The sequence below is a fragment of the Tachysurus fulvidraco genome, chromosome 2, assembly GCF_022655615.1.
Source record: "Tachysurus fulvidraco isolate hzauxx_2018 chromosome 2, HZAU_PFXX_2.0, whole genome shotgun sequence".
Classification (NCBI taxonomy): domain Eukaryota; kingdom Metazoa; phylum Chordata; class Actinopteri; order Siluriformes; family Bagridae; genus Tachysurus; species Tachysurus fulvidraco.
The window spans coordinates 34,474,698-34,546,786 of NC_062519.1; the positions used below are offsets into that span (position 1 = coordinate 34,474,698).

The 72,089-nt window shown below is 36.0% G+C and overlaps 1 protein-coding gene across 1 annotated transcript; it reads right to left on the reverse strand.

Annotated features, from left to right (window-relative positions):
- Nucleotides 1-22,263: 22,263 nt before the first annotated feature.
- On the reverse strand, nucleotides 22,264-51,899 carry minar1 (membrane integral NOTCH2 associated receptor 1). The gene is made up of 4 exons (XM_027161567.2): nucleotides 51,728-51,899; nucleotides 48,966-51,244; nucleotides 35,946-36,200; nucleotides 22,264-25,118 (listed from the first exon to the last, which is right to left on the reverse strand). The coding sequence occupies exons 2-4, from the start codon at nucleotides 51,198-51,200 to the stop codon at nucleotides 24,921-24,923; spliced, it is 2,688 nt and encodes an 895-aa protein (XP_027017368.2). The 5' UTR covers nucleotides 51,201-51,244; nucleotides 51,728-51,899; the 3' UTR covers nucleotides 22,264-24,920.
- Nucleotides 51,900-72,089: the final 20,190 nt, after the last annotated feature.

The following is a 72,089-nucleotide window of genomic DNA, read 5'->3' on the forward strand; positions in this document are numbered from 1 at the left end:
AATTTTGGGCAGCATGCACACACAGTCACATACTCATTACTAGATGACAGGGAACCTTAAAATAGAACTAGACATCTGATTTCTTTGGACACACTCTATTACTTTCTGAATGGTGATCACAAGAGTTTAAAAAAAAAACAGAATAGCAATTGCGTTCATGGCTTGTCACCTCTTATTACAAATAGCTGAAATCAAAGAAGTCATATGATATATTCTTTACATCTACTGTATACTAATAAAACATCAGCATTAAACTCCATACTGTAGTGGATTGTAGATTACTGATATGATCTGCAAATATTTGGACTTATTTTGCAATACAGTATTTATACACTTAATTACTTGCTCTTTACTGCAATTATCTATCATCACTACAATTATTTATAAAAGACATATTTGCACGATTGCTACTTTCTTTATGGTAATCATTTCACGTAGCTACTTTTATATATTGTATGCATCATGCTGTTCACCTCTACCTATTCTGTGTATCTCAAATAAGTGTTAAGGTTGGAAAATACAGATGCAATCGGATGCGAATGCAGGTTAATCACTTTAATATAAACAATGCAGAGAATCCAAATTGAGAGAATGAACCACAATAATAAAACAGACAATGGTTAAGTGAGGTACAAAAAAACCAAAGACAAAGTTTAGAAAGCCAGGACAAGCAAAGAGAAGAAAACAGAAACACAGTCTAAACAAAGGTTTGGTAATGTAGTGTCATAAAATACAGTGTCCTAATTGTATGCCGTGTGTGTGTGTGTGTGTGTGTGTGTGTGTGTGTGTGTGTGTGTGTGTGTGTGTGTGTGTGTGTGTGTGTGTGTGTGTGTGTGTGTGTGTTTTAGGTAGTGTAGTCTGTGGCAGACTGAACTGAACTGCAAATTTCATTATAGGTATGCATCATAATGTTCACCATTTCATTTCCTCTGTACTCTTGCTCTAACAATGACAAAGTTAAACCGAACCTAATCTATATTATTATGGCTATTAAACTGCTTGAGTTATTTTATTTCCAGCCAACACACAAGGCACGAAGTAGCAACACCATCTCACTAAGGGGGAAAAAGGTAAGTTAAACTGAAGACTTGAGGCTAATCGTTGAGACGCAATCTATTTCTATATGGTGTCAAGTTTATATGACTAAAGTCCGAGATTGACTGTGGGGCAGTTAGGAGTAAATGAGTATTTCAGAGCTCTGCTGAACACGTTTTTAGTAAGCAGGAGTCTAATGAAGCATGATTGCCCGGACTTATGGGATGAGTTTAGTAAAACTCTATAACAGCTCATTAGGAATTTGCCCTAACCTGGTTGCTTTAAAAAGAGTCTTTTATAAGTGATTTGTTATGAGAAAGTAGTGAGCTAATTTAATTAAAATAGAGATTTTACATTGTTATACATTGAGACACAATTAGCCAGTTTACCTGCCGATTAACCTGGGCGGAGCGGCAACAGTATCAATCAGAAAAAAAATACGTGCTGTAAATAGCATGAGTTACATTCAACCTAGATGGAAAGATTTAGTGTCTTTTCTGTCATGAATAGCTAAAGGAGTTTGTAATTTTTCATTTTACTAGATACAAAACTTTTTAATTTATACATATAGGTTACTAAATATTTAATGCCAAGTATATGTCTATTCGTGGATCAGATTTTTTGTGCTAAACTATATAAGCAGACTTGGTACATCATGCCTCGACTAATGGATTACATTCGGAAAAGGGGGACATTCGATTTTTCCAAAATGAAATATTCATTTAACGTAACATGACACAGTCTGAATACATTAAAGTATTGCATATTCAGCATTTTCCCTTTTTTATGGCTGAATTGACTCTCCATCATTGAACATATAATGACTTCTGCAGGAAGGAATTAGTGTTAAATCTATAATGAATTCAGACATTGTGCTGATTTATAAGTGGCACAACAGCTCCTGGTTACACAACTACACTTGACTATATACAATTGTAAAAAGGAAATGATTTATAATCACATTTATATCCAGTGTCACCAAGATGATGATGATGGGTTCCATTTTGAATCTTGTTCCACTCAAGGTTTCTTCCTCATATCGTCTCATAGAGTTTCTCCTGTTGTCACTGCTGCCTTTTGTTCTAAGTTTTTATTTTTCTGTATGTCTGTGATTTGAGAAAATGTCCATTGTTAAAAGCTCTATACAAACAAAAATTGAATTGAACTGAATCCTATCCAATAAATTCATACACACATCAACATATTCAGAGAAGTTTGAGTGCCTTAGATGGCAGCCTTCTACAGTTACGTGATTAACACACATCTTTGCAGCACTCTTCCTCTGTTGTAAATGAGTCTCTGAGATTAATAGGTGCATTGATCATAGTAATTTTCCTTCAATTATTAAGCAATCATTCGAAGCAATTTGGGTTAAATTGGTTCGTCTCAAGGAACTTGACCTGCTCTCTCTGACGGAGAAGAAAAAAATATATTGTTATGCTGTAATCCGCTGGTGGATTTGAGTCTTCACTATTCCTACACACTTCCTGTGATGTGGCTATCACAGACTTAAAAATTCAAAAGTGCAGTTTTAATACAAACACATTGCAATTGACACTACTGTGAGCTCAGTATATGTGGTTTATTTCCTGTGTGCTGTTGTCAGCAGCTGTTGCAGCCACTCTATTTAATGCATGGCTGTGCTCTTGCTCTGAAATGGCACAGTCTATAACGCTGGAGAGAGGCACAGCAGAATGATCCATCACCTGGTCAATACCTGAACAGAAGCACAAGACTTACACAACCCAGTGTTAGCAGAATGCAGAAAAACAGCAAACTACACATACAGGGCGAGTTCTGAAACTCACTTATACCCCAATGATGTCAGTCAAGAATATTAGCTTGGATAGTCTCTGTACTGACGCTATTTGTACTGAGGCAAATCTTGTTAAAAAGAAGCTTTGAAATGGCAAGTTCAGTGGTTACTTGTGAAAATTTAAATCCTGTCTAAAATTAAAAGAAAAAAAGATCATTTGTGACATTCCATATCAAATTGTTTGCTTTTAATGTCTTAATGTGCGTTATGGAGGACATTTATGGAAGCACTACCAGTGGTCAAAAGATCGCAAAAAAATGCACATCTTATAAAGATGTGAATGTGGAGTAGACTGTAGATTCATGCAATTTATTAGGGACAAATCAAGCAATACCTGCCTACTATACAGGAAGCGGAAAGCAATACGCATACAAAGTTGCTGTTGTTCTTTGGTTGCTCTCTATTCACGGTCGTCACAGTGGATCTTCCGATCTGAATATTTTTTGATTTGGCACAGGTTTTATATGCCAGATGCTGCTCCTGACACAATCCTGCCATTTTGTCTATGCTTGGAACTGGCACTGGCAATTAACCCCTTAGTGGCAGGGTTGGTTTGCTGCCCAGGAATCAAACCCGGGTCGTGATTTCTCAGTACTCAGAAATACCAGGATGACCTACTGCTTTTGGGAGGACTCAAAATAAAATAAAAAAAGAAAGACAGCACTGCTTAATGCTAAAGGAAGGAATGTTCCTTGTCGTTCAACGATTTTTGATTAACACCTGAGTAAATTGTTAAAGGTTTTTGAAAAAAGGTCTGATGTCATGGGTCACATGATAATTCCAACATGGAAGATGTAGTATATATTCCTACTACACACATTTACTGATCAGGATGTAACGTATTAACGACTGAGAAGTCTTTGTACTCGATTTCTGATGCAGAGTGCTATAGAGTGCTGAGCTTCTGATAGATTTTAGATTTTAACCTTTACTTCTTATATCATGAATAGTCATCACTGGATATTCATAATACATGTTCACTTCAAGCCTTGTTCAGTTGTTTAGCATCTCAAACAGCTAAAACAGCACAATGGTGTCATTCCACATAGGCAACAGATTCAAGAATGATGCAAAGAGTAAAGATTTTGAATTTATTTATTTATTTTTAAATACAGTCTACTTTCTGCTATTTTATGTACAAGTGATATTATTGAGTCAATGACTTTTGGTGAGTCAATGGTTTATTGGCAACGCATGAGTTAATGGAAAAAAATAGTGTTATTTTTACTTTTAGCAGTAGTGTTTCTTTAAATACGGTCTATAATCAAGATTACAGTAATAGTTTTTAGTGGCATACAAAGTCAGTATTCCACTACCTAGTAAAGCTGCAATGGATAGCCATATGACATGCCATGTAGCTCAGCTGGGATTAAGCACTGGGCTGAACCGAATGGTATACGCAATCAAGAGGGGCTAATGCGTCATGCAGTGACACGTTTACAAGCCAAGGTCACTAGAGATAAAGACAGCGAAGGAAGCACTGTGTGAAATCAAAGGCACTGTATGATATGTAGTACCCATGGTGAGTTTCAATCTACACTTTAACAAGTGTCCAATCTCCTGCCCACACATTCTGGCCCCCTCCATGTTAATTAACTGTTCTGCTTTCCAGTGCAGAGCAGAGGCCTTAAATTGGTCCCATTTGTTTCAATTAGCCATAGGCTCCGACCTCAGCACTGTACAAGCAACAAGACCCGACAAGAAACTCAAGAGAATCCACAAATTCTTACTTTATTAGAATCTGCTGTGCATGCAAACCTGAGTTTGTATTGTAACCTTGGATATTGTGTACAAGACCATCGTGAAATGACCAGTGGACAAATGTGGCATCTTACATTATTTATCTCTCTCTTTCACACACACACACACACACACACACACACACACACACACACACACACACACACACACACACACACACACACACACACACACACACACACACACACACACACACAGAGGCTTCCCAAGGTAGGCAAATGATCTGAATATAAACCAGTTGGTGTTTTTCCATACAAAAGCCAACCTCCTACAGGAATCTAAGAGAAGGACAGCAGTGGGAGTTTTTTAGACTCTGAAACACAAACCGTCCTTGCACAGTTTGAAATTATAACTGAGGTGTTATCATGGGAGAATCCATGCCAGTTTTGTTTAAAGTTCCTCAAAGAACAGAAACAACCGAGGAATACTACACATCAGTTTATCATACTGATTCAGCCATTCATGCTGTTCTCTTCCCTTTGAGCATTTTCGCAGTGTTTGTATCATTTCATATCATACTAGTCTTTCTAGAAAAAAAAAAAAAAAAAAAAAAGCCTGTACACGTTTGACGTCAGACTTGTCTCAACGCTGTCAGCTTCCTTTTAATAAGCATAACATCTGCCTCTATTTACAAGTTGCATCACAGAAGCACGCTGAACTCAAGCTGAGTGTGGAAACTTCTGAATACAAATTAGAAAGCCTCAGCTGACAGTGCATGGAATCAGTATTCAGGAAGGAGAAGCTTTGTGTTGCTTTCTGTCAACATTAAAAGAACTCAAGATAACCTGAAAAATGCTGCCTTGATTACAATGCTATACATTACTTACTAAAAACCTTTTATCCTACTCATAAGCATTCAGGTGGCCATTCTTGAATTGGTTGACCAGGGATGCATTAACACAAAGGCTTTAGATATAATAGTGTTTGGACCTATTGTTTGCTTCAATATTTCAATAATAATAGGGCAGGAAAAAATATTTTAGATAACCCTTTGGAGGCATAAGGGATGGAGTCAATACCAATTTAAACTTCCATAGCACAATTTATCCTGTATGCATTTCAGTCTGTCATAATTTCCATAAATCCCTGTTAATGTTCAAAGTAACAATGATTCTTTTCATTTCAATCATATTCCTTACTGCTTTCAAACTGGGCTTGTGAAAATGATTTTATGACTTTATTTACACAGTGGAAAGATTAAGAAGTTGAAAAAAACATACATCATGGGGTATTTTACATAGTAATTTAAATGTCATTATATTACTGTGTATGATACATCAAAATATGCAAATCAATCTACAACAAATATACAGCGCTGGAAAGAAAAACCCACTCCAAATTGTAATTAAATTAGCATCTCTACATGTATGGCAGCCATTCCATTCCAGTGTCTGTCTGCAAAGAATGCCCCGAGGTGGTGGGTCTCAGATCTATTTGTGGAGATTAATGAGACAGGCCAAACAGAGACAAATCCAAAACTGTAATCCAAAATTCAAGAGTCAGGAAACAGGCAAAAAGGTCAAAACTGTAACGTCAAACAAACCCAAAATATGCACAACGAGACAATAAACACAAAATAAACACAATCGAGGTCGTAGACAGAATAGGCTATCAAAATGAAATGGCTTGGTAAATAATATGAGGAAACAATACGTTAAGGAGAGTGCAGCGTGCATGCTACTTTAATGTCCAAGCAACACAGAAGTGGCTCAATATTCCCTCTAACCCCCCTTTCTATGAACACCTCCGGGTGTTCTATATCGAGGTCGACCGAGGGGTCGGGATGTTGGCTTGTCAGGGTGTGACTAGTGGAACAAGGGTGGAAGAGAGCGTAGATATTACACTGTCATTCTGCTTAATGAATTACCGATTAGGTGATCACCTGAAATAAATCTTATTTAACAAGGAAAAGCATAAAAAACACTGCTGTCATCATCACTATCCTACTCCAATAGGACCAGCCGGATGGCAAATCCAATGATAAAAGTACCTCAAAAGTAATCAGAGTCAAATAATAATTACTGACCATGCCATACTGACTGTGGATTTCAATTCTGGCTTTACTGGCAGAGGGATACAGTGAGTGTCAGGTTGCTTCCAACTTTAAAGACAGTAGTTCATCAGAACAAGGTCAAGCAGGACATTGGAGACAACAAAGCTACAGACTGGCAGAGGGCAAAAACGACTCTCCACTAACCGCATGACTCCCAACTCATTCGATTTTCACTCCATTGCTTCCCAAATTCTGGTCTTAGTCTAACACAACTGCAGCATCCAAGAATATGACCACTTGCATTTAGATTGAAAATACTTTTAACAGCCATATATATGCATGCTAGAGAAGAGAATAGATGATGGATAAGGGAGGGAGTATGCAGGCAAAAAGCAGAGCAGTGAAATGCATACAGTGATGTAATGTAGCACAGAGGAAAAACAATAACAATATAAATTAGCCTTGTGCCCAAAAAGGAAAAGACAAACATTCATCATAAATTAACCACATAGTGCATCAGTGATATTGAAGGAAATAAGGGTGAACACTTACATAAGCCTGAGAAGAAAATCACAGAACTGAGACTTATTGGATTCTATTATAGCACATCTGATGGGGATAATGATACGTTTGCGTCTGTGAGTATTTGATTACGTGTGTGGCGTGTGTGCACACAGACTTGCCGGGGCAGAGTTTATTAATGATTCCTGACAGAGAGATATTAGCTTGTTACTTAATACCTCTGTCGTTGTTATCCACAGTGGGTCACATTATGATCTTGCTAATGAAAGAATAACAAGGCAGAGCCATAATACGTACAAAATCAAATCATGTAACGTTGCGCATAATAAAAACCGCTCGAATATGGAAGCAAGCATCAAAATAAAATGCTGGTGGAAAAAAAAAACACAATGCAGTGTTCTCTCAGCTGCCGGAGGTAATTGATAAAATATTCATAAGACAAGGGGGTAAAAATGATTAAATATTAAATATGATTAATAATGTGTTCACACCACTGTGAAGGTTTCTTGAAGCGTGCATAATATTCTGACAAATTCTCTGTGAAAGGATGACAGAGACCTGTATAATGACACCAAAAGAATAATAGAGTGCAACTGGTGAGATCTGATGTGGGCACTCTTACTGTTGAAACAAAAAAGTTCTTGTAATAGTTAGGGATTCCAAATTTAATAAAGTGGAACATATTCAGAGTGAAGCTTGTGACATTCAGGAGAAACCTTATGTTTTAGAGTGTTTTACTGCACAATCTTTTCTTAACTCAACAAGAAAAGAAACAGATACAAGGACTTTTTGGTGGAAAGCCTCCATCACACACTTTTCTGTTTTTTTGCTTTTACTCTTGCCATGTTCAGTAAGCTAGACCATGAACTCGAGTGAGTATACTCACTCGAAATGCATGATTTCTGTCAGCATAAATTATATTATATCTGTATACATTCTTATACTGGTGGCACAGTGACGCAGTGGATGCATTGGCACTTTACAGCTCTAGGGTCTCCAGGTCAATGTTGCCTTGTAAAAGACATCTAGGGTGTATGTTCTTGTGTTTCTGGTGTATTTGGACTGGTTCCTGATATTGTGCTAGGTGTGCTTTGGATTTGTTAGTACTTGATGCTCATTCTGGATTTCTTGTGCCTGATCAATTTAACCCTTATTTAATGGTAATATACACCTTGGATCTAAACATGGTGTAACATGACAACAAGCATTTTGGTGGAATATAAAGTTCATAATATATAGTATACAAGGTGCAGAGAAAGAAGTGAATGCTTGGATGGAATAAACCCATCTTCCAAAGTGATTTTTAGTCACTCCCATCTGTCATAAATCAGCTTTCAGTGTCCTTGCAAACTGTACAATGCTGGAGATAGTTGTGTTTTTTTTTCTTTTCTTTTGCTAGCCTGAATAAAACCAGACAAAACCGAAGAGCAAACAAAGCTGAGATTCTGCCAGTATAGCGAAATGTTTGATGCCTGTTCACCATCAATAAAGGGTGGTTGATAATTTGCTAATTAATGGAAAGGCAAGAGTAAGAGAAAATCACTTCCATGACAATAGAAACATACCCACATTGAATCAAATCCCATGAGTTGCATAAGGCATAAAACCTGATCCTTTCTACATTTGCATAATGACCTTTGTGGCCATTTCATAGGTGAATATTAAGTGTTTTCTACCTCCTGAGCAGTTTCTTGATCCTGTATTATTCTGTTTACACAGTGGTAAACCTAAGATATCAGATTGCTGGTATACATGTCCAGCATGCACTCTCCACTATTCGCAAATGATTGTCGCAAATGATTGATACTCATTGTATCTTATGGTTCCTCATATGCTCTTTGAATAATTTTATTGTTGTTGACTTACAGTCATATGTATACTTATTGAAGATGAAACAGTTTTATCTGAAGGTATAGCCACCAAAATTATACAATGCTCTATTCATATTTATTTAGCTCCTGGTAATGGAGTCAGAGTTTTTGGACTCTTTACTATCAATATCTACCATCTACTGTATGTGTGCGAGTCTTCCATTTGTCCAAGCTACTAGGTGCCTCTTAACATGCCTATGCACTGCTGTGTCTGTATTCTAAGCACACTTAGCCTTGCTTCCTTTGAATATCCCATCAGCAGGCGGTGTGGGGGGCTGCAAGTGAGCTGTCACATGCTGGGGTGATAAAACAGCATGGAGGATATGGGTGAGCCATTTACAGCTTTCCCTTTCCAATTAATAACATACAACCAAGGTTTCACCTAACCACACTTTATGACACGACCTTTCTCTATCCATCTCCATTTCTGTAATAGTGAAACTGAGAGACATTACTCTCCTTAATAACCTCCTCATGTAATTGTTGCTTTCACATTTATTTTGAGGTGAAAGGCTAGTAAGCAGTGAACATTACCTGTGATGTACATGCCCTGGGAAGGTTAACAAACATAGAGACGTATACCACAAAAAAAAAATACTGATAATTGTCACAAATATAAGCAACAATTTGTATGTAAATTGAACATAAATGCAATTAGTAATGTTCAGCATACAGAAATTGAAATGTTTTAATTGAAATGATTTTGTAAGTAGTTCTTACCGAGACAATAACAGTGCTGTGTCTATTTCTTTAATGTCTTACAAGGTTGGAAACACTCTGACCGGATCACGGTCCAGACAACAGGCAGAACATCACCTATATTATGCCCCACAACCATTTCTGCATTACTTTTAACATACAATTCATCCTGCATCTTCCTCCTGGCATAGGCAAAAAGTCTTTGTAATGCCATGAGTGCCCTCTCAGGCAAATCAGTGTCCATGTGCACATGTTTATCACAGAACTGGCACAGATTGCTACTGTATGCACCGCCCTCATCTAGGTAATCAGTCTAAATGTGCTGCACCTAGCCAAACCTTTTTATAAACCTTCTGAATGCCTCTTATTTTTGCACGGTCATAGAGCTGTGCCACAAGCTACACACATGCTAGTCTGCTTTGACATAGACATAGAGAGAAAAGTAATATAAAGAGAAAACACTGAGTAATAGGATGAAATGAGCTTAAGGGTAAATAGAAAACAGTGAGAAAAAAAAGAAAATGAGCTCAGGAGTTAATAGACAGCATTAAGGAAAAAGAAACATAGATCAGAATTAAGAAGGAACTCCCCCTTTACAATTTGGTGGATTTTAAGTAATTGTGAGTCAACTTTACTTTTTGTGAAAAAGTAAATGCTCTGAAGCTCCCACATAGCTAACCTCCTACGTGTTGCACTACTCCTGCAATCAGCCTTGTGTCTACCGCTACTGAGCAGCATACCTAAAATACTTGGTTGACATCCCAGTCAAGGTGCTCAGGTTTTACTGAGCTGGGTGGCAGTTGGTGTGCACGTCCCCATCTGTCCAACTCTCATACAGTACTTGGTTCCCTTAAACATATATCAGCCAGTAGGTTCAGTTTTCTTCTAATCTGACCATAATAACTGATTCCAACAGTAGTTCCACTGAGTGGAAGTTTATTTTTTTTACTTTTATTTTTATTACTAGTTCTAAGTTGAAAGTCCAACTGTTAATGGATGACAAAGCAATTTTATATTACTTCTTTAGTAAGCATTGTATCCATAATGAATCAGAGTCATAGTGGAGCCAGAGCCTGTCCCAAAAATACTTGCTGTCTTTTGTGGAGTTAGTTCCTGGTGGAATGCCAGTCAGTCTCTCTCTCTCTCTCTCTCTCTCTCTCTCTCTCTCTCTCTCTCTCTCTCTCTCTCTCTCTCTCTCTCTCTCACACACACACACACACACACACACACACACACACACACACGCACACACGCACACACACACTTATTTACACCTAGCACTCCTTTAGTTTAACTATATACAAGCATGCTGGTATATAGTAGGAAAGCACAGTAACAGTAACTAAATAAAATTTGTCAATTAAAATCAGGAACAAACCGAGTTGTTCCTTCCTACTACAGTCCACTTTATATTGTTCAACTATTTTGACCAAAGGTAGCAACAGTTTCTCGAGAGTGAGTGCAATTAAAAAACACATATATTATTCATATAATATTTTTAAGAATGACAGGTTGCAGATGTGTTTTTTAGACATTCTGCAAACCATAAATAGACATGACCTAACATACACTGATCCTTTCAGCATCTCATAAAATATATCAATAAGGTCGGAATGAACTGAATTTGAAATTGTGATACCAGGAACAAGTTAATAGTCTATAGATCGTCCACTAAACATCAATAGCTATAAACTGGACTATCCAAATAAATTAGAAAATATACACTATTCTGCACAACCATAAATATTACAGTTTATCTCTTAACCTGCATTTGGAATACCGAGGATTAGAGGATTGCTTTTCAAATCCAGGAAAATCCAGGTGAATAATTATATAAACAGTTGTTAAATCTCCGAAAAGCCTTATAAAGTATTACTAAAGCCCTTTAATGACAACATTGCAGCAATGAAATCCCAGCTTTCTGTGTAGCACTATCGAATATGTTCTATTTGCAGCAATACCAAATAAGTGCCTTCAATTAAGGCACTTTCAGGTAGTTAAGATAAAATAGAGGTTCTAAAAGAGGAAATTGTATGCACATCTGACGAATTCACATTCGTGACTCACTTAGCCTGACATAACCTAAATTCAGGTACTTTAGTCAATTTAGTAGGACTGAGGTTGAGAATAAAGTGACAAGCATTTATATATTTTTGTCAGTGCACTATGTTATAATACCAAAAGAGTCACACAACAAGTGTTTTCAAATTAACCAGAAATTATTTAAAGTAAAAAAAGGCTATCTATCTATCTATCTATCTATCTATCTATCTATCTATCTATCTATCTATCTATCTATCTATCTATCTATCTATCTATCTATCTATCTATCTATTTAAATATATGTATATTTAGAAGTGGAGATGTCTATAACACTATAACATACAAATCAACTGGGGACTATCATCCAAATAAGCTGAATTGTTAAGGTTTATGTTCATTTCACTTCAACACACAGTCATGTGAAAAAAGTAAAATATTCATGGTCACACATAGCAGGTTTTTAGAAATCGTTATGTAGACTAATTGTTTATTTACCACCACTTTGTTAACTGGCCTCTTATCCAACATGATGTTTAACTTGAGCAAGAGTAGAAAGTAAATAAAATCATATTAATATTAAAAGAACAAGAACTCAAAAGAAGCCAACTGATGGTTTTCCCATCAGATATAAGTAATAAGTACAAATAAGTACACCTCTCTTAGGAGCCTTAATTTCTCCATTTGCATGTTGTTGTTTTTTTCTTTTTTCTTTTCTAAAGACACCTTTTGTTGATGTAGCATGCACCAAGTTTTATGGATAATGGGTGGGAGGTTTCCATTACTTGTTAGGTACATGTCTTGGCCGATTGACTACATTTATGTGGAAAAGGAGTGAACATTATATTTTATTTTTTTAACCATGACTATTAAGGTTGAGTGACTAGGTAGGACACATTATACACAGCCCTGTCTCCATTCTGTCCAAATATCTCTTACAAAAGTTTGGGATTGTGCAAATAAAACATAACTGAAAAAAAAGGCAAAGGTGTTCTCAAACATTTGGCAGGCTGTCTAACTGAGCTGATTCACATGCTGATTTTATTGTGGCTGTATTTTGGAATCTTTATCAGCTACTCCTGCTGAACATGCCGTAGCATGTCATTCTAATTTGGTGGCCATTATAATGCCACCAATTGTGATCCAACACCTTCATGTGAGGCTTTTTGTAATTAAGTTATCCCTGAATAATAAATATTTATGGGAGAAACAATTAGTAAAACATAATTACTGCGTTTGTTTAACAAAGAACATTTAAGAATGATTGTTATTGTGATCTATAACCAGGGTCAAAATACATACAGACATTTTGAAACAAAGGAATATTCATAATATTTGTATTCTGAATTTATAGTGTTTGTAATCTGATTAAACTCTATTAATGGAGAGGCTGCAAATGAAGAAACAATAAAAAAAAAGAAAAGGTTCAATCCGCAAAAAGCACGGTGTAGCAAACGACTGCAATGTTCTCTGGGAAACATTTGTTCACAGATGACATCTATTATTAAAAATATAAACAAAGGTCAGGAACTCAGGTAGCAAATATGACAGTACAGTATGTATGAACGAAAGGCCTACCCTACCTTCATAATATGAACATTTTGTTTGCATAGCTGTTACTTTAAATTTTGGCTCCCTGTCACGCATATACATAGACAAATACTGTTAAATACCATCTACCACTTTGTTGTTTTTGAGCATAGGGTCTGGGGTGATTAGTGTGATTAGGTGTTTTGAAGGTAGATTTGGGGTGGATGGAAATCGAAAAGTAAACAGTTTTGCTGAAACAATTCTGCAGATATGACAAGATGTTGAATCATCATGTGCTGAATCATAGCATATTTAAGTAAATTCCAGTTACCTTAGATATTTCAAGTATAAGTCACACAGTTGACACTCAGACTGAAGGGCAATCTATGCTCATAAATCAGACTCACATAAAGAAGCAGCAAATAGAAGAAAAAAAAAAAACGCAGGCAGTAAACCAGGCCACTAGAGAAAAATAGGACGAAAAGCAATGGCCTAGGATAAGGGTAAAAGGCTAAATACACAAGATAGAAGAAGAAGGATTGGTGGAAAACAAATAGCTTAAAGCTGCTTGAGATTTGAAGGCATTGTGTCACAATGGGCAATATTTCTGCCTCACAGCTCTAGGTTCCCTGGTTTCATCCTAAGCTTGGGTCACTGTCTGTGCCATGTTTTGCATCTTCTCCTTATGTCTGTTTGGAGTCTCTCTGCGTTCTCTGGTTTCTTCCCACTTTTCAAAAACGACAGTAAGTGAATCTGTATACATTAAATTCCCCCTATGTGTGAATGCTACATGTATGCATATAGTATTTTTCCTCACATGCCTATAGGCTGACTGAAGACCTCTCCATATTCTGAATAGCCTGTAAGAATTTCAGTTTGCTACTCAAGTTGGAAGCTGTCTACTATACAGAGGTTACTGCTATAGTGATAATGGTGTCAGAAGTAAATGATAATAAATATTTCATTCTGATCAAGATATTGAAACGCTGGGGGTTTAAATCAATGTCGATATATTTAAACAACATGGTGCCATTTACATTAAAGCCTAGTTTGATTTAAATGGGAGTCTTGTGAAAATATCTGTGCATAGATATGACTGGTCATACAGTGGACCCACCTCTCTCTCATCTTTATTAGTGATAGACACTATGTATTTGTATCTAGAACACACACGCTGTGAAATATTACCTGAAGTGACAAGTGGCACATTGTCAATTAATATGTAAAGTGATAAATTGAAGTTCATTCATTCATTCATTCATTTTCTACCGCTTATCCGAACTTCTCGGGTCGTGGGGAGCCTGTGCCTATCTCAGGTGTCTTTGGGCATCAAGGCAGGATACAACCTGGATGGAGTATAAATTGAAGTAAATTTTTGCAATTATATTGATTATACAGCTATCTGGAAAAGATTTTACCATTTTGAGTAATGGCTGACTGAGCTACCATTTTGTATCTAGCAGATATAGCCATCATTTTAGTAAACTAAAGTACCAGTAGCTAATGTTATGATACAAACTGCAAATATGCTGGGATAACAGCAGTTCATATTTAAACTCAACGCAACCTATTATTGTAAGAAACAAATTCTATTTCTGACACCCACATTGTTACCCATTTAAAATAGCTGATCAGTTAAACATGCTTGCATAGACAACTTGGAAAATCCACTGAGGTTCTGTTTAAAAACGTTTACAGCAGAACAAGATGCGGTTTTGCTACAGAACCACGAAGACCTTCAGGCACATGTTGGAAAGTGTGTGCTCATGAGACTTACCTTTCATGTACAAACTGTCAGTCACCTCATCAACTGCACCCTTTTATTCATTGTTACATATCTTCTGTAAATCATATTTATCATAAGGAAAGTTATAGAGATATATTGAAGTCAACTGAACTATTCCTGAAAATACTATGTGCAGGTTGATCTCATTTACAAATAAAGGGATGGGCAGGGTTAAAAGTTTTACTGCAATAAGCCACTCTAGGGAAGCTAAAACACCACTGTGCATGACACTAGTATTAATGTGCATGTGAAAAGTTTGATGTGTAATGATTTGCCTCACCAAATGGCTTGTGTGGTTCAGCAGCTTCATTGACTGAGTTGAAAACACTGTAGTGTATTCAGTCAAGTTTATAGCTGGTGTTAGTTAGTGATGAAAGATGAAATGTACAGTAGTTTTCTAATGATGTATCATAATAATAATGACAAATGGTGATAAATGTGAGCATACCCACTGTACCAGAAGACATTTGATGGTAACTGGTTGTATGCAGTGTAACGTACAGTAGAAATACAGATCGTTCTCCAGGCTCGTTTCTAAGACTCGACTGGAGTTCCTTGCTATAGGATACAGTGTCATTGGGGCACATGTTTTTCTTTCCATAAGTAGTTTATTGAGATGAGTTGGCAGTCAATGAATCCACAGGGAGATTTCTATGACTTCAGGCTGATTTGGTAATGAAACATGGAGATTAAAGCTAGCTCGTTCCAGCCACCACCTGCAGTCAGTGTTCTGTACTCCAAGGTGAAGTCTCTTGTGTTATTGATCTTATATAAGAGTTAGTAAGTGCTTCCTAGCTTCTTTGCCCTCACTGGGATAGTTGACGTTGTGCATTAAGTTATTGGTCACGCAACCTGATAGACAACATAAAGACACTATGAACTTTTAAGAGATATATAATAACAGAATCTAAGTTTGTGAGATAAAAATAGCAGTGACTGTGATGATAAGCTGGCTTTAAGTCTTGTGTAGTATAGAATATGTGTATAGTTATGCATACTGGAATTGGTTACTAATATTTAAATGAGCGATAATATGGAACAGTGAGATATCAGCTTTCAAAACGTGTTATTTTTCAGATCTCAATGACTGTACATCTGTACATTCATTCATTCATTCATTTTCTACCGCTTATCCGAACTATTATCTGGTCACGGGGAGCCTGTGCCTATCCCAGGCATCATCGGGCAGCAAGCAGGATACACCCTGAACAGAGTGCCAACCCATCGCAGGGCACACACACACTCATTCACTCACACACACACACTACGGACAATTTTCCAGAGATGCCAATCAACCTACAGTACCATGCATGTCTTTGGACTGGTGAAGGAAACCGGTGTACCCGGAGGAAACCCCCAAGGCACGGGGAGAACATGCAAACTCCACACACACAAGGCGGAGGTGTGAGGCAAACGTGCTAACCACCAAGACACCGTGCCCCCCACACCTGTACATGTTTAACAAAATATGTCACAACACTAGTACATTAAATGCTGCTGTCAGACGTATGAAAGCTTTCTGAATGCTCTCACAATGGTGACTGGAGAGAAAGCACTTTTTCTAGAAACCTTCAATGCGAAGGCAAAGATATGTCTGGCAGGGAGAGATAACATATGCACAATACTCAGCATTGCTTATGTAGCACCTTCTAATCTGTCTGCCAACTGCTTGCAAAATCGGTGCCTACTGCTCCAAAGGTCATAGTGTATAAAACAAAAATTAATGTCATGTATACTAAAGGCCAGAAATACTGCTGAAATGTTAATTAAAATGTCATGAAACTGCAAGCGTGTGCGCACATCGCCATCCCAGATGCATGAGAAATCAGTCAAAATTTTAGCATGTAATATACCTGTCAGCAGCCAATAGGGATATATACAGTACAATACAATCGAGGGAAGACATATATACTGTAATGCAGGCAGTCATTATGGTCTAGCAGTTAAAAATCTGTGTTAGTAGCTAAAAGATTTTAAATCTTAGGACCACCAGAGATACTGTTGGGTGCATGAACAAAGATATGTCTGAGGTTAGACTGAAGTATAAGGTTTCCACCAAAAAAATTCATTTGACTAGATATAGTAGATAATGGAAATGAAAGGTGTAACACCTGCTATAGCAAAGGGAACACAGAGAGAAGGCATGGAGTTGAGGATCAAGTAAATTAGTGCTCTTTTATTATATTCTCAGCAAAAATGGGAAAGCGTGAAAGCAGCAGAAATGATCATTAAGGTGAGGGTGCAGGAACCGCAGTGCTGGAAGCTGGTGGTAAAAGGAGTGTGGGTGAAGCAGGAGGCAGCTCGGCAGACACCTGGAGCATGGTTTGGCTCAGCAGATTGGGGAGCATCGTCTTCTGCAAGATGCCGACTCTGGAACACAGGAGATTAGCAAGAACCTGGAACTCAAACTCTTACCACCCCTACTGCTGAGCCTGGCTCCCTCCGGGAGTCTTCTCCGGGAAGGTGAACAGTCAGAGGGTGCTCATGATTGGTCCATCAGGATTTGCCATTTTTTTGGTCCCCCTGCCTTGACAAGACTAAAATGGTGCAGAAGTGTGGCTGTCTTTTTAGCATTGTTGGTTCAGAACGGCTGAGGAGCAGTTTGGTTGTGGCTTGCATGCAGTGGAGCATGAGCTGCCGTCACAAAGGATGATGGAAATGAAATATAAAAATAAGTATGGAAGAAACACATTTTTATGTAATACCACACTCACTCATGTAAATCAGCAATAGAGATGAGACTGAATGATCATCATAATTTCTTTCAAAATATCAATCGTGTGGGTCTTTGTTTTTGGCTTTTTTTAATTTCATTGACCAGTTAATTGTATACAATGCCTTCAGAATATTTATTGCACAGAAATAATCCATTTATTGTAGTAATGTGAAATAGTTAAATACGAACAAACTTTGTGCCATAAGAACTGCAATGAAAATCTGCAGAGAACGCTCTTTATTGTAATGTTCATCATGTCATGTGGTGCATTAGTTCAGAAAGAGCAGCTCCAGAAGGATGACTTGCTTGTGACTTCGCTCCCCAGCTGCTCTTTTTGACACTGCACTTTTCTAGGAGCCAAGATGTGTTCTCATAGTAACTAATTCCCAAAAGCTCTTAAGGGTGGGGTATATATATATATATAGTAACTCTGAAATATTTGCTTGCTTTTATTTTTGTGGGTGTTTGTTATATGATGATATGAGAATCGAATTTGTTTGAACATTTGAACATATTCAGATGTTCTTGAGTGATGTCAGTTCACTTTAATGGCACTCAATAACATCAGTTTTAAAAAAAAAACAAGAAGAAAGAAAATGTGAATTATTCAACATTTTCATTATTCAACCAGCAGGATTTTTTACTGCATAAATACACAAAGAGCAAACCATAAGACATTAATGATACTTTATTTATTTGCTTTTAATTCAAATTACCGCAGTGATTTTATAGAAAAACACTACGAGTAATAGATAAAGTCTTTTTAAATAAATTTTATTTTACAAGTATTTGTATTCATCTACTTACATATTTTTAATAAAATAGTCTTTATAAAACCAAAAATATCATCTTTGGAAGTTGTTTTGAAAGATTAAAATGAAAACAACGTGAACGCTCTCTCCAACCCAAGACTTTCACAGAACAGCTTGGGGGAATGTATGGAAAATACCCCACACTGTTAGTATTTCTATACGAAATACCATAAATCAGATTACAACAATTATCAACATGCACATGTAAAATAAAATGAATACATCTAAGATTTTTGATTCTAAAGAAAAAACAAAAAAATAAATAAATGTAATTTCACTGTAATAAAACTGATTCTTTATGTCAGTTATGTAATATATGACCTAATGACACATAGCATTCATATTTTTTTTACCAGGAAACAAGCTTTTCACGGACATATGACATGATTGTGAAGTAGGCAGGGCTTATAATCTTACATAATTGGTCATTTTCAGATGGTTGGTGTTCTGAGTGTATAAATACAGTAAAACAATCATGTAACTACTGATTTCAGACATTTTAATCTTGAATTTGTTTATGCTCTTGCAGCTTCTATGTTTCTATGTATCATCAATATATTCCCATAATTATCTACTTTGAAAATTCTCAGCTACATTTGACTATTATTTTTAAAGAAAAGAATATAGCATTATTTGATTTGATCAAGTATTGCTTCTTTTTCTCAATAACCCAAATAAGAACTCATGAGAGCTTGTTTAGAATCGGATTTATTCGATTTTTTTCATTAACATTTTTAAAAATACTATTAATTAAAACAGTAATTTTTGAAAAAAAAGACACATTTTTTTAGGGTAGCTTTTATGTGATTACTTTGTTATTTATTGGCTTTTTATTTTTTGTATGGTTAGTTTTAGTGCCTGTAATGTTGTGTAGCTTTTAATTTCATCGTTTTATGTCAAGCGCTTTGAGATGCTACTTTTAAAGGCGCTATACAAAATAAAAGTTTATTATTATTATTATTATTATTATTATTATTATTATTATTATTATTATTATTATTATGCAATAAAGAAAAAAAAGGATGATCACACCACTTGTTGGCTTTGTTTAGTGTATTACCATCTATGGTGGTTTTAATTTATTAACATTTAATTTTATTACTTTTGAAGCATCTTAGCTTTACATGATTTCTTTCTATAGCATGTAAATACATTTGCATGATACTGTATATTTAAAATCTTTCTAGAAACTGAAAAAGATTCTATTTTTGCCTTTGCCAGAACATACAAAACATGGATGGCAAAATCTATCAACAAGAGGGGAACAAATCAAAGAGCTTTGAACACAATAGGAAAAGATAATTGTCTGGTAATGTTGAACATTTTCACAGTGGGGATGATAATAACGAAGGCAAACGCTCCAAAGAGCACAGCTGTGATTTGCACAGTTAAGATATTTCTTGTATTTAAAAATGACCTGTTGGATGCCACTTTTAACAACTATTGTTTGGGAATGTTGCATGAAACACATCATCCAGAGGGCAACATACAAAATACAGTGCATTTACAGCATCTACAACTACAACAAATGGACTGGATACAATATATAGCTTCTAAACCCACTGTAAAATATGGTGGGGTGTCATTGATGATTTGCAGCTGCTGCTCCAAGGGTTCTTATGAAGAGTGATGGTATCATAAAATCTACAAATGATTTCCAGCCAAAAACCTGGTTTCCACTGTCAGGTGGTTAAGACTTGACCATAGATTATCCAAATGATGATGACTCCACTTAAATCCAAGACAAAAAATTGATTCTAGAGAAATAATAGTCTTCACAGGATATTAAAACTGTGAAAATCTAATCATTTTGAAGATGGTGAGTGCTTTACAGTTGTTTTTAGCCTTACCTCATGCTGTAGGCTTAGAGACTTACATTTCCCTTCTGTGAACAATGAAGAATAAGCTTATGGTATGATGTAACTTCGATCCTTTGAGCCAACTGGTAAGTATTGTGGTATGCTGTGTAGCTGTATTAATTTGCCACTTGTATTGAAATACTGTAACTTTTATTTTTTTACATCACAAAAGTGTATGTATGTATGTATGTGTGTGTGTGTGTGTGTGTGTGTGTGTGTGTGTGTGTGTGTGTGTGTGTGTGTGTGTGTGTGTGTGTGTGTGTAGCGTCTGGTACAGGTCATTTAGATTCCAGGTCCCAGGCACCCTAAACTTCAGCATCTAATCTTCAATCAACCGATGAGCAACCCAGTTTTACACACACACACAACTGGTTCCAGAATGACTGGAGCCTACGCAAAAATCATATAACCCCTTGCCACTTCTCTGATTGAACTCATAGGGGCCCTCAACCAGAACACACACACACACACACACACACACACACACACACACACACACACACACACACACACACACACACACACACACACACACAAAACACAATGAGACATTCCTTTTACTAATAAAACAAGTAGATAAGATACTCTAAGATTCTTATTCTTATAACCCTGTTGTAATGTGTTTCTTCTGTTAAGGCTTGCCTGACTTAAAATGATTTGCTCCTTATTTTCCTGTGTCAGAACTATTAACTATTAAACTATTTTTTAACAATCTCTGATGGAAAGACAGTTGTGAAAGCATTTCACTACATGTCATACTATGTATGGGTATGTATGTGACAAATACAATTTCCATTTCTAGGTACTGTGAAACCATGAAAAACAAATTTCTCTGGCTTTTCCTGTGGTGGAAAATGTATGTCAAATGTATGTCAAAAGGATATTAGCACATCCTTGTAAAAATGTTGGTTTATTTATTTATTTGTTTGTTTGTTTATCTGCTTGAGTAGAGCATCTGTACAGCACCAATTCAATCTTGTTTATTACTTGGTAACTGATATACTCTCAGAGCCATATTTTTATATAAAATGATTCAGCAAACAGTACTTATAAGCATGTTGATTAGAAAATTTGCAATTTGATTAGCAAAGTATTTGCACTGTAAATTTTAAGCTAAAAAAAGCAATCTACTGATTCTAATGCTTTACTGTGTTCACATCTAGCTATCAGCATTACATTAGCATTAACTACGTTTAGTACAAATGTTTAAGTTCAATCTTGCTTCTGGCTAAACTGGGCTAGGGTTGATAGTCACAGCCATTTCAGGAAGGTTTAAAGACTTTAAAGATTTTACTTTATACAACCTTCCCGGCAGCTGTGAAGTGTCAGCTGTCTTCGGTGACATTATGTATTAGATCTGCTCTTGATCTCGGCATGAATGGGCTAGTGCCAGTTCTAATTACGCCTGCTTTCTGTAACCAAGCCAGCTGCACCAGTTTAAAGGCAAGAGTCAATCCTGCTTAAGGAAGAACTAGTTATATACCTACGGTATACCTAGTTATATACCTACGGTATATAACTTACAGCATTTGTAGGAATTCAACTTGTTTGCATTTAAGGAATTGTTGGTAAAAGCTATTGGTTGAACAGAAAAATAACCTCAGTCTTATTTGTGGACAAGATTTACATGCTATATAGCTAAATATAGCATGTCTTACTGGCTTCCTACCTTTTTCAACTTCCTAGACTTTTCAACTTCCTAGACATTTGATTGTGGTTCATGCTTTGATGGACTTAAAGTAGTGTGATGTAAAACAGAATAAAAGAACCATCAAAACCCCTCAAAAATCAGTCACTTAAATGACACAACCACATCCAAGGGATCTGGGTCATTCCTGGAACAGTCAGAACAATAAGAGTTTTATTAGAATATTATTCCAGTTACACCTGTTTTACATTATGCACTTTGAACCTGAAGTTTATGTACAGGGTCTTACAGTGTACAAGGGCTCACAGTTCCTGTGGTGAAGGCAAAGTCACCCGACAAAGTATCATCCATCAACTTAAAAGTCACTTTCAAACAGCCAATAATTAAAGGAATAGTTTTGCGAAAAATCAATTAGATTTTTTTTTTAAACTTACTTCAGATGTAGTCGATCTGCCAACAACGTTAGTGTCTACAGACTAAAATAGCTAACAAGGAATAGTTAATATTTTTCTTTTTTAATTGTGTATTACACTGAATGCTGAAATGTAATGCAGCCACCCTGAACAGCTCTTTAACTTCTTTAAAGGTGGTACTATAAAGAAAAACTGCATGTTAGGTGGATTGTAGTATCATTTTTACATCTGGATTATATTAACCATTTTACCAGACAAAGAATTAGCATGTATTTATTGAAAATTTGTCAGACCAGAAACGGAAAATGTCTATGCCGATCAACTACATTTGGGATGAGGGGTAAATTGTGCAAATTAACCTTTCGCTGAACCAAACCTTTAACCAAGGTGTCTGTGTATGCCACATTCAAGTGACAATCAAAAGAAAGAAAATCAAAAATGGTTGGCCATGTGCCAGTGATTTCACAAGAAATAGGGTTAAATTCCCATATGTCTAGTTACATTTATGAGAGAAATATAAAACATGTCTCTCTATATGTTACAAAGCAGACATGAATGAGCATAGCAAAACAATTCAGTATTTTTCATCTCAGCAGCAGTTGTATGTTGTTGTTATTGTTGTTGTTTCATGGCAATGTGGTGACAATCACACATTTATTCATTTCAAACTAAAATGTCCAAACTTGATTTGGATCGGTTAGTGAATTTTAAAGTAATATGTAGTTTGCATTCAGTGGTCCTAAGGCCTCTATGAAGAGTAATGAATGCACTCTGCTACATCCCAGCAAAGACAGACATAGAACACCTTCTAAATGCTAGTTTTCAAGAAGAGTTATTATTGTAATTTCATTCTAACAGGTCAAAAATATGGCTTGAGAGATGAGTCACAAAAAAGAGGTCAACACTTTGTGCTATTGCAGTCTATCTATCCTAAGTAGCTAGTTAAAATAGACTGCAATAGCACAAAGAGGTCAACACTTTGTGCTATTGCAGTCTATCTATCCTAAGCAGCTAGTTAATTAGGTAGGCTGCTAATTATTGGTAGAGATAAGCCTTTAAGATGGCATAGATATGTTCCATAGATGTAACATACACATAATTTTACACTTGATTTCATTACACAATCAGTTCATGGTTAATGAACTTGCTGCTCATTGCCAATTCTCAGTAACAAAAGAGTGATGTACGCAATTTGTTATGTGAATCCTATAACCACAGAGAGTACGACTTATGACAAATTGAAACTAATGACTTTCAGGACCACTGTTTAAAAGGGATTCTAGACATTTTAGCACTTAGGACATATCCTTCAAATTTTTAGCAATGCTGTCTTCATATTGGGATTAATTTGGATACTGACTTTTACCCTTGCCTCAAAGGAGAGCTTCGAAGAATAGGGCTAAATTAGAAAGATGTCAAAATGCCAATAACAATGCACTGCAATGCAAAAACATAATGGTGCCCTTGCAAGTGTAATAGAGGACATCTGTTTAGAAGGGGGACAGCATACAAACACGAATATATGAATCATACCATTTGGGCCGGACCTATAGTTATAAGCTGAGATTTTGTATATAGTCCAAATTCAGAAATAATGCAAATGAGCTGTTAAGACAGTAAAGAAGAGTTTCAAGTAAATCAAGATTATAAAACAAAAAGAGGAAGAATGCTTCTTTAAAGATACTGCATTGTTCCAGTATCCAGTTAATTGCTGTTTTAAATTCGGATGATGTGTTCTGAGTACTAGGTAAATAACAAGTAAACATCCAGAGAGGAATCATTTTAGAATCCTTATACAATTAATACATACAATGGCCATTCATACATTCACTTCTTCCGAAATGGTCTTCTCGAATAGTAATCTAGATAACTATCATGTCTAAATTGTCACTGTCAAAAAGAAATTGCACAAACCCAATAAAACATTCCTGATTTGTCAAAAAAGATAAACCTAGCTGTACAGCATCACATTCTGTCTGCAAATTCATTGAAAAATAATTCTCATAGAATCATAGTAAAATAAAAAAATACTACGCGTCCTTCCTTGTAGTGTCTATTGCAACAACATAAAGATCTCAGAATTGAAATATCTTAATTTAGTATGTTAAATACTAGCTATAAAATAAGAGAACATTATCTATGTTCCATAAAAGTCTATGATAACAAATAATTGTTCTACTAGAAATAAAAAGGACAAACATCATATGTTAATCCCCAATAAAGTATTGTATTTGTAGGTTAGTCTTTAAAACCAGTTCCTGGATTAAGCCAAAAAAACTGAGCATACAAGTTTTCTGAATGGATGTCAGCCATTAAAAGTTCTATCAAATTCACAATAAGGCGTCATCTAGGCACCAAAATTAACCCTACATCAGCAAAACAAGATGTCTTGTGTTTATTGGCAACATAGAAGAAGACCTCAAGACTTCATAGTGCAAATGGGCACAACGATGACCAATATCACAGTGCAGGCCGCTGCAGCGATCAGAGCACCAATCTTGCAAACCTTAGCCCTCCGAAACTCTGCCTCTTTGCGCTTGAGCAGTGAATCATAGCCTGGTGTGTAGATGTCCTCCATCCAGTACTCCAGATTATTGGGGTTGAGTGACTCCTGGGTCTGTTGAAAGATAAAGACACAGAATGAGTGATTCTGACAGTGATTTATTGTTAGTATGGACCTGACTTTAATATTACTGAGGGCCCTGGTGTGAAATGAAGCCTGGACAAGATGAATGAAGCTTCTGTTTGCTCGTCAAAGCGAAAATATTCAACATTGCCTGTTTAATTGAATTAGGAAAGATAAAGCAAACACGAGGGAGGAACTGAAAGGTGGAACTGAATTGGAACAGAAGAGGAACAGAGGATATAAAGATGTGTCTAAGAGTGAAAAACAAATGATTGGTCCAGAATGAATAAGAGTAAAATAAAAAATTACAATGCTAAAACAGCGATGAAGAGAGAAAATACAGAGAAACCTTAAAAATCTTCTTTTTATAGATTCCAACATGTTATACATTATCATGTTAGAGATTATGTTTGCTTCATTAGATCTAGTCTACGGTGGAGTGATGTGACAGGCTACTGTCTGTGGAGAGTTTCTGCCCGGACTGGTCCCACCATCTCTCAGGGTAAGGGGTCAGTATACAGCAAGACTCATTTCTGTTAGGCACCAAGGTGGTGGAAGGAACTTCCCCTGGATGTCGAACAGTTGAGACACTTAAACTTAGCACTTATTTTCTGTTTGTTTTATGTGTATAATTATATATACACCATATATATAAAACAACAGTTAAACAGAGTTTAGGTTGGTGGTATCCTGAGTCTGTAATCTAGTGAAACAGTGTTAATGTATTCTTTGATAGAGACTTCATAGCTCTTTTGTACATCGCTCTGGACAAGGCGTCTGCCAAATGCTGTAAATGTAAAAGGCTTCCCTGTGCCTCTATGGCTTTCCTTTGGGTTTCCAGTTTCCTTCTAAAATCATTAATTAGAAGAGCTAAAATTATTGACCATATGATCCCTGCCACCTGAACCATAACATGTTCAAGCTACATCCTTCAGGCAGAAAATGCTAAAGCATCATGACTAACATGATCAGATTCAGAGAGTTTTTCTTTCCTACAGCCGGTTGAACAGCAGAACACTGTCAAAGTCAGAACACTGTTAACACATAATGTGCACATAACTCCTTAATGTCATACACAGACTGCATTGGCACCTGATGCTAAATTACCATGTACATATGTATCTTTATCCTCAGAGAAATAGTTATACATTTCTATTTAATTTATTTTAGGACTTGACTCAGACAAATATTCAAGGCAAGATACGGTTAGACCTACGGTTTTATTTGATACATTACATTTGACCTTTTATAGATTTATCCTGACTAAACTGTGATTTGTGATGTCTAAAAACTGAGTCAAAAATCTAAATCATATACTGCTAAACTACATCTGAAAAACAAACCCATAGAACAATATGTGCCTGAAGGCTACACTTGATCCCCACTTCACTTACATCTTTAGAGTTAAAATGTAGATACCCATTACCTCTGGTACCCTCAACAAGACAGCTTGAAACACCCAATATCTTCTCTAAGGTCATCCTTCAAGTTCATACATTCTATTTCAAATCAGTGAGTGTGTGGAGTGGAGGGGAGTCTTTACTATAAAATCAGATCACTATAAATATCTGATAATGCCATTTGGACAGGTCAAAGCCTCCTCTGTCTTCAAAATCCTCTACAGATTAAGCTGCATTTTTTCAAGGTTTCTTTCTAGAAGACATTCTGTCAGAACTCACATCTCAAGTATGGATGGCATTTAATGGAGAAACTACAAGTATAGGTAAATTTGACATTTGCTTATCATCTCCAAGCTAAAGTTGAGAAAACCAGCCAACAAACCAAGGCTGGTTCCTTCACACCTACAAAGGTTATATTTTGCCTTAGGGGCTGACTATACAAGATATGCAGAGCTCACAGCATTTCAGTGCATAATGGGCCAACAACCGCTTCTTTCCCTAGAACACTACACCCACAAATGCCTCAGTTTTTAATGAGTCCTTTCAACAAAGCAAGAAAACAAGAGAAGAGGGACATTTACCACAAAGCTAAGCAATTCCAAAACAAATGGAATCCATGGGCACTGCTCTGAGACTAACACCTATAAACCACGTTACCTCATACTATGGCTGTTGCCCACAAACTTCAAAAAATGTATGAATGATGAATGTAAAATGCAAATTACATAATATAACTCCAATGACTTCATCACAAAACAACTGTTCAACATTTTATCTCCATTCAGTCACTATATTTATACTTTATATATATATATATATATATATATATATATATATATATATATATATATATATATATATATATATATATATATATACATGTATATATATATATATAGATATAGATATATAATTCATACTGTATATAATGTGTAGTGCATTGTAAATATGTCTAGTAGTACTGTGTGTACTGACTATGTATGAGCCCATTGCATCTTTTCCACATTTTCCGCATTCGCACATTTCAACTGGTGCTAAGCATTTTGCACATTTTTTTTAACCTGTTAGTAAATTGTTCTATTTATGTTTCTTAACTACTGTATGTGAATGGTTCTGCAATTTCTGGAGCTCTCTCCCAAGAATTTCACTCACCATGGCACATGTGCTATTGTGATGTGACAATAAAGGTGACTTGACTTGACTTGACTTGACTAATGACACACACACACACACACACACACACACACACACACACACCCATGTACAGCCAGGCTGCTCCTTTTAAATAACTCAGACTGACAAGGACTGTTTGTGAAGACTTGCTACAGCATTGTGTTTGTACTGATTCCCAGGTTTCATCCTGCCTGTTTTGATTAGTGTTTTGACCTTCTTACCATTTACCTCTTTAACCTTGTCAAGTTTATGTTTTATGCTGATCACATGGCCAGTTGCTTACCTCATGTATCTGGACCCTTTTGTTTTTCTGCAATACTGATTTTTAATTAAACAAACAAACAAACAAACAAAACAAAAAAAAACAGAAAAACTTGATTTTGACAAAGAATTCATTTACACGTTTTCAGGAATTCATTAACATATTTCATCACTTTTTATTTTTAGGATATGTATACACATATGTATACTCACTCAGCTGGGCTTTATTATTAAAAACCCATCATTAAAAAATAACAGTAGTAGTTTTTAGATATAAAAACTCACTCACTCTCACTCATTTTCTACCGCTTATCCGAACTTCTCGGGTCACAGGGAGTCTGTGCCTATGATATAAAAACTAGGTGTGATGAATTTACCAATATAATTTTTTCAATTCTATACAAATCCGAATTTCTTTCTTTTGTACAGAGTACTTATGGTTTACGGTCCCAGAAAATTATTTCATTAAATGTTCCTCAAGCTAGGACAGAGTTGTTTAAAAAGGCTTTTATGTTTTTTGCACCATCAACTTGAAATGAACTACAGAAATCACTAAAGCTACAGTGTCCAATTTCCTTAAATGATTTTAAACATTATGTTAAATCTATAGAACATGAGTCCATTCACACTTGCAAATGTTTTAATTAATGGCACTTTTATTTAAATTGAAATGCACTTGACTTGTCTTTTGTCTTTTTGTCTGTTTTGTGATTGTGTGATTTAATTTGTTCTGCTATTTTGGCCAGGTCTCTCTTGAAAAAGAGATTCTATATGTCAGTGAGACTAATCTGGTTAAATAAAGGTTAAATAAAAAAAAAAATAATACAAATATGTGTGATTAATCCATACTTTAATCATAGTGGCACAGATTAATAGTGCAGATCATAATAGATAGTTGTAAATATTATGTAATCTTCTGGTGTTACTGATGAAATTTTAGTATTGACTGATGGCCCTATCCCTTATTCTGTGCAACTTAAAAAACTAGTCTGGACAACATTGGTCCTTGCTTTAACCTCCACACACAAACTCATTCTAGTTGCCTCTAAACTGTAACGCAGAATTTCCTAAGTAGGAAAACAAGAAACAATTCAGTAGTACCAAAAACACACAACACACCCTATGTTTTACATTCCCAGTTCCCAATCGAATTCTCATGGCACCCCGAGCATAAGCAATTTAATTTGTTTTCAGCTTTCAATGCCAGTCAGCTACCTGCACCATTCTGATTACCTGGCTCAAGCCCACCAGGGTTTGGAATGAAACCTTAACATTTGGGAGCCTGGGGCAGTAGGATGTACAGGCAATTTTTTTTACTCTGGCTTCTCTAATATGCATGGGCAGAGCATATTGGATGGTATAATACACAAATTTATTTAATAATGATGCAAGTCCATAAAATATGACGAGCGCTGAGAGGTTGTTCACATAACACAAACTGTAAAGATAAGCACAATGTCTATTGCTAATGTTTCTACAATGTCATTCATGAGAAAGAATTTGCCCTTAGTTCACAGTTTCATTTTCTGCTCCCTCTAGCCAAGCTCATACTGATGTACTCACAACTTTCTTTGAACTTCAGGCAATTGATTAAATTTTCACACCACTGCAATGTGATGCATGGATTTATTATGGTTTACCATCATCTTTACATTTGCATCTGGAAATATCTTTCTGTTTATTCAAGATTCAAAGCGTTTATTGTCATATACCCAGTAAGGAAAGCAGATTTCCCTGAGCAAGGAAATTCTTACTTTGCCCTCCACAAGAATGCCAGGACTGTACATAAACACTGTACACACAAACTGTACATTATATAAATGCAGTATAATATAGTATTGCAAGTGAGTGATATATACTTATAATAATGGCAGGAATATTTCAGGAGTATTTAAAGCAGCAATAACATTAATAGATGTGCAAAATTGAGATAGAGTGCAAATATTAATTTAATCTTTCAAGAAAGTGCAAATAGTATAACAACAGCAGCAATGACAATAACAGATGTGCAAAATTAAGATGGGGCTACATGAATAATATTAGCGGTATATGGGGCACTTTATAGTATTTGGTAACACAGGACTTACGAGTCAGCACTTTTTACTAAACTCGATATTTAGTGCATACACCTGAACATTAAAGGTTATACTGATATACTCATAATTTATGTAGGACTTTTTTAATGCATACATTTCATTTCCATATTTATATGTTATGTGGACATCTGACAAGCACACCCTGTATATTGACACAAATCCCCATGTGATTACTATCTAATGCAAGCTAAGTGATGTACTAACTGATACGAATAAATTATGTTACAGTTAACAAAGTTAAACATGAGCAGGATTACAAGTATGATATGCTTTTTCATATTCAAATCTATTCAATAATAACCAGATATAATCACAATATACCATAACAATCGAAGGTTTTTGGTTTATCACTACCATTAGCTAGGTATTGTAGCAAAGGTTTTTGGGTAATGGGTTATCATATAACATACAGTACAATGTGATTAGTCCAAGGGTAGATTTTTTTGCCCATACCCAATGCTCCTACAAACATGGTTTACAGAGAAAGTCTCTGGTTTATTTAGAAAATATGGCTTTTAGCTGTTAACAATCTTGACCCACATGCCGATCTAATTAGAAACCTTCATCCAACAGGAATTAACGGTAAAGAATTATATTTTTGAGTTTACAGGTATTTAAAAGTAATTGTGCAAAATCTGCATGTCACATTCATGTGAAATAACAAAAGTATAAAAGTTAGAATCATGAAATGGAAAGGCATTTAATTTAAAAAAATAAATAAATAAAAATTGCATAAATGCCTTTGACAAAAAACAGTCATGCTGTACAATGAAAAGTTACATATACATACATAATGTGTAATACATTCAAAATGCAATTATATACAAAACCCCAGATGTGTTAAGACAAGTTATGTGTGTTTCAAACAAATGGCATGGCATCATGTAGAGGATGTTTTGTAAAATAAAGTTATATTTTTTATGAAAAGAGTTATGCATGTATACTTTTGGGATACTGCATCATTTTTTTAATACGTTTCAACATAACTTATACATTTAGAAAGGTTCTTGTCTGCTCCCCAGACTGCATTGCCCTGCCTTTCCTGCTGATAGATGATAGCTTAGTTTGTTTTAGAAGAGTTACAAAATGAAAATGTCATATAACACCAATAAAAATCCCCTTTATTTTTTCCCAACGGTTTTGTGTACTCATATTTATTCCAATAGTCAAACGGCAGCACAAAATATGAAGCTTTGTAAAATATTACCAATTGCATCATCTCCATGTGCAAACATTTCAAATCCTTACACAAAATCTTATCACATATGATTCCTTTTGCCTTAATATCTTAACTATGACTGTGAGCAAATATACATTAACCTGCACTGCTGACAAAATATCTCATAAATAAATAAATAAATAACTTGCAGGAAGGAAATGTTCACACTCCTCAGTTCCAATTATTTCTTATCTCCATTTTTTGAAGCTTGACCCTTATGTCCGGAAAACAGCACAGCTGTTAATTGCAAATTGTCACTTTTAATAGTGTTAATAGTGCATAAACCACAATTTGGAAAACTGGTCCACAGTTTTATATAATAACACATATAACAAAACATGTTTTTACACTAGTCTGAGGTGGAAAAGTGGATGGAAATGGCATTTTGGAATAAATTATGGGGTCAATAACACTTTATCATGTTTCCATCCTATATGTGGATGTAAACATATCTAAATGTAAGCCTGGCTTCAGAGGTCATTCATACCAGTTTTGAGAAGACTAAAAAGAAATGAAGGTTTTCTTTGATTTAATTAATAAAAGCTATCTCAAGCCATGTAGCCAAACTGTGCCCCATACCTCAGACCCTGGAAGATAAATTACTAAAGATCTTTCTCGTACACTGTTGTTTTAGCATTCTTGTCTTTCCATACAACATAAACAACAACAACAACAAAACTAGCAAGTACTGTTGGTATTGTCGGTTCTCCCTAATCACTTTTACAACATCTACCATGTCAGTAGCCAAAGGACCACATTAATTTGCAGCAATTTCAAGGAACCAAGCTACTGAAAGAATGACCTTGCTTCATATAAAATGCCTAAACTTATATGAAGTGTATTTTCTTGACAGTTCTGTTAATAATAATGTGGCTACTATCCTTTTTTTCAGATTTGGTTTAAAGTAATTTATAGCATCTGGCAGCTACTACTATGAAGGCACTTGGACTAATAACCTTTCTCTCTCATGCCACCAGGCACACAGCAGGTATTAGCCTCTTTGTCTCTAGTAAGCTTAAAGTAATCTTGTATTAGTAATGCACTGCGTAATGAGGAGTAATCTGATTTTCCTTCTATTAGAAATACCCTCTATAATTCCATCCTGGAGGAGATCAATAGTTTGCTAAGGGCACAGTGTGGCTATTATTTTTGGTCATAATGCAACATCTTGGTGAACTAGCAATCTCCTGGCAACAATGTGAATGCAGTTACGTTACCAAGTCAGTCACATTGTATTCTGGATTTGTTAGGCATCTTTTATTCCAGGATGAAAGTCTATTGTTTTAATTATAATTTCTGAACAGTGGGTTCATTTGGAGGATTTAGAAAACAAACACAAATGTTAATTGGGAAATAATACAGTTACAGGGTGAAAGCGTCAACAACTGATGCACATCTGTTCTGAGCTGCTTTCTGTTTTGGCAATTATCGCTGCTATGATTCACCTTGCAAAAACAAATAAGCATAATTTTAAAAGGATACAGCTGTAGATCATTGATTTTTACCTTAATACATGGCCTTGGTCAAATTTGATATATTTTGCACCTGTTCAATGCAGTGATGGCTGCTTGTCGTATCTCATATATATCGGAAAATGCAAGTGGGTACAGTATTTCTCTATATACAGTATACAGTATTTCTTGGAGGAAATGAAATACACCCAGTGTATCATTTGCTCTATATCCTAATCATGTCATTGATGATATGATGATGTATTGCTCAATGCTAATATATATATATAAAGCTCAATAATGAAATCATTAGGATTGAGCAATACATCATCATATCATCAATATCCCACTTGTTTATTCGAAAAGGTTTTAATGTCTGTACTGTTGTCTAATTTTTATTTTACTGGACATTATGTGTGAAATCCAGGAGGAGTTGTTCTCTCAAATCTAAAATCAGCCTCCGTAAACTATATATTTCTTCCAGACATTAGTAGCACTGCTGTGTTTCTTTCCTCATAAATCCAAAATAATCTGCTTTGATACATTTCTTTACAGCACATATACTGTATGTGTTGTGAATTCAAAAAAATGAAACCTTACCGTTCTAATGGTTTAGACACCATAACCTAGCCACTGTTTATTCAATGCATCAGGAACAAACAATAAAAGAGTAGATTCAGTCTGTCAGAACTGTCTGGAGCATACACCAAATGTGTAGATATGTGCACCCATTCAAGGTTATCTGCCCTGTGTCTTCATCCTTAATGCATTTTGAAGGTAATCCTGTTCTGTAGTGCAAAGCTTCAGGTGAGGTCTGAGTATGCTTTTTAATTTACTAAAGGACGACGTGTTTTGCTGAGCAGAGCTGTGCCTGGCAATTTTTGTACAGTATTTCTCACAGGACAGCATCAGAAATAGCAGCCTCTAAAGTAAATTCTTGCAATCAAGTGTAACTATGATGTTAGCCCACTTTCCAGCTTCTAACGATAGCACAATGCAGCAGCTGAGGAGGCATTTTCATTTCTTGCAGCATTAACTGGGAATTACAAGGTTAATGGACTCACTGTTCCCCTGATCACACCGTTTTTCAGCCTTCGCTTCCATTTAAGCTGGACAAGTGTGGTTAATTTGACCACTGTAATCTTTCACCATTCATATTGAGAAATATTCAATAAAAATATTATACATGAGTACTAGAGCTGTATAGTTTTTTTTTTTACATACATTGCATATTTTGATAAAAGATCAATTATCCAGTGTAATGAAACTGTTACCAATTCCCTGTGATATTTTAGAGCTGATTTTAATGTAATACAACACACACCTCCTTCACTGGGATTTGAAAGGCACAGAGGACACGCCTACTTAAATACGACTGACAGTCACAGATGACACCCTCAAGATAGACGATGCTAAAGCAAAAACATGTTTTTTCAGATTTATAAAAAAAAGCTACACTATTAATAAAAGAAGGTGTCTTTGGTATTGGACTTTATCAGATGCATACAAAGACATCCAGATTGGTTAATTATGTATTGATTCACATATAGAACAATTTTAAAGCGCACACCAATTCTTTCCACCATTCACATTGACATAATGACTATTGAGTCATTTCAAGATGGCTAAAAAGAAATGTTCAGAGATAAGACTGGAAACCTTCTGTATCATATCTATAATGTGTTTGATTAACAAAGACAAGATTTTTGTGTCCCATACTAAGAAAACACTTCTTTAATCAGAACCCGATTTTAATGAAAGTCTTAGGGCCATTGTTAAATTCTGTTAAATGTTTATGTGAAACACATTTTTGGAGGCTTTTGGACATTTTGTTTTGAATTTTGTTTATGTAGTATATATATAAAAATTATATATATATATATATATATATATATATATATATATATATATATATATATATATATATATATATATATATACGTGTATATATGTTTTACTATATTTTACTGTATTTTACTGTATTAAAATAATAGCTTTTTTTTAATTCATTAACCTTTCGCACAATATATATGAATGTATGTATGTATGTATGTATGTATGTATTCTTTTTTACAAAGGTCTGAAGTGAAAAAATTGGCCTACTCATGAAAATTATGTCATCAACCGAGTTTCAGTCATATATGAAGGTCTAAACATATTTAAACATAAGCATGGCTACAGAGGATACGCATAGAGAAGACAGAGACTGAGAAATAAAGGTTTTCTTTCATGTAACTAATAAATTCAACGTACAAGCTATAACTGAATCCCAGACCATGATTATTTATGATCTATATTGTACACTACATTTTTGTACTCTTGTCTTTCCATCGAGTACAGATGAAAAACTACCATGTACTATGGGTATTGTACATTCTCCCTAATCACTTTCATGTTATTTTTTTTAACAGAAATTAATTATTTAATTTTGAAATGTTGAAAGGAAATGCCAGTTTTTGAAGAAATGACCTAGCTCAATTTAAAATCCCTGAATAACTCCTGAGAAATTTGACTTGACAATTCTATTGATAATGTGGCCACTATCTTTTTTTTATGTTTGCTTCAAAATAATTGATAACATCTAGCTGCTCCTACCATAAAGGCACTTGGGCTAATAACCTAAAATAATCTCCCATGACAAAATGATTCAACTTGAATTTAATTATAGATTGTTCTGAGTGAGTTTTGGAAATTTGGATGCAACCCATTCAATTCAAGTCAGCAGACAATCAGGCTAATAACAACATGCATCTAAAACTTAATAAAAACTTTGATGATTTCCAGCATTGTTAAATACAGTATGATGGACCCCCTGCTAACCATAACAGAGCGCAACGATTATACGAACTTAGTGGATACAGATTAGGTTGAAATCTACTGGGCTATTTCTTTAAAGTTTCTTTCTTCTCTCAAAATGTCTCTGTGTTCTGAATTGTTGTTCAGTGACACAACTCTGCCTACAGGATGACCTGTAATTCCTCTTTAAGACACAGCAAGATATTGATCAGTACAACCTTCCATAGTAAGCCCAAAAGCATCTCCAATGTCATTACAGTTTTTACTCCCTTTGTGTCTCAACCTCTGAGGCCATTCCAATCATAGCAAAATGCAGCTAAACGTCTACCGCCTAGGGCACATAGAGTGGTTCAAACTAACCTGCCTTCCAAAAAGATTTAAACAAATTTGAAATGCCCCGAGATCAAAATCGAAGGTCTTACCTGTAGGTCCAGCACACTGAGTTTGTTCTTGTCTCCTGAGTTGCGTTTGAATTCCTCTATGGTCCAGGAGGGTTGTGGACGTTTGCTGTCATTCAGACCAGTCAATCGCAAGTCCGTGTACAAAGGGCTTCCCTTCACATGTGACTTGACAGTGGGGGGGTAATGATGGGGGCTGAAAACTTGCTCCACCATGTATGAGTCCTTTGGAGCCTTGGATGACCGGTGTGCCTGGTGGGGGTCATACTGCCGATCTGCCTGTTGGAGATAAACCAGGAAAATATCAGAAAAACAGAGCTCATCTGATCAATATATAACATATATATATATGTTTGTTTTTTTACCATGGTGTTCTGAGTAAAGAAGTAGGTTGGGGATTTGGAATGATTCTCTCTTGGAATGCATTATAGATATTGCTCACATTACACTTCTCAAGTGGAGCATTAAGTGGTCTATTTCAGCTGCTTTAGCTGTTCCTATATCCCTTTTCTCACCAGCACAGTAAGTGCGAATGTCACAGAATTGGATGGACAACACCAATGCAGCAAGATGGAATAAAAGCAGTAGTTGTAGGCAGCCTGAATCAGCTATAATGCTAGCAAACACAGCAAACAAAGTCTTTATCTTTGTAGATATTTAACTATCTTGAGACATAAAAAAATGCTGTGTTTGCAGAAATTATTTCTGTCTTGTTTTTGGTGCAGAAATAATCTGTTTATTGCCCCTCACAGCCTCAAATGTATTTTTTAAATATGGCTGATACTTATGATACAACATGTCTGTCTTGCTCTGTAGCTTAATGCCTCCAAGAAAAGATTAACATTATAGATGTCATTGACAGTGCATAACATAATTACATTGTATTTATTTATGTGTAAAACCATGCCAGTAATTTCATTTCAGTGAGCTGCCCAACATTAATATACTGTAATATAAGAGCAATGCACTGACACGTTTGTGTAGCATGTTGTCCTCATGTCACAAATGAAATGCAGTTCATTTTGTGTATTAGATTTCATGAATTCTCCCTTGGCATGGTAGCATTTGTTTAGGGAATTCTCCTTAATAATTATACAGCTAAACAATAAAGACATTGCATGTACAGTTAAGCATTGTAGGCTAATGTTGCTTAAAAAGATCTATAAATTACGTAATGGTAGACAGATTAGCCAGTTTAATTTAGGACACATGACTAAAACATGATCTATATTTTCACCAGGCTTCAATAGGTAAATTGCAGCAGTTTAGAAAGGTTCAACCTCAATTGCTGTGGAAAGCAGTGTAAGCTCAAACATGCTTATCACAAAATTATTAGTCATAGCGAATTGGTTTAACTCCATTTTCCAAACCAAGGTGGAAGCACTGCACCTTTAATATTAAGCAGCTCCTAATTATTGAAATAATTTTATTTTATAGGCTAAGTAGAAGGAACAAACTCTCTCTTAGCATGGTGTAACTGACATGTGAAATAGAAAATTAAATATTGTAGAGTTGATCTCTTTGACTCAGCCATTAAAAAGTTTTAACAAGTCATGAACAATGAAGTCATTGTCATAGAGCTGTTTCTACCATAATCAATGTTTAAGAACTTGTATTACCCTTTATCTAAAATGCTAACAACTTAGGTTATTTTAAAATAGGTTATCCACTCATACCTGAAATGGGACAAGATGGAAAAGAATCATATATACATTCTTCCTGAAAAAAGCCTTGAAATTGCTTTCCCATTAGATGATACAATTATATACTAACATCATCTTCTCATCAAGGAGTATCATATTTCCGGCATGATGTGCAGTAGAATGTACAATTTGCCCAAATTTGAAAAAAAAAGAAAACATGTATTAGAATTTATTGTTTGCATTTGTCTTGATTGTGTTTAAAAATTTTAGATATTGTACTTTATATTGCTTTTGCCATTAATGACCAACGCGTGCATGTGATTAACCTTGTGATCATAGGATGATGGCCGCTCATTCTGAGTTCTTAAATTGGTTCCTTCCTCTATCCAATTTAATGCTATGAAGTAGGTTTTTTTTTTTTTTTTTTTGCGACTGATGCTTGGCTTGCTCAAGACGGTTTAAGACATGTGTACTGTTAAACACATTCAAATATATTCTGCTCTAATTCCAGACAATTATTAAATTACAATTACTTAACAACACTATTATGCACCATCGAATGACAAAGAATCTGAGCAAATAGAGCAAAAAGACTCATAAGCCTTTGTAAGGTTCTTTGAACAAGAGCTTAGGGCCAGTGATGTTTCAGTGGTTAAGGTTTTGGGATGTTGAGCAGATGGTTGAAAATAAATTCTCAGCATTTTCAAGCTGCCACAGTTGAACAAGGCTCTTAAATGGCTTCCAGGGGTGTATACTTCAACTACCAAGCTGGGATATTACAAGAAAACAATTAGTCATATTGTGATCTAATTAGTTCAGCAAGTAATTATACATGTCATGCATTTATATCTATAGTGACAGCGAAAGCTGGATTCCTTTCATGTATTTCTATCCTTTCTACTTAAAAACAATGGACATGATGTCCAGTTGGCCCCTGAGCTTGAGCAATACAAGCTTTTTGGTTTAAATGGCGAAACTCACTACATTTATGATTGCTGATGAACTATTTAATTGTCAGCTTGTAAGTTAGCACATCAGACGTCCTGGATTACTTGTGGCAAAGATAAAAATGATAGATGTTGCAAAAGTGCAGAACACAAATTACACAGTAGAGAGCCAACAGCAGCTGGCATCATCCCATGAAGATAGGACACAAATTGTGACAAGTAGAGGACAATGACAAGCTGATGGTTTTATTGTATCCAAAAATTGGCTTGCTCTATTGAAGATCAGCTCATTAGTTTCGAGTAGAAATGAATGTAAAGAAAGATACAAGAGGCAGAAAGAGCCTTTAGAGCAACCCAAGTGTGGTGTTGTTATTGTTTTCTGGTATTAGTTGTATATGGTAATAAAACATTGCTGTGATATGATGTTACCAGAAAATAATCCACAATAAAACGGTGAGATAAATTACGATCACCAAATGGATTATTCCCTTATAACATGTCCCAAAGTGTTTTATTCCCCATATAACACAGTAGTTTCTCAACTATTGCATTTTTATTTAACAGTCAAACACCAATCACACACACACACACCATTTATAGTTACATTTATTGTTGTGATATGTCCTCTAGATGATTTAGTTTCTGTTATCTTATATATTATAGCAGCTATATAGAGTCATTCACCAGCCTCTCTCAAAGTACAACAATGTAGCTGGCTGAAGAAATATGCCTCTCCTCTCAAGCACCCTGAGAAAGAAACTAAAGGTGTCCCACAAAAGATTTCATCATATCAAGTTATACAACCCGTTTCTGGAAAGTTTGCGTAAGCTAAACCAAACTAAATATTTCTGCTGGCTTTACAAAAATTTCAGAAGTACTGATTTTCCTAGTAATCATGTGAGTATGTTGATAAATGGCAATCAACCTCAAATTACTGGGAATGTGCATCACAGAGCTGATTTTAATTTAATGATGCTCACAAATCTCTCTCTCTCTCTCTCTCTCTCTCTCTCTCTCTCTCTCTCTCTCTCTCTCTCTCTCTCTGTGTGTGTGTGTGTGTGTGTGTATATATATTAGTGTCCTCATACATATAATTCCTGATTTAGGAAAGCAGGATTCTATGCTTAGTGCTTAGTGCATTGGAGGACATTGCAGCTACCCTAAGAGGCACAAGTCCAAGTATAAAGCAAATATGCCAAATAGCACCTATGTGGATAGGTTCAAATATAGCCCGCTGTGTAAATTACGCAGATGTCTGAATTTTCTTCCATTTTTTTTCTAAACATGTGGCCTCACTTGGGTTGTCATTTAGGGCTGGCAGAGGAATGCACTCTGATGTATTTGGGAACATGTTGGATGATGGCACAAAGCACACTAGGGAGTATGCCTCTTATTGTAAGTTTAAAAATACCAGATCAGTCACTTATCTCTCTTTGAAATGTTCCTGTAACAAGAAATTCGAGCACTGACATATCTTGGACATTTACAGGATCTTTTTGTCAGCTGAAGTACTGGCTCTAAAGTGTTGCACAGCATTAAGAGAAGATGCCATGGTAAATAGAACATAAGCATAAGCCGGCTTTTATCCTGTGTAAAAAAAAAAAAAAAAAAAAAAAATCATTCCAGTCTCTGAATATCCATTCTCCCTTAAGGACAGCACATGTTAACTTTTCTTTTTTCTGGCTTCTCTTCTTAATTGAATAAATATGAGTTTTTCATCCATCTATTACCTTTATTGCTTGTCCTACACAGGGGCAAGAGAAACCTGGAGCCTAACCCAGGTTACAAAGCTGGGGACTACATGGACTATCACGGTGCAGAGGACTTTTCTAATTTACATATTCACAGAATCTGGATTTCATGATGATGGTGGCAGTACCTCCTTTTTCCTTTTTTCCCCTTTCTTCTTATATTGTGGTGGAACTGCCACCTAAACTGTTGTGCAATTAAGAGTGAATTGATGTTGAAATTGAGTTCTTTCACTGGGCAAATACCTGACAGTCTTCTACACCTAGACCCATAAAAGAGACACAATGGACCTGACAGACTGATTGGCATTTAACATTATTAATGTTAAACCACTAATCAGTTATAAATGACAGCATGTACAGTAACATGGAACATAGAAGATCGAAGAAGGATTGTTAAAAAAAAAAATTATATGCTGAAGCTTCCAACCAATGTACTGTAGCATGTCATAAAAAAAATTAAAAAACAGAAGATAGAACATGTAGGTACTGAGTGGGTAGATGGCAGCATTGTAATTATCTTACATTCTGTGTTGCTTGGCCTTGTAGAAGGTAATGGCTTCAAGGACACATAGAGGAATGATATGCAGAATGATGTGAGAAAGCCACCTACTAATCACAATGTCTGTCTTTTCCCTGATAAAGCCTATGAAGACAGGGTGCTAAGGATGCCATGTTGGCTCACAGCTGCATGGACACATCAAGCATGACCCGTACATTCCTGAGATCCATTCCTCCACATTCACCATCATTTTCTGCCTGCATGTATATATAAAGCAGCCTTCGGGGTTTAATTAAATTCTGTGCCACAAGGATTTGTGTTCATGCTAACATCTCCTCACTGCAACATCACAACTTAGACTGGAACATTTCATCATCCTGCTTTCATGAAAATAAATGTCCGTTAATAACTTTTTAATTTAAGCAAAAAAAAAACAAAAAAAACATCATGTCTCTGTCTCTATAAAACAGTAGAAGTGTGTCTATGATATTCCATATTGTAATGGTCAGTTTTGGCTGACTTGCTCTTTGTTTAGAGCCCCTGCTAGGTGTTAAAATGACCCGCTAGGCCTCGCCTTGCTTGTGAAATAAAAAAACCAGCATGACGCACTACAGATAGCTTGGCAAGCAGACTGCAGTGTGGGCATGTTGAAGATGTCAGGTTTTAGAGCTGTGCAAAGAGGTTGTTTAGAGGTCAGAGTATTTGCTAGGCAGATTTGCATTGAGGACATGCACATTTAATATTCTGGATGTTTTTGGAGACAGATAAAAGTTCACATCCTGTAAAAGCTTGTAAAGTTGTAAGATAGCTAAGATAGACTTGCAAGTTCATGTCGAATTAAAGCTGTAAATGCAAATCTGTAATTAACTCTGGTCACTTGGGCGATATTAAATTAGATTCCCAGTGGCTTGGGACGTGAACACATAATAAGCTTGATTATAATCTGTACAGATTCATGATGATCACTCACAGTTTATAGGATAGCATTTGTAATGCAAAATGCAATACACTTGGTGTATTGTATTTTTTATTTCTGAAATTTATGGTAATCACAATTTATGATAATTGGTTGCCATTTATAAAATAAAATTTGTAAATTTTTGCAAAACTTGGTACAATTTTGTTTTTATGTACCTAAAAAAAAAAAATTTTTTTCAAGATTTACATAAATAAGCATTATGCCATTCTATATAGTTGTGTGACTAAATATAAAATGTAAATCTAGTTTTTTTTTCTTATTTAAATTCTAAATATAAAAATAAATATAAATGTAAATTGCATTTTATTTTTACATAATAAAAACCCCATAATCACAAATAACACTTACAAATAATAAATGCTTACTAATATGTACGTAAATCGTACGTGAGCATATTTTTGGGACAGGGTGAGTCTGGGTTGTCACTATACAGTAACATATAAGCATACTGGTTAAAATAAATGATGTGATCTTTCCTCACAAATCGCAAATCCTATCCTAGCACTATGGCTCACAGGTAGCTCTTAATCATAAATATTGAGCTTTTCCAATCTTCTCCCAAACTGAGATATTTGTTTAAAATTTTTCTTGTACATTTTTTCTTGTAAACTGAATCTGCAATCCAAGGCTAGGTAGCCAAAAAAGCAAAATTGTCCATGCCCTCTGGGTGGAAGGAATGATATCCTTCCTTTCTCTGTCATTCGCAGTGACATTAGGCAATTGTGGGCATTAAATAGTGCTATCCTGCGGTGCTGCATTTATTTATTTATTTTTTTAAAAGTTGGCTGGCTTCAAGTCTCAGAGGAAGCACATTAGCCCTCACCGTCCTTTTTAAGGGAGAGCTGGGTTGACATTGGGAAGTAACCAAATTGTAGAGAAAATGAAAAAAGAAAAAAAAAACTACCACAAAAAGTCACATCGCAGTGGGTAGTGAAGTTGCTGTTTTTCAGCTCCAGGGTACCTGGTGCAATCCTGAGCTCAGGTTACAGCCTGTCCCACACATCCTCCATGTTCATGTGGGTTTCCTCTGGGTTTTCCAATTTTCTCCCATGTGTTAGAAGACAAATTGGCTAAGCTCAATTGACCTTACTGTAGGTCTGAATGAGTGTCTACATGGGCACAAATGATGTACAGTACTGTGGCACCACCACTGTGATGCTGACCAGGATGAACTGGTTACTGATAACAGAAATAAATGAATAAATGGATTAATGGTTATGGAAATAATAGCTAACAATGTTCCATAGCAAGTATTTTAAATAAAGTACTCTGGTTAGATTGCGAGCCCTGCTTGGTATCCAGACCTGTCCAGAGCAATGAAAATTTTGGTCAAACAGCATCTCCCTGGAATTATAATCTTCAAGACTATAATACTGTTGTCTAGATCATATCATGCAACATATCTCCTTAAGAACAAATAAGATTAAATAAGAAAAAAACAAGGTAAAAAAATTCCGAGGTGTGTGTGTGTGTGTGCGTAGGATCAACACAAGGCAGAACGAACAGGCAATGATAACATCGAACAGAAAGACACAACATAACACCACCAACAACGACTAACACCAGGGAAGTGAACAAACACAGTAGATATAGCAAACAGGAACCAATCACAAAGCGGAGACAATCAGAGACTAAGACAACACACCTGGGGAAAGGATTGAGTGCAATTAGTGTCCATGGTGAAAAATGAGTGGGCGGAGCAAACAATTAACAGCAGGGCAAGACAGCAGACAGAAACAGGGCAAAAACACAGACAGACTCATTACAGATATCAAATCCTTCAAATCCATTATGAGTACATTATGGGTTTTCAAATCAAAAGTTCTTTACCGAATAAACATTCATTACTGATTAGTTTATTGCTATAAACAAGACAGTCAGTTTTCATAAGTCAGTTTTTTTTTCTAGTGGAACTTTTGACTAGTGCCATTAACTGATGAGACAAATCTATTTTGAATTTCTCTCTGTGAGAATAAACACATATGTCTCTGTCCATTCATCTTTAAGCATTGTTCTTGTGTCACTGAACGAATTTCAAATTTGTTCAAACGTTTTTTATCTGCCCTGCTATATATTTGTACTCTGTTCAGTCCAAAGAAATACTTTTGCTGGCTCTGTCAATTCATGACCCCTGGTGTCAACTAGCTAATATAATGAATATATTTGTGTTCTATCTTGTATTCTTGATCTATCTATTAGACGGCACACGTATGTTTTCAGACGAGACGCTGCCTACGCTAATAGGCTGTATGCCTGTCAAGCACATCACACCACTGAACTCGAGGAACACTTTGAGTTTCGGTTTTGGCTCAGTAAGGAATGAATGTTTTGTTCTTAGCTAGAGTGGAGATGACAGCTCCGTCATGGCTTCACACCTGCTGAGAGTTCATTTGCTCACAGAGACAGTTTGCTTCATTTGCATGAGTGTTTTCATAGACTAGGGCCTTTATGAGTCTTTGTGTGTTTGTTTGTGTGTGTTTGTGTGTGTGCGTGTCCCTGTGTGCGTGCGTACGTGTGTTTGTGTGCATGCGTACGTGTGTGTGTGTGTGTATGCTAGGGAGTGAGTGCAATCTAATAATTCTGAGATTTTAACATATTACCATACCTCAAGGTCAAAGCCAAGATTATTTTAAGACAGATTAATTTCCATTGTTGGATGATTTCATGTCAAATCATACAGGCACGCCACATTTCAATACCTCATCTAACCGCTGCTACTATTTAAGTTAGTACATGTTTACAATTGCTGTATTTGCACAATGTCAGTGCTATTTTGTGTATTTTTCTTGTGGTGTTTTGTATTATCTGTTTGCACTGTCGGTTGTCTTGCACTGTTACACTAGCTTGCACACGTTGCACTTTACAGTATGTGACTAGGACTTAGGTCTTTAGTTCTGTGTTGTTTTATGCAGCTCTATGTTGTTTTGTGTTGCACCATGGTTCAGGAGAAACGTTGTTTTATTTCACTGTGTACTGCGTCAGCTATATTTGGTTGAAATGACAATTAAAGCTTCTTGACTTGACTTGACTAGCTTCATAATAGACTCTGATTTCATATCCAGAGTACTTTTATGACTTTTATAATATTGTTTGCTAACTACTGTATTCTTGCCAACTTACTATTGTAGGAGCTTTCCCAGCTTACTCAGTCAAATAGGAATTTGTGTCTGTTAGGAGTTGAAAAAAGTTAGGTTATGCAATTAGAATCTTTTAGAAACTCATAGGTAACTGCAAATACTGAGTACTTTATTAACAACTTTATTATTCCTAAAAAAAAATACCAAGAACTAGTTAATCACTCAATATGTACGTTAGTCATAATCAGTAATTATTGAATCTTACATTTCTCTCCATTCTTCACTATGGTTTTTTTTATTATAATTACTAAATTAATTACTGATCATGCGGAAATTAGATTAACTCTGTCTTGTTTATGGTGCAGAAATGTTCTGTTTATTGCTCCTTATAGCCTCATATATATTTTTTAATATGGCTAAGATACTTATGAAACTACATTCCTGTCTTGCTCCATAGTTTACCTCTAAGAAAAAGATTAGCATTATAGGTGTCAATGTCAGTGCATAACATAATTATATTGTGTTTATTTATGTGTACAACCATGCCGATAATTTCATTTCAGTGAGATGCTACACATTAAAAAATAAATAAATAAAACATCTAGCTAATTACTTTTGGGCAATGAGGTATAAGAGCAATGCAATAACACCTTTTTTGTTTAGCATGTTGTCCTTATGTCACAAATAAAATGCAGTTCCTTCTATGTATTGAATTTTTCCCTAGCATGGTAGCATTTCTATTGTGTTTTGAATCTTCTCCATTATAATTAGACAGCTAAAAAAAGTTCCTACGGGCCTTGCTCAAGGTCCCAACAGTGGCAGTTTGAACCCCATCCTTAACCCAGAGCCTTAACCACTTGAGCCAAAACTGACAATGGTAGTGCTTTACATCCCTAATGTATACAAATAGATAGCAAAAGTATTGATATGCTCATGCTATATAAAGATATGTGCCAGTTTTTGACTGCTGCATGAGATAAATGATTTGCAATGTACGGTAAGAATCTCATGTTATTATTTTAGAGAAATGTAAAGCAGTAGCATATTTGTCTTTCTCAGAGAAACCTATACTAAAATTCTGTTAATCAGATAAGCTTTACAGGAAGGTTTGAGAAACTGACTGCTGAATTTTTATTACTTCAGTCATATAAAAAATATTGTGATATGTGATTATGTGATAAAAAGTTTACTGTGAAAAGAAAATGTAATACTGATATATGCCTTCTTTGAAGTTCCTCTGTGTGTGTGTGTGTGTGTGTGTGTGTGTGTGTGTGTGTGTGTGTGTGTGTGTGTGTGTGTGTGTGTGTGTGTGTGTGTGTGTATATGAGATTGAAAGTAGGAGAATGCGGCAAGAATTCCTTGTCTTTAAAGACACTCAGTTGATAAACTCAATTCTATCTGGGCATATGAGCATTGCCCTGTGAACTCTGTGTGTATAATATTCTGGGTTTCATAGCCTCAAGCCTCTGAACAAAACATGCCTCTTATTTTATAACAGGAAGCAAAATGATTATTGTAGTTTTACATAACCCTTGAAAAAGAGAAACAATAAAATGCTAAACATCCCAGTGCCCTATTAGACAAAATCATCTATACAATGCGGTGCCGCGACACACACACACTCACACACTATTAGTTTCTCCCAGTTGCATTACTGCGTGCGAGTTTTGATTAAGTATTTGTTCCCTGAGGTGCCGTTCAGAAAGATGAATCCGGGGCTGAGGGACCCGTGAGACGGAATTTATGGCAGCGCTACATTCATCAACTCTACAAAAGACGAGTGAGGGAAGAGAGAGTCACAGAAGCTGGCTGCCCTCCACACAGGCAAACAGAGAAGAGAGACAGAAAGAGAAAGATAGCATAAAATAGAAAATGTTCAAAAGAACAGCAGAATGTTAATGCATCCACATACTTATGTAAAACAAATTAGCTTCCAAATGATCAAAACCAGAGAAATATATCATTAATGTCTACTTGTACCTATAGACCTCATCTGTTGTAGCTATTACACATTTGGCTCATAGCCAACTAGTTAAGCATACATTCTGGCCAGAGCTCAGTGAGTGTGTCATTAGCTATGTTTACTTGCAAAGAGTTTCACCAATTTATTCCGGATTCATTGCAGATGTTTATAGGTATCCTAAACGAGACTCTCTGTAGACTTTGTGTACTGTATTTATATGCATGTTACATTTAATCTGTTACTAACATATGTGCATGTATGTCAATATTACCATGACAAGGAGAAGCAAAGGGGATTGTGGGTTTTTAAATTGTGATTATTATACAAACAACTTGAAGAAAATTGTATAACATAGATAAACTGGACTGTAGAAAACAGGACAAATGACCAGAAGATGTTTTTCTAATCTTTTCAAAGCCTGTGCATATTGTACCCTTAGGTGGATTTTACACTGGGCATGTTTGCTCTGGTTCAAATGCGAGTGCGATTGTTCCCGGCACTGCCCGCAGAGTTGGTCTGGTTTCAGACTTGCTTGTTTTTATTGAAACATGTGCTTTTGCTTTCACATTACATCATCAGTAACACAGTGGAGAACACTATGCAACTCCATATCATATATTTATTTGTTTTATTTTGTTGCTCTAATGCGCAGTAAGGCATCACACCTTTTTTGTGTCCTACAACTTTCCCTTGCCAATCATGGTACACGTGTGTGGAAACTAATAATGTCGTCATCGGCTAAACTACATGAGCGGGTTACTTTATTTCTTGAACAAATGTGGACCCGAGTACAAGTTCTGTTAGGCTCTGTTTCAGAGTGAAAGAGGCAGAGTGAAAGTCCATTTTGAGCCCTGTTCTTGACTGAATATAGTGAAACTTGCTGGCGTTTTGGCTGTTGTACCATGTACCACCAGATTCTGTGCGTTCTCAGTGCTTTTCTGCTCATCACAGTTATAAAACGTTATTTAAATCACCATAGCCTTCCCGTGTGGCCATCCACCTGCAGAACCGCTGCTATCTGATTATATAGTTATGAATAATTATGAACCTTTAATAAAGGTTTTTACCCCTATTTTTATGCTTACAGATTCTGCATCCTTTATGAACATTACACCATGTACACTGTTTTATTGCACAAGAAGCACACCATGACCTAAACACACATGCACAGTCAGATGCTGCTAGCAAAAGTAATCATACAAAAAATGTTCCATGGCTAATTTTCTTAATTTCATCAGATTTATAAAAGGATTAGCTATCTCATTTAATCACATAGGTATGTCTTTTGTATTGGTATCAACTGTATTTTTTATTTTTTTTTTCATTTTCCAATTAATGTGTTTACATTAATACAGAATAATAGCACATATTACAGCAATTCATGTACACTGAGAAGGGAAACAAGCCTTGACTAAGCATTAGCTACACAATGCAACTTGAAGATACAGAAGACTCCGAATGTCACAAGTCAGGTCAAGACACTAATTTAATTAAGCCTCACAATGAAACGTCATTACAAAACTCTTGACCTCAGCCACAGCAAAGGACATAATAACAATTACCATCCGTTTCCATCCATGCAGCAGAAATCAATGTGTGTATGGTAATTCCCCGAAGTATTTTTATCAGATGATATGCATCCAAGATTTGCTGTGTGCTACTGCCCTTTGTTTACGATGATGGATGTGTTAGCTTAGAAGGTGGTAAATGCTCTATTCTTCAAAAGCCTTTCACCAACAGCATGCCTAATAATCTGCCTATATTTATCTTTCAGCTCACTTTCCCTTTAGAAAGCTGCTCTCATTTGTTTCTGTGCTCATAAAATAAGCCAGAGTTTTTTGTTGTAGTTTAATTAAGGAACATTAAAATGCCTTACTGTAGCATAAGGCATTTTTCTCAGTGCAACACAAAAGTCATCATACAGATAGAAAAATTGATGGACTTTCAGTCAAAACATAATCAGGAAACACGCTGGCTTGTGATCATTAGTTCAGGTAGATAGTATCTTCTGTCGTTCATTCAGTCTAGCTTAGGTACTTCTTATGTAACTCCAAAAATACTTAGAGAATGTTAACATTTTTGCCTTTTGAGGATATTGAATTTGCCAAGTAACCAAAAATAAATAAATAAAATACAATTCCCAACAAAGTAATTTCTTAGTAAATAAATAAAAGTAATTTATTACCTCTTTGGATTTCCTATGTCTATCCTTGCTTTCCCCATGCCTGTCCTTCTCTTTTACATCTTCTCCCGGATGGCTTGAATAAGAGACAGTTCTCCAGTCTCGAGGAGAATTGGTAATGCTGGCCACTTTGGACTCTGTAGCACTGTTTTCCTCAGTCAGTGACCTGGAGGACCTGCGAGTAAACATGCTCTTCTTTAGTGCCTTCACTCTCAGGCTTTCACTTCCACTAGCATCTGAGCAGCACCAGTCTTTGTTAGTGTCCACTTTGACAGTGTGACCTGTGGTGTGGCACTGAAACATGTGTGGTGAAAGGTTTATATCCGTCTGAATCTGTGCCATGCCACCTTCACTAGACTTCCCATTTGCTTCTGGCTCTTGGATCTTCTCATCCAGCTTGGTGAGCTTGGACAGAACCTGTGAGATCTCACCACGCACTCCTGAGAGTGATTCAAGCTTCTTCTCGATTTCACCAATCCTGAGGACCAGTTTGCATACGCTTGCTTTGAGCTCATCATCAGTGTTCTCCAGGGAATGGAATAAATTATCAAGTTTGCTGACAGACTTGCCTAGTTTGATCGTGTTTCGTTCAGGTGAGCTATCACCATCTGACTTTGTCACCTGAGAGAGCGAGCCATTACTGTTGTAACAAGAAGACTGCGGTATCCCAATAGAGTCGCATATGCTCATGTCGTCCAGAAAGCGAAATATGTCACTAATGTCATCACTTACGATCTCAGGCTCCTCGGCTGTGTGTTTAAAAGGTGGTCTCTCCATGTACTTGTGCATGCTGTAATCTTTCCGTTTCCTCTGTTCTGACTGGTCAGTCTGAGTCCCTACACTAAGACCATTGTCAATGTTAGCAGTCTGTAGCGATGGACAGTTGATGCTCTTGTCTTTATATCTCTTTCCTCCTTCTCTCTTTTCAGAACTCGGACCACAACCAACAGAAGCCATTTCTTTTATCTTTTGTCCGCTGGACTTCTTGGAGAAGCCTGACGGAGAGGCTGTGGGCTTCTCTTTGGCACACTGAAAGTGCTGTTCGTTTTCCATCATGCTAGTATGGCGATGATTGTCTACTGGCGCCTTATGGTTTAAAAAGGATCTCTCAAATTCAGAGCCCTCATCTGCGTTCAGGCTTAAGCTTTTGACAGGCCAGGCAGGCTGCCTGCTCTGTTTCCCCGAAGTCCTCTTGATGTTCACACACTCTGTGACCGTTGTTGGACCAAAATATGTGGATGCCTGCAAGTCGTCTAGACTCTCGTGCTTCACTCGCCCTTTGCTTTGTATAGGTGAGTTGACTGGTTCAAAATAGGGGTTGCTATATGGCAGCTCAAAGCTGTGATTAAAGAAAGTTGGAGGCTTGTGCAATTCCCTCCTGTGGTAATCTCCACTGTCTCTGGCACTGGCTTTAGACTCAGAAGTGATCACATGAGGCGAAAAGGCAACAAGGTTGTGAAAGTCCTCCTTAAAAATGTTCCGCTTTTGCACACAAGAGTGCACACCGAAAGTCTCAGAGTTAGGCAGAAAAATTTCCTTGCCACCCGGGTTGATGTGCAGCGAGTCGTGGTCGGTTGTGGACTCGCTGTCGATCTCCATGGGGAAGTAGGTGCTCTGCATCTCACACGGAGGAGGACTGGCACTGGCATACTGAGGCAGATGCTGCAGCTTATCCAGTGAAGCTGCTCTACATTTAAGATCCTTGTTGACTCCCAGGAGAAAATTGGGCTCTGAAGATGGTATAAAAGACTGACAGCTATTGCACTCAGATTTGGGGCAGGGTGAGTTCCGAGAAGCACGATGACCCCTTCTGTCTATGTGACCATACACACTTTCACACTCGTTGTATTTGTACACGTCTGTATCAGACCTGCAAGACTCAAAGGATTGGTTTTTATGAAACTTAGGTTTCTGGCTAACCGGTAATTTGTCTTTGGCCATCCCACCATTCATCTGGATGAGGTTGAACATGGTCACAATGTCTGCAGCAACCATAAGCTTCTTAGACTGCTGATCTTCTACTGAACACCTCATTTTGTCCTTAAATAAGGTAGCAGGAAAACTAGGATCCAAACATGCTGTGTAAAATAATAAGCTTCTCAGTTTTGCCAGATGAACCAGGTCAAAACGAGCACACAGAGACTTACACAGATCCTGATAGGATACAGTGCTGTACTTGGTGTCTAGTTCCTCCAAAATCCTCACAAGAAAAATAGAGTATTCGGGTACTGCATCCATTATGGTGGTTGATGTTAGTCTTATCTTAGAGAAGAGATGATAACCTGTATGGGGAGACAGTTGGGATTAGTGACAGGAGATACAATCTGGATGTCTGCAGAGGTTAACTGGAGCCCTGTGTAACCCTTATCAAAGCATGCACAGAGAAATTGAAATAAATGAAAAACAAACAAACAAACAAACAAACAAACAAACAAATAAATAAATTTGAAATTTAACTTCAGTTGAGATGTTTGTAACATTTATTATACTAAACCAAAAATAAAATAGAAAAAATTAAATAATTTTATTATAAAATAAAAATAAAATAATAATAAAACGATTAGCAATGTTGTACATATTCTGTTTCTGTATACATGCAGTATTCAGAGGATCAATCCAATATTAAATACAGTATAATAGTTAGATCAGATATAGGAGTTCTAAAAAAATAGATGAATTAAAGCCTTTAATTACTGCACAAATATCATTATATTATTTTAACAATAAAATTCACAGTCAACTAATAAAAAGAAGAAAAGCTATACCTATTGCACAATCCCATCTGCAGTCATGTGCATGGAAAAAAATGATTGCTTAGTATCCGGATGCATTTCAGTCACCGTTTCCTTCATGGTTGTGCATGCATGTGGAATGAAGTAGAGGATGAGAGCTGTGATATCGTTCCCATGCCTGCGCTCCGTTTGCAGACTCGCTCGTTTGGGCTTTGTTGTCTCTACAGTCCCGGGTTTGCGGCGGAGTATGGAACGCCAAACGGCTCAGAAACGTGGGAAAAGTCTATATTGAGAAAAAAAATAAATAAATAAAATCTGATTTTTACATAGGTGTGGTGGTCTGCGTTCACATGGTCACATTTTGTCATTTTCTACTTTGTACAGCTGTGAAACATAGAAACAACATTTCTATTTTGCATGTTTCTCAAACAGATATAAAGTTATAGCATTTAAAATCCGGTTACTCTCAAAAGTGAATCGAATCGAATGGAAAATCTTGTTCCCGTTCCACTGAAAGATGCCAATTTAACACTATTTCTATCAAATGTTCAAGCTTAAAATATCTGATTATCAGCATCATCCACATTCACGGTTACTGCTCATCATCTGACAGATTGTACTGTAAATGTTGCTTGCAAGCATTTGATAAACTGAAGCCTAGTCACTGCTTAAATCAGTAAGGAAATAATCACTGTTCTGTTAGCTAATTTTATTGTTCCATCCCTCCATCCATCTATTATTTCTACTGCTTTATCCAAAACAGTGTTGCAGAGAACTAGGATCCTATCATCTCAGGGGACTCAGGACACAAGCTGTTGGTCACCCTGGATGGTTTTGCAGTATAATCACACACATTGCAGTATAATCACACACACACACACACACACACACACACACACACACACACACACACACACACACACACACACACACACACACACACACACACACACACACTCCCATTTAAATACTATGGACAATTTTATAGATGTCAGTCAGCCTACCATGCATGGAATGGGGAGGATACCAGAGTGCCTGGAGGAAACTCCTGAAGCTTTATACACATTAAGTTATTGTTATTAATGTATTTTATTAAACCATTTAAACATTTTAAAACATCATTAAAACAGAAAAAGTCTCTTACACAGTTAGTGTTATAGACAAATCCAAAAAAAAAATCAAGGTTATTTAGGTTGTTTATACATTTATTTAGTTATAGGTTTGTAAAATATATATATATTTTTTTTCTTAAAGTATAGATGTCTGTATATTATCTGTTTTGGTTTACAGTTTTGGGTTGGAATTAAGCTTGTGCAACATGCAACAGATTTTTTTACACATTAAAAAGAACAAATGATGCCATTGTGGTTTGTTAAAATAAGAGCAGATTAATTCTTTTATTAAACATACAGTAGATTAATAACCCACACAGCTCAAAGTATGATATGAAAATGTCATCTCATAAAAAGTTTCTATTTATTGCATAAAGCACAGCAATTTTATAATAATCATTCGTCCAGTTTCAATAAGGAATTAATTTTTTTTCCATGTACAGTATGTATTACAGATGCAACTGATCTTTTAGGTGTTTGTTAGCAGTATGGCTTTCCACATATCAGGAGTACAATAAGCAAAGAGGCTGTTTTTTACCTACAGTGACGTAAGTTACTCCTTTAAGCTATCAGGCAGGTGTTGGGGTGAAGATCAGATGAAGTGTTTTAATCTAAATGCAGTATTTAGCAGTAGAAAAACTGTTGGCATACATTCAGTTCTTTTAAAAAAAAAAGTTACAGTAATCTGAAGTGTATTACAAGAAAATGTTTTTGAACTTAACCTGAATATATAGATTGGATATTTTAACCCAATAATTATTATGCAGATAATTATCTCAACACATTATGTTGACGTTACACAATATATTCATATGCTACTTGAATACTGCAATGTTGGAACAAGACAAATCAGTGTTATTGTCATCATATTAATATACTATGTGGTCAAATGTTTGTTGACATCTGACCATCACACCCATATGTTAGCCTTCCCCAAATGGTTGACACAAATTTGAAACAGAATTGCCTAGAATGTTTATGCAGGTTGTAGCATCTCTTCAATAGATTTAAGAGACTTCTCCAAGACCCAAATATGTTCCAGGATGACAATGTGCACAAAGTGTGGTCCATGAAGTTATGGTTTGCCAAGGATGATGTGGAAGATCTCGTGTGGCCTGCACAGAGCACTGACCTCAACACCTTCAGTATAAACTGGAACACAGACCTCCTCACCGAACATCACAGCCTGACCTTACTAATGCTCTTGTTGATGAACAAGCAAATCCCCACAGCCATGTTCCAAAATCTAGTGGAAGGCTTCCCAGATCTGTAGAATATTGAGCCACTGTGCTGTCAAATTTGAATATGAATATGAATATACAGAATAAAGGTTGTAAATGTGCAACGCAGTGGTGCTCAAGCAACCTGCTCTATCCTATGATATATACTTCCATATCAATAGACAAGCCTTTTCATTGTAACTGCAAACTTTATATCTTGATGCACACCTCTAGTGTAATACACCAGTGTAGACAAAGAGTGTGTAGAACGCAGTACTTTAATGCACAGCAAAGGTAAATATGCAGTAATATGCTACACAGAATAAGAAAAAGACCTGACAAATCAACCGTGCAAAGTTTGATCAACTGACTTGCAAAGTTAAATCAGAATTACAAAATAGCAGCATTGCAGCATCTGGAATGTGGCATCATAGCATCTGGAAAAATGGTTAATATGTCTCAGGAGATGCACAAATCTCCTGACATGACATTTTTATCTCTGAGCATCATCATTTATTATCTCTTGACATTTGTTCCTTGTAGCTATATTATGTTCTGCTCATTCACTCATTTCTGTTTACTGAATCAGTTTTATTTGAGGTGAAAACAAAAAAGCTATATTTTTAAATTTATTTATTTATTTATTTATTTATTTATTTATTTATTTATTTATTTATTTATTTATTTGTAAAAAGTTGAACTGCAACGAATTAATATTCTATCTGTGCCTACTCAGCAGTTAGTATTTGGTTGGTGGCACATGAAGATGGATTTAGGGATTAGATGGATGTATATGTCACGCAGACTAAAGTTTCAGACTCTAGGTATTGCAAATTTTTTGGCACACTTACAGTAGGGTCAATGCTGTTCTTAACATCTGCAAGTAACAACAGCAATTTAGATTCATAAATAATCTGAAGCCACTTGTTCTTTCCTCTTATGGACCAAATAATGAGACACATGAAGCAACTGATTCATGTGACATTTAGCTTCTGAATCAGCAAGTAACACGGTCATCAAGCTTCACATCGTCAAGGGCCTGCAAAATGTAGGTAAAATGAATCTTTGCAAAACAAAACAAGACACTCAGATGATATTTGTGAGCCACTGTGTGTACTGTGGTGAAAAAGCAGAAGAAAAATTTTTTTTTTTCTTGAACTAGGCCCTTTGTCATAAAAAACAGCTTCCCAAAGCATCTGTTTGAGACTGGAGGTGTGCAAAGGTCTAGGGCTGGAACAGAAAAGCTATGCAAGCAGGAGGTTCTTACTTTCATGCCAGTGAGCAGTGAGATATGAAGCATGTGGCCATGGGTGAGTGGTCCTATATATAGCTCATAGGACAAAGAAAGATCACATTCATTAATGAGAATATGAGCTGCCAGAGGCATTTGATATTTTACAGTTCATCCTTAGTATCTACCTGGTCAGGGTCACAGTGGTTTAAGGTTCGTGTATTAGGCTGCTAGTTTGTTTTTATTTTTGGAAATAGAAAATAATATGGGTGGGTACAGACAAAAAATACAACTTTGTAAACAACAACAACAACAACAACAGCAACAACAACATACTCTGCCTGAGATCAGTTATGACCTTGAGTGATGTACTGTAGCTGAGGTTGTAGCTGTTAGAGCCAGAATTTACAATGCTGGTATTTTTAAATTTTTAAAACCAAGTTTCCCAGTGTTTTTGTTTTCCACCGAATTGTAGGTTTCATTCATTCATTCATTCATTCATTCATTCATTTTCTACCACTTATCCGAACTACTTGTGTCACGGGGAGCCTGTGCCTATCCCAGGCGTCATCGGGCATCAAGGCAAGATACACCCTGGACGGAGTGCCAACCCATCGCAGGGCATGTAGGTTTCATATTTAATTAAAAAACTGTCTAGGCCATGGCCACTTCAGGTATGAATGCCCTTTAGCAAAGCCCTTAACTCTGTCTGCTTCAGCGGTGCTGTATTATGGTTGACCCTATGCTCTTACCCCAACTTCCAAAGTTGTGATATGCAAGAAAAAGAATTTCACTGTGTATGTATATAATAATGTATATATGACAAAAAGAAAGGCTTCTTCTACTTAAAGGCAGCTCTGAAGGCATCTTAATAGTTCTTTAGAACCAATTATGTTAAATTACTTTACTACATAGATTTCCTTGGTTTATTAATAGAAAAGGCATTCTTCCTTGAAGTCACCACCCAAGCCAAAAGAATTTACACCCTGATAGACACTGATGTTCTTGGTAGAGCAATCTCACATTAGTCACTAGTAAAAGCATCTCTATAATATCACTGACAGTATGTTGTAACTCTTTGAAAATAGTGAACAGGAACCTGATTGCAATCGACCAGAGCATTGTCTTTGCAAAAGGTTAATTGGCATGTAAACACTCTGGGAAAGCCAATCCATGCAATTGGATCTATATTAACTGAAAAAAGGTGTAATGTTTACAAATATCATGACACACAATTTTATAGACTTGTTTGAGAATGCATGTTGTGGAGGACTAAGAAAAGTAATGAATCCTATCTGACAATCAAGTAATGTTTTTGAGACTAATCGCCTTAAAACTATTCATCTGGTCATGCGTTTTCCTGCAAGTGATTTGTCTTAGAGTCAGCTGAAATGTACTAGAAATTGATTGTGTGTTGGAGGTAATGAAGAAATTGACATGCAAAGCGTTTTTGGTGTGCTTGTGCTGGAGGGACAAAATAATGAGTCCAACAAACCTATATGCATTTTGAGTGTTCTCATTTGTAATGCATGAAGGCTGTTTTAATGAAGCAATTTTCCATCCTACCCATTTCTTCAAGCAATAGAAGAAGAAATGAGCATATCTTTTTACTACCTTTTATCAGGATTCTTTCATTCAAGCTAGTATTAATTGCGATAAATGAAAATTAAGTGTGCAGTTACTTTTAAACAACTGATTTTCATACTGCATTGCAAAATTATCTGAATACAGCCTTCAAATAACACTGAAGAGATTTGGCATGGTAATGGTTTTGGAGGTTTTAAGGTGATAGGTATAATTCTAAGAAGCAATGGTAAGAGTGACGGTCTAATATCTGTATCATGATCTGTGAGAGAAACTGCATGAGATTAAAGGGTGTAATTAATCTTCCCAAGTGATGTTCAGAGAGATAAGTGGGTCAAGTGGCCAAAATAACAAGGAAAATATATGCAGACCCACATGCAAGTGCACATCAATGAATGACTGTGTAGAGGTTTTTTTTTTTTTTTTACTCTTTTTAATTGTATAAAAAAGATTTATACTTGCCAAACTAAATTCCTTATACATGGCCAATAAGACTAGCTCTGATTGTGGAATGAGATACCATAACTCACCAGTGAGGTGGTTGCGTATTACCAAGGTCATCGTGATAGCAAGTTATTAGAAATTTAGCAAAGGTGAATCAGTAAACAGGAGAATGTTTTGATCTTCAAATTCTCAATGTTCATGTTCGTCTGCAAGTTTGCAGCGTCATATTAGCTTTTTTACTGACAGAAGTACAAAGGTCCAGCAGTAACAATGTAGAAGCAATGGGATTCAAACTGACATCCTTCAGTTTAAAAGTCCAGAGCACTAACTGCTGAGCCACAAATGTCCTGTATTTATAACTTCACAATGTTTACACTAGCTCGATTTCAGAATTGAGTCACCAACTTATCAGCTCTGACCTTGGTGTGTTCTGAGACCCACTATAGCAAGACACAAGGAGCGAGACATAAGATATATCGAGCATGTTTAACACTCAGAGATGAACAAAAAAATTAGCAAATAGTCATTAAGTCCAAGGAAAATAAATAAGGCAAATATTCCGATTGTGTCTCTATGTCTCATTTAACATTTGGTAGCTTCATCTTAAACACAAAGTAGACATTAAGGATTTTCTCTGTGATCATGTAATGTTTAAGTTATATAAGTATATGTATAGCAATGAAATGAGATCTGACATTTGACATACCAGTGATTTTGACTCCTTCTGCCTTCTGGACCTGCCTAATTCGCCCTAATGCCACAAAAGCTTGAAGCCTCAATCATCTGCAAATACACTTGCTGCTCGTCAGAAAGGCTTGCCACGTATTACCTAAAAACCACCATGGGATTAAACCACTTTTGTACGTCGCTCTGGAAAAGTGTGTCTGCCAAATGCTGTAAATGTAAATGTAAATTACTGTGAATGGTACCACACAGACACCCTAAAGGTGGCTATGAATGGTCTCCCTTGAATAGCCTTTAGACAGCAATTGCTAAGAACCATTTACACTAAAGTCTCAAGTCTCAATCACTGAACAGTTGATAACTTCATTTTCATACAAATAGCTTAAAGGTAAAAATTTAATAATGCTCATATTCCAGTTTATTTCAACACATAAAACGCTGTTTGAATTTATAATAAATTTATAGAAGAGTAATGATTTATAATCACACTATCCAGTGTTACTTGTATGCAGGTTCCATTTTCAGTCTGGATTAACTCAAGGTTTCTTCCACATATCACCGCAAGCAGTATTTCCTTGATACCATTGACTTCTGATTAGGAGCAATGTATATTTAAATGTAAATTTTATAAATGGAATTCTATAAACCTGTTTTGTAATGCTATTTAATGTTAAAAATGCTATATAAATACATTAAATAATTGAGCAGGGATAAATCAAGCTACCCAGGGAAGTAATGGCCCAGTGGTTAGTGTGTTGGACTACTAATCAGAAGGTTGTGAGTTTAAAACACAAGACCACTATGCTGCCACTGCTGGGTCTTGAGTGAGGCACTAAACCCTCAATTGTGCAATACTAGAAATGAGATACATTTAAGTCCTTCTGGATAAGGGTGTCTGCCAAATGCCATAAATGTAAAAAAAAATTGGAAATTGGGTTGTGAAAGAATCTCATACTATTAAACATTTGGCAGATGGCTTTTGTGTGCTAAATAAGCAATATAACATAAGAAAGAGAGTTGGTACACAGAACATCATTATTCTACTACACAACAACACACAGCTACAGTAATCACAACTGTTTATATTCCATAAAACAGCATAATTGAGAGTGTGACAATATTCTCCATCAAGAAAAATAGTTCCCAAGATGCCACATGTTGATCGAATGTTACATGTTGTCTAACTTCAGCCCACAAAAGTTTCAAATCCAATCGTAATATTATTAATCAAAAACAGACAAGTCGAGTGACACAAAGAGTAAAATATACCAGGCTTGTTATACTAGATATCAGCATGCATAGAATGCCACTTGTCCAATCCAATAAGTTGACTGGAACTAACTGTTGTTTAATTAGTTACACTGAATGTCAGCATGGCCATGGTTCATATAGCATGGTAATATAGCATATTCAATCATATAGCAGAGAACCAAATGCCGAGCAAATCTGATAGGTAAAGCTAATGCTTGGAAAAGGTAATCTTGATGTTAAAAGGAATGTTTAACATTTATTGGAAAATGCAAATATGTGAAGTACTGGTATGCTACGTTATAGGCATGTTTGCATGTGGGGATGGACACTAGGATATTAGAGGAACTTTTTTGTACTGTAGCATAGTAGACCTCTAAGACCCCAAACTAAAGCTTCACATATTAGTACTATATTCTACTGTTGCTACTACATATATATATATGTAACATATTTCCTCAGGTGACTAATGAAACATCTTTAGGATTACTTATAGTCACTTGGATGAGACATCAACATTTGTTAGCCTGTGAATTTGTTCAAAACGACTAGCTCACTTTGATCCTTAGTATCTTAGTAGTATCAGTGTAAAGCCCATCATTCTTGTTTTGCAATCAGCTTTTGTAATGACACTACCATAACACAAGAAATTAAAGTGACACAGGCCATGGTAAGAAACAACTCGTTCATTTACTTTATTTACTTTTTAAATTGCTTCAGGAGCTTAATAGATGAGCCACTTTTTTTTTTCATTAAACTGCAGCATTAAAACAGCTCCCATTATCTCAGAAAAAACACTTTTAGAAGCTAGGTTGGAAAGAATCAATTAGCTCCAGGCCCTCCAGGACTAAAACACACACATATACAGTGCTATGAATTCATGATTTGAAGATAGTAAGGTCTGTGGTAAAGCTTGAGATTGAATCAGTTAATTCCTTGCAGGGTGCGAGTAGACAAAGTAGAGCCATCGATAAAAGACATAAATGCTGATAAAGCTACATCGATGGGGCTATTGCTAGGTATACATACTGTACTGTTTTTTTTTCTCTATATATGGTGTAGTATGGTTGAATTTAAGCCTTGCTTTGTCTCTCGTTCTCTTTGTTCTGCTAGGTTTCAAGTTTCCAACGATAAAACAATAACAATTAAAAACATGTTTCAACAATCCCCGAATGTGCATCAAAAGGTTATATGTAAGTAATTCAGACTTTGGCCAGATGCTTAGTTGTTTGTGCTGAACAGGCCAATGCACAAAATGTTTGGTTTTTGACCTGATGCCTTTAACTTTCTGGCACAATGAAATTTCAAAAAAATTAACAGGAAAAACCAAACAAATTCAGCTATGAACTAATGAACTACAAACGTGCAGATGCGTGCAATTGTGTGTAATTTGCCTCCAGGAAGTGTAGTAGCTCCCCTGACTGCAACAGACCGAAGAGGCCATTGCCTGTTGTGGACTATTTTCCACAGCAAGCTCCCTTGTTATATTTCTTCCATAATATACACTATAATGAAATATTATTATAAAAACAGGCTACAGTTGATGTGTATAGACAGGGCTTCTTTGTGAGCATGTCCAAGGTTGGTCCCAGGCTTCAAGGATTTATTCTGGAGTTCTAATTATCTTTAGCATTATGACTCCAGGTTCTAAGTCTAAGTAAGATCAGTCTTAAGCACTCTGAAGTTTAATTTTATGCTGCAAATCTTCCCTAGTCCTTGTCTTTATGGCTCAAAGATTCAGGATCCATGGTTCAATCCTGAGCTAAGGTTCCTGTCTGTGTTGAGTTTTCTCTGAGTTCCCCCAGTTTCTTTCAATGAGTGCAGAACACGGTGCTAGAAGGATTGGCTATGCCATATTGCCATAATATTAGCACATATTAGCATGTGCAGCCCATCTAGGGCATATGTTTTAAGTTGTTGAATGAATACATCTACCCAGTCTTCATGATTAGTAATTAAAATGCTTTTAAATATAAATAAATATTTAGGTGCCATTTTTACATTTCATGCTGGGTAATATGACAGGTAGAGGTACCTCTTTGAGGGTGTCTGTCTTAGAATCTTAAAGTGGAAGCAAGACACAAAGAGGAACATATGTATTGTACACATTTTTGTATTTGGTTGATCGTTAGATGCATGACAATGTAAACTTAAAATATATACCGTCAAGCATGCATTGATTGATCTTTTGTTATCATCACTTTTGTTAGTGTTCATCATTAATTTTTTCATCTTTAAGTCTGGCTCATGGTGGAGTTGAAGCCTATGGAAAGGATACATTTTACATCTCAGTGAATGTCCATTTGACATGACAGACAATCGGAGCTGGTACAATTTCTGGATGTCTCAGGATGGGTAGGATGAAAGAAGCAGTGGAGAGAAATTAGTGTAGCTGCTTCACATAATAAAGTGCAACTCTACAATGGGACACAGGTGGATGTAAAATTAACATCTTCTGTAAAATGAAAGTGTTCCCTGTTTTAAATATTTAGTCTGAAACACTGAACATTAAATATTAGTCCTAATTAACACTGTATTAAAAAACAGAACAAAATAATTTATTTGTTACACTTTTTAAGTTTTTAAAAAACTAATTCTAGGACCTTCTTAGGACCTCGAAATAATTATTTCTGCAACGGAAAAAGATTGAATATTTGTTGTATAAGCATTCTTCTTAGCCTTACCACAATTTAAAACAAAAGTGTGTTTAGTTGATACAACAACTGAAAAATTGTAACTTTTTACTTAATCTTAACAGAAGTAGTGCTGTAGATAAGCTGTATAGTCAGAGTTGATTAGCTGGTGCTTACAACTTCATATTGTAGTTCTGTTCCTCGCCTTCTGTTAGATGTGATAAACACATCTGGAGCAGAGCAGTGTGAAATCCACTGATTCATTCTGACAAAGCATAATGAATAATAATGCACAGCTCTGACAGACTGACACAAACCCAAATAGTGTGATAAAGCACAGATTTTTATTGACTTCTCCTCAGCTCCAGATTCCACCAAGTCTGTTGCTACAGTTAGCCAAAGCTAGCGAGAATATGCGTGTATCACTTAGGCCTGCCTATCTGTGACCACTAACGGTAATATCGTGAATAGCTTTTTATTTTATTTTTTTGCATAACACTGACTAAATTGCTTTTCATGCCACATTAGCCATTATGGCTTAGGTGATAGGCAGTAGTGTGGGTTTCCATGACTGTACTTAGAGGTGTGTGTGTGTTTATTGTTTGGCAGAGTTAAATAAAGCCAAAAGAAATCTACCCCAAGAGAAGTGCAAAGCAATGCTAACAAAAGCAATAACACACCTGGCCCAGTGTAGTCACAGGGCACTGATTGAACAGCCCAAGTTTACATGGCCATTGTTGTTTTTTCCAGTAATAATAAAAACTTTAAAAATAAACTGCCTCAAATTTTTTTTAGCAATAAAACAGATTTAGAAATTATACTTGTTGCAATAGTAAACTTGTACAAACTTACAAAATGGCATGAAATAACACACCCTGGGTTTTTGGAGTGTTCATTATGATTTACTTTTTAGAAGCCTTCCCACCAGCTAGCTGTGTTCTCCTGAATCATCACGTCAGATACAAAACCGAGAGTGCACACACTTGCTCTTTTGAGAGACTATATTATTTGGTGCTAGTGAAGCTGAATACACTTGCAGGAGACCACTAAGCACTCTATTTTTATTTAGATTAGATATCAGATGTGATTAGCAGTGTAGGTCAAGAACTGTTGGCTCAGTGATTTAAGCTCTGGGTTACTGAAGGACTTAAATTTAAAAGCTAAGCTGTTTGTATAAATCTGGGAATATCAGCAATATCCAGAGATTAGGGCCAATTATTTGGTCTTAGAAAGGCTATAGTATTATGGGTCTTAAAATTTCCTCACAATACAGTGAAAAATCTGACAGTTTTGTACTTATTCATTCTTCGTCCTTCAGATAAACAAGGAATTACAATTAACTGCATCAGTTAACTTCATTCCCTCCTGCTAGCACAACATGCAATTTGAGGCTCAACAAGCATGGTGAAAATAAACAAAGTCATTAACCAGACTCAAGCAATATCTTTTATTTGTGGTGTAAACAAACAAATATCAGCTCATGGCCAATCTGTCAATTAAGCAGGACTTTGTAACAAAACTTGATATTACTCATTTGTATCTACATAAATGTGCTTTGCTAGCTAAGTAGTTCCTAATTTTTAGGCTAGAACATTGGATTTCCAGCCATCCAAGTCAGCATATTCACCTTTCTGGCTAGTTAATGGATTTATGATTTGCCTACCCTCAAAAACTTTGTATTTTTGTGTTCACAGGCTCAGAGAAGCTTCTGCTAACAAGTAACACTCAATAAACTGCATGATTCACTACAAGGAGTCACTTAAATAAACGATTTGTTCATAAATTTATTCATTGTTCTCAGTACAGACAGAGGTAATTTGTATTTTCTGGACAGTTTTTTTCGATTTTGCTCATGCTTGCCTTTTCCAACCCAGTCCCTCTGGGACATGCTTAAAAATCATTGGACTCATCCTGACTCTGCACTCCATATAGAGAACACACACACACACACACACACACACACACACACACACACACACACACACACACACACACACACACACACACACACACACACACACACACACAAACAAACATACAGTAAATAATATGAAGGCAAGAAAAAACCCAGACACACTTTTAGTGAATAAGCATCCAAAAGTCTCACTAAGGACCAGACTACATATCATGACAGGATAAACATTTTTTTGTCTGATTCTCTTACACACACACACACACACACACACACACACACACACACACACACACACACACACACACACACACACACACACACACACACACACACACACACACAAACACACTCTGAGAAAAATCTAAGCAACATCATACCTCCTCTGGACACATTCACAAGACAGGCATTCAGAGGACACACACAAACACACACACACTGAGAAAGTTTAAACACAGGCATTCTTTCTCTGGTTATTCAACATGAATATGCACCTAGGCATGAATGCAGAGGACACATATACACATACACACACAAAGTGTTATATGTATGTGTTGTGTCTCCTGCTGACTTTAAAATTGTGTACAAAGGCAAACATGAACACAAACACATCAATGTATATATGCTACTGTATGAACACACAAACGTCACTAGGTAAAAACACATGCATGAACAAAGACATATACTGTATACTACTGTACCACACGTCTGTTACTATGAGTGTAGTACTGTAAAAAAAACTTATTGAAAAATATCTATTAAATTAAAATATCCTGTCTATAACTATTAAAGGAAAATATGGTAGCACATATACTCACTTTTCTTTAGGTAGATTTAACTGTATAACTGTATTTTTCGATCAGCTTTGGTTTGTCCTATTCCTTAGTCATACACAAGGGGAAGTATCGGGCATTGAGATAAGCAACTATTCACCTCTGTGCTTGGTGTTTCTTGTAGTGCACTATAGTACATGCATAGTGCCTTGTTGTGACTTGTTTAAAGCATTGATGATTAATTCATTCTACAGCTTTGCAAATGTAAAAGGAAGTGGCAATAGAGGAGGAAGAGGAAATGAGGAAGAGTGACAGAGAGACACACAGAGAGTGAGAGAGACAGACTGAAAAGAGAAAGAAGTAACAGATGTTTATGTATCCTCTCAGGCTGTGAGGATTTACTGCCACCTTCCTCATGCTGCACCTGCCATATAATGAGCTCAGTGTGTTGCACAGCACAGCACACACTGACACAGCCTAAGTATCATCTCTCTCTCTCTCTCTCTCTCTCTCTCTCTCTCTCTCTCTCTCTCTCTCTCTCTCTCTCTCTCTCTCTCTCTCTCTCTCACACACACACACACACACACACACACACACACACACACACACACACACACACACACACACACACACACACACACAAAAACACACACATATTTACCAAGAGCATACCCACATGCATGCTCCACAAACCTAAACGAAATACAATGATTTAAAATTCTCTGCTTAAAATAGATGTCATTAAATGTCATTGGTTGTAACATACACCAACCATCCAAATAATAAAACACACCCAATACACACATACACACACGCACACACAAATGAACAGAAGAGCAGCGGAAGAGAACTAGAGTGCTGACCTCCATGTGGATCAAACCATGCTTTGTTCGCAGTAGCCACCAGAGAGGCTGAGGGGATTTTTAATGAGCGCCCAGAGCCTCATAGCCAATAATTCAATTCAAGGTGCTGTATTGGCATTATAAACAATGGCTCATGGGCTGTGAACATTAAGGAGGAAAAAAGAAATTAGAAGTAGCACAAGAAGAAAAGGAGACAGAATATCCGCAGTATTAGTATGAACAGTGATATTTAGAATACAAATAATAATTATAAACAAATTATTATTATAAGGAATAGATCAAATAATAAACTTTGTGTCATGTTACTGTGTTCTTTACATATACATTTTGACTGTCAGGAAAGTCCTGTTTTTCATTTAGCAATTTTGTTAAGTGTTTGTTTAATGTAATTTCAATAATGACCAGAAGTAATTAGAATTATCGTATAGTTGACAGGACACTCGTATTTCTGCTGAAGGTGCCAATTCTTCTTTTCACAACAACTAGCACGTATCTGATCCCAATGAGTTGGACAACCAGTTCCACAATCCAAACTACCATGTTTGTCTACAAGAGCTACAGACAAACTCTTGGATTTATCTTCAGCTTTCAACACAGCAATCCAATACACTCTTCTAGCCTGCAATCACTCTCAGAACTTGGTCAATTGGGAAGTTCACTCAAAAGGTGTGAGGAGTCCAAGTCATTTCAGGAAACAACTGATAATACCTCACATAGTTTTTCCTATAACTGTCTTGTACTTGAGTCTAATTAATTATTTAACCTTTTGAGCCACCACTGCCTAAAAGGGCATTCTTTCAGCCTTCCTTTGACCTGTTTGCTTAAATTATTTCAGTCCAATGGATTTGTTATAAATGCCTTATAATGTTTAGGATGAATCAGTGTTTCAATTGCATTCTGGCCAAAGTGTTTAAATATATTAATGTAAATTCTGAATGTTAGTTCCTTGTGATATCACAGTGGAAGACTTAATCAAGACACTACCATTTAAACCCAATCAGCAATTTTCTAAAACACACTGCGGCCTACAAACATGGCCACGTTAGACTACACTCCTCTGAACACAGGCAGCTCATCACGTTCCCTGTCACCGAACTTCTGTTCGTGCACACCTGTTTTTTTGTTCCCCTGCTGTTACCAAGCCTACTTTTGCTTGCTTTGGCTTCTCTGGTTTTACTTTGACTTTGTTTTCTGGTTTACAAAGTCTCTCTTGTGATGATATGAGTAACAAGGTAAAAAAAAAATCATGACTGGAAGTTTCCAGTTCAGCCCTGGCCACTTCAACATTGGAAATTTCCAGTCATGACATTTTTTTTGGACCTTGTTACTGATATCATTGTGGTAAAAGAAACCAGGAAGTATGAACAATAAGCTTATTTTTAAGCTGAATTGCACCAGTGTTTTGCTGCGATAACCCAGCTTCTGGTATTTTATGGCAAGAATGCAAGCTCAGTGATCCATAAGTGTAATGACCAGAGACGAGTTTCCAAAGCAGTGCTTCACAAAGATCTTTGAATGGTACAGTGAGCATCCCATTAAACAGTCTCTTTTATTTTATGATGGTTTAACAAACTAGGATCACATTGGCAAAGGTAGTATCTTCATAATAAGTTGCAAGGGTTTAGTAAGTGATTATATCAGACTGGCTGAGTGGAACCCAAATGCCCTTGCTACATTTGTAGCACACTTGAAGGAATCAACAAGCATGCAATTGAATTGGGTTCATTTATTCAGCCAGTATGACTTGCAGACTCATGCACAGATCCAGCTATATCTCCCTACAACACAATACAATGCCTCTCAAAACTTAATATGCACAACTGCTCAACACCCACTGGCCACCCATAATTTAATTACAAATATACAGTCATGTGAAAAATTAGGACACCCCATGAAAGCCTGTTTTTTTTTTTTTTTTTTTAATTAACATATGGGCATTTGATCTTTATTTTAACAATATTAGAAGGATGAAAGTAATTAAATGATCTATAAAATGTAATTTAAAAAATGAAAAGAAGACACCTCCACATTTATTTGTACTTAAAATGGATAAAAGTACCTACAGGTGTATCACATCTTATATTATTCTTAATCATGTGCAATTATTAAAACAATGTTACAGACCATTTTAAAGAAAGCTTGTCTTATTAAAAACCTCAGATGTTTGGTTTGGTTGTTGAAGTGAGAGGTATCACCCTGGTGAGCTCCAAAGAGCTTGCTGAGGCCTTCAGAAAGAAGATTGTTGATGCTTCTGGTTCTGTAAAGGGATAATAATTTGTAATCAGCCATTTCACTGTCTGGAAGATCATTTGCAAGTGGAGAACATTTAAAAGAACTGCCAAATTGGCCAGGTCAGGTCATCCAAGCAAATTCACCCCAAAGAGCAGATGCAAGATGCTTAAATAAATCTCCAAAAATCTTAAAATATCATCATAGGACCTACAGCAAGCTTGTGATACATTTGATGTCATAGTGCATAAATCTACAATCAGAAAGAGACTACACAGCTTTAGTTATCATGGGAGGTGTACAAAAAGGAAACCTTTGCTGTCTAAGAAAAACAGGAAGGCCAGACTGATGTTTGCCAAAGAACACAAAGACAAAGGCCAAGACTTCTGGAATAATTTGCTTTGGACAGAGGAGTCTAAAACTGAATTATTTGGAGACCATAAGAAAGGGCATGTTTGGCGTAAATACAGCATTTCAGCAAAACTGTGAAACATGGAGCTGGAAATGGTTTGGGGATCGTCGTAGAATCCACTATCCACTACTTCTTTGTATCAGAAGGTGCTTGAGGGACACGTGAGACCATCTGTCAAAAAAAATTGAAGCTGAACTGGAATTGAGCCTTGAAACATGACAATGACCTAAAACTAAAAAACAAAGGACCTTCTAAAAAGTTAAAAACAAAAAACAAAAAGAGAGGGAGAATTTAAATCCTATTGAGATCCTGTGTGGTGAGTTGAAACTGTGCATGCAAGAAACCCCTCAAACATCACACAACTGAAAGAAGAGTGAGGGAAACTTTCTTTCAGTTGATGTAAGAAACCGGTAGATGGCTACAAGAAACGTCTCATTGAGGTTATTTCAGCCAAAGGTGGAAACACTAGCTGTTAGGACACAGGGTGTCCTAATTCTTTCTTAGTTGAAATACTCATTTTATTGATTTATTTTTTTGTGAAAACAAAGTGATTTCTTGTTGTTTATGCATGCAATTAGATTACTTTCGTCTATTAAAATTCAATTAAAACAAAATCAAGATATTTGTTTGTTTTTATAGTTATTCCACACAGGCTGGACTGTAGTCCCTCTTTTGTTGTTGAACGCAAGACCAAGTCATAAATTATTTCTGGGTCATGTGGAGTGAGAACTGATACTGTAGCGCACTGTAATGCTTCCACTAGTATGTTTATATATATATATATATATATATATATATATATATATATATATATATATATATATATATATACACACACACACACACACATACAGGTGCTGGTCAAATAATTAGAATATCTTTAAAAAGTTGATTTATTTCACAAGTTCCATTCATTATATTCATTCATTACACACAAATTAGTTTTGATTATTATAACTGACAACTAGGGAAAATCCCGAATTCAGTATCTCAAAAAAAATAGAATATTACTTAAGACCAATACAAAGAAAGGATTTTTAGAAATCTTGGCCAACTGAAAAGTATGAACATGAAAAGTATGAGGATGTACTGTGCAGCACTCAATACTTAGTTGGGGCTCCTTTTGCCTGAATTACTGCAGCAATGCGGCTTGGCATGGAGTCGATCAGTCTGCGGCACTGCTCGGGTGTTATGAGAGCCCAGGTTGCTCTGATAGTGGCCTTCAGCTCTTCTGCATTGTTGGGTCTGGCATATCACATATTCCTCCTCACAATACACTATAGATTTTCTATGGGTTAAGGTCAGGCGAGTTTGCTGGCCAATTAAGAACAGGGATATCATGGTCCTTAAACCAGGTACTGGTAGCTTTGGCACTGTGTGCAGGTGCCAAGTCCTGTTGGACAATGAAATCTGCATCTCCATAAAATTGGTCAGCAGCAGGAATATCCTTTTATATATTTTGATTATATATACGTTGTACATCTGTGGCTCAGGCAAAGTTGGATACAGGTTTTGCAAGTTTACGTGAACTGTAACCCCAAACCACATAGGTGCAAATCTCTGGTTTTAATTAATCCCCTAGTTGGTATAAACATTTTTAACATGACTGTATCAGCAGTATGTTTTCATGAACCATGGCAGACCAGGGGATGCATAAAATACAATATCCCTTATTATAATGTTTTTTCTTTTAGCATATATCATTTTACTTTATCTTGTATGTTTCAATCAATTAGTGGCTTTCTGCGCACCTAAACTACATGTCTGAAAGTTATTTGAAACAACCGTCACACCATGATACCATGAAACTTCAACTCCACTGAACACCTTTGGGATGAATTGAAACAGCAACTGAGCTTCATGCCTTCTCGCCTTGATTCAGTACCCAACTTCATTATTTATTTGTTGATAAGTGAGTACAGCCCCTTATCAAGATCCAAAATCTTCTGGAAAGGCTTGCCAGATAAAGTGGAAATTATTATTACTTCAAGAGGGTATTAATCTGGAATAGGTTGTTCAACAAGCACATTGATCAGGTGTCCACATACAGTAATATAGCATTGTATGGCTGTGAAAACATGCTTGCTTGCATTCAAGCTCCAACCCACAAACCACCATTTGATAACTGGGCAAATTCTAGATTAATGCATGCTATATACTGTACTTTTAAATATTAATACATAGTTTGTTCTTGAAGACAGAGCAAATGATAAATGTATTTTTGTGGCAAATCTCTTTCTTGTGTGTTTTTACCAATTTCTCCTATAAAATCTGTGACTACTGTGGTCACAAGACTATCATCCACCTATTTAATCTGTCAAGTACAAATGGCCTTCAGGACCTCCAGTTTTAGACCTATATCCAACCTTGTAATAAAGTATACTATAATCATCCTTGCTTTGATAACAGAGCGTGAAATGTCTATGGCTGCTGCCTCACTTTCTCTGTAGATTGATAGAAATCAGGCAGAGTGTGTGATGCCCCATTTTTCCTCTAGCATTTAGCCTCCATGATATACAACAGATTGATAAAGCATTCACAGCTTTTTGACCCCAGTCCAGATGTCCAACAATAAATAGAAAAGGTCTGCTTTTTTGGCTTTCTTGCTGAGGGCAATGTGTCACTCACATGTCTCTGTGTATGCTCTTTCAAAAAGATGCCCACCAGGAATAATTTAGACAAATAAACTCACATATAGTTTAATGGTGCCTGTTGACCAGGGAATTTAAACACCGGTCAATTAATTTTAAAAATTTTCTGGAGTCAAATAAAAAAGTAAAAAAAACATTCATGTAGTTTGTCTGTCACTTGTCACTTTCAGCTTCACAGGTATTTTTAATGCAGTAAATACAAACTGTTAAAAAAATTATTTTCTTTCATAAATATCTTGCGCTATATGTGGATATAGCTTACTGTTTGGTGCACTTTTTGTTATATTATCTTCCTAAATATGCTGTTTTTCTGTAGATTCGGAAAGTCTGATTGTCTTTTGTTTTTTTTGGTAAATTTGCATAATACTTGAACGGCAACCCGGTATATCTACTTTTTTAAGTAACTGTTTATGGAGGTGTCTAAAAACAGGACGGATCTACAGTATTATGGTGTAAATGTTAAAGTATCATAAATAGCTCAGCAAAGGCGAATAAATTGGTACTTTTTATTTATTAGCTATTAATTGGTTGATTATATATTGATCTGTCTTGTTGAACTACAGTATGTAACAGAATTACTCATTACTTGTTCAGGAATTGTACTAAAGTAGCAGATATTTTCATATACTAACTTGGTTAAGTAGCTAGAAACTTTACTAATATTGTGTTCTTTATGCGGCTTTGTTCTTCGTTTCAGCTTAAATTAATTGAGGATATTTGCTAACTACTGTAGTACTGTAGTTGTAGAGTTTTTACAGCACTGATAAAAATTTTCTGTCAAAACAACAGACAAAGCAATAGCCATCTATCAAGTAAATAAGTCTACACTGATGAAACTGCATTAGCAGAATATAGCATTACCAGAGAAAAATGAAACATCGTGACAGATGAAATTGTTTCCTGAACCCTATTTGTAATCACAGTGAAAAAAAGTCATAAAATGTTTATTTGCAGTCCTCACATATCTAATCTCTATTCATTGTTTCATTATTTTATTTTTTTTTCATATCTAGGTTGTGCAAAGTTTATTTCCTTGTTATAATGTTTATGCCTGAAGGTCAGTCTAAAGTATTCCAACATGTTTTCAATATAATATATTGCTCAACTCCCATCTACTCAGACACATCAAATAAATCATCATCCCTGCTGCATTATTTATACAAAATGCTGATTAAACCCACAATGTTGGTAATGATAGCAATTCAGATAATGGAGTATGTCACATACACCCTAATTACAGCTGTCCAAGCACATGCTGATGTTAACCACCAAAATCAACACAAACTTGAAACTGGTGATGGGAGCACCCCAGGGTGACACTGTGATACAATTTAATCATTTTTTTCTGAGTGTTTGTATGGCAAATACATAAGCCTTCAAATAGATTATTAGATATAAT

Bases quoted from the DNA above. Each gene is read 5' to 3' on its own strand.
- minar1 (XM_027161567.2), bottom strand. From the start codon at position 51,200: ATGGATGCAGTACCCGAATACTCTATTTTTCTTGTGAGGATTTTGGAG. The intron at 36,201-48,965 runs GTAATAAATTAC...TATCTCCAACAG, and splicing joins GACATAGGAAATCCAAAGAG to GCAGATCGGCAGTATGACCC. The intron at 25,119-35,945 runs GTAAGACCTTCG...ATCTTTCAACAG, and splicing joins TCAGTGTGCTGGACCTACAG to ACCCAGGAGTCACTCAACCC.